This window comes from Rhododendron vialii, chromosome 3a (assembly GCF_030253575.1).
Source record: "Rhododendron vialii isolate Sample 1 chromosome 3a, ASM3025357v1".
In the NCBI taxonomy this organism is placed as follows: domain Eukaryota; kingdom Viridiplantae; phylum Streptophyta; class Magnoliopsida; order Ericales; family Ericaceae; genus Rhododendron; species Rhododendron vialii.
Genome location: NC_080559.1, coordinates 14,156,516 through 14,212,922, shown reverse-complemented (window position 1 = coordinate 14,212,922; position 56,407 = coordinate 14,156,516). Strand labels below are relative to the sequence as shown.

At 36.2% G+C, this 56,407-nt stretch overlaps 2 protein-coding genes and 2 long non-coding RNA genes across 7 annotated transcripts in view; 2 read left to right on the top strand and 2 right to left on the bottom strand.

Moving 5' to 3' along the window:
* The window catches only part of LOC131319496 (uncharacterized), a 6,477-nt gene extending 5,317 nt beyond the window's left edge, over positions 1-1,160 (bottom strand). Inside the window, exon 1 of one of the 4 annotated variants that reach the window (XR_009197977.1) lies at positions 1-1,160. This exon is cut by the window's left edge and continues 13 nt beyond it. This is a non-coding gene — a long non-coding RNA (uncharacterized LOC131319496). The other 3 variants (XR_009197978.1, XR_009197976.1, XR_009197975.1) reach the window with 3 other exon arrangements.
* Positions 1,161-4,357: 3,197 nt separating this feature from the next.
* LOC131319495 (uncharacterized) lies at positions 4,358-5,740 on the bottom strand. The gene is made up of 3 exons (XR_009197974.1): positions 5,644-5,740; positions 5,476-5,555; positions 4,358-4,830 (listed from the first exon to the last, which is right to left on the bottom strand). It is a non-coding gene; the product is annotated as an uncharacterized LOC131319495 (long non-coding RNA).
* A 19,314-nt stretch (positions 5,741-25,054) lies between these two features.
* Positions 25,055-31,374, top strand: LOC131319406 (glucosamine inositolphosphorylceramide transferase 1). The gene is made up of 4 exons (XM_058349632.1): positions 25,055-25,566; positions 26,497-26,619; positions 29,142-29,309; positions 29,396-31,374. The coding sequence occupies exons 1-4, from the start codon at positions 25,318-25,320 to the stop codon at positions 31,079-31,081; spliced, it is 2,226 nt and encodes a 741-aa protein (XP_058205615.1). The 5' UTR covers positions 25,055-25,317; the 3' UTR covers positions 31,082-31,374.
* Positions 31,375-44,701: 13,327 nt separating this feature from the next.
* On the top strand, positions 44,702-49,585 carry LOC131319477 (chaperone protein ClpB4, mitochondrial-like). Its single transcript, XM_058349727.1, has 4 exons — positions 44,702-44,886; positions 46,399-46,453; positions 47,393-47,543; positions 49,364-49,585. Exons 2-4 carry the CDS (start codon positions 46,412-46,414, stop codon positions 49,582-49,584), a joined length of 414 nt encoding a protein of 137 aa, XP_058205710.1. The 5' UTR covers positions 44,702-44,886; positions 46,399-46,411; the 3' UTR covers position 49,585.
* The last annotated feature ends 6,822 nt before the right edge of the window (positions 49,586-56,407 follow it).

Genomic DNA, 56,407 nt, shown 5'->3' with positions numbered 1-56,407 from the left:
CATAGGATTTCTGCCATTCCCGAAGGAAGCTTTCGCCAATCCGAAAGTGTATATGGTACAATCTCTCGAACTAGAGGTCCCAAGAAAGAAGACAACTTGACCGATCCCTCACCTTAACCTTTCATAGCCTGTCAACATTTTGGACAAGTGCCTCGGCTAGATATACATGTTACTGAATAATAAAAGAAACAAGTTAACAGAAAAAAAAACAAACCATGATGAAACCAAGTTGTGTATGTAGGATCCATTCTATTTATGACCAAGTGTTCATAAATATCATCAACACAATGGTGACTCATATTCCGACAATGTTTGCAAGGGCATAGAATCTTTCCTAAATATCCTGTGTTTTGATTAGCCATCTCCACAAAGTTCAATGCTGCGTTCATATACTCGTCAGTGCATCTACAAATGTACAAGCTAAGTGTGTTAAATATTTTAAGAATATGTAACTAGTTTATCTATAGTTGTCTAAAAAAGTTTTTCTATTACCTATTCAAATGCACCCAATCTTTGTTCACCATCTTAACAACACCAAGCTTGTTTCCGAATATCATACAATCGTACATGTAATACATAGGGTAAGTCCACTCGTCTTGGAACAATAACTGCAAAGCATGCCAACAAAAATCCTAGGAAAAAGCAGTAGACTTATACACCATAGGAAAAAGCAGCAAGATACACCATCTTGACATGAAAAACAGTTGCCATAACAGAAAATTAGCAGCAAAACAGCAACAGCAACAACCGTAGGAAAACAGCAGCAGCAACAACAAAACAGCAGCAGCAATTACACTGCTCTATGATGCTCTATGATATGGCAGACACAGCAACAGAAACATAGCAGCAATAGCAGACACAGTAGCAGCAGAAACACAACAGCATATATACAAAACAATGCAGCTTACAGATTCTTCACAGCAGCAAACAATATGGTTTAGCAGCAGAAAAAAACATGACTCTTGTTGAAAATACAATCAAAACTGAAGTGGTTTGTAGTAGGAACTAAGGCACTCCAAGCCACACCTTTAGGACACGCCCATAAGAAAATGCAGCATACCAAAATAGCAAGATACATCTTCATGAACAAATGAATACAGAATAACCAAATCTGCAGCGGCGACCTGAAGTATGTTTATGAGGTAAGAGAGCCAAGAAGCAAGGGACAACCCCCTCAGATTCAAAAAATCCGGCAAGTATATTGTTAGGCTATGTTATGTTGATCATTTTCAGAGCGATGAATTGGAGAACGTAGGTTGGGGCTGTGATTGGTGTAACATCCGGTGCTCAGTTCGCACTTGCTTATGCAAAGGCTGGACGCGAAGGAGGTTTTGTTTGGGAACTGCACTTGGACCTACAGACTTCAGAAACTAGTACAAATTATCCCTTCTAAATTTATACTACGCACCCGACTAACTTCATTTGTGATTCCTAGTTTTAACCCAACAATCATGCAAACCTTTTAAAACATGAAAACTCATGGGGGACTATGTTAAAATGAATAATAGATACCTCAATAAGTTCCTGACTCCATTCACGATAGTTGACTTGAAGTTATGTTTAATAGTTGCCCCAACCGGTGGTGTAAATTACTGACTTAGAGCCAATTACAAATAATTATATAACCAAGTTGTTACCAATTGCAAATCCTATCCTCTTTTTCCTCATCTTTTCTTAGTTTTTTCAATTCCACAACCATCACTAAAAGTAGTGGAAGCTAGGCGTGGAAACTTAGATAGGTAGCAACATTAACAAGTTATTGCCTAATTTCCCACAAGACGGTTTCAAACATATTTATATTCTAAAACCTATCAACTTCACAAGTAGCCACGCAGGTCTTGTTTTTCTACAAAGACCACTCATACCTTCTAGTTATAACAAGACCAATTATGCAGTCCTTTGAAACAAAACCAACAAGCAATCAGTTAATTAACTTCAGACAAACACACACTACATAAACTCCTGTGGACTTCTGAAGTTGCACTATTGTAGAAAACACACATTACATAAACACACACTCCAACCTATCCACTCTTGGGCACTATGTAAAGATAAGGTAGGCAACTAAGGCATGTACGAAAAATCAAATACTCAACCAATCCTGGCAAAAATCAAATCACACCTGTTGAGCACTCTTTGAACTTGATGTTTACTTCTACCAGTGCAGTATTCTTCTATGACTGCAGAATCAAGAAGCAAAAGAACGATGAAGGTCAGGATATTAATAGGGAAACATATATTAATAAGGAAATAGAGGTAAATCCATGCACTGAAAATAATACACCAATATTTATAGATCGGCATCAATAAGCATGTTACATTCACTCAAATAAATAATTTAGAGACACTAAAAACCGACATTAAAACACAAATAGTGGACCACTTCAAAGATTTTCTTTATAGTTGTTTCACAAAAGGTAGGGTAGGAGCCCACATAGTGAGCTTCGGGGTGCGGGTGTTTTGTGAGGATCTGGAGGTGAAATTCGATGATCCGATGGGTCCTGGAAGAGATTGAAATATTTTGAGGTCGGCGCCCTAAATTTAGAGAGGGAAATCGCAGAGGGAAAAAGGGGATAAGAGATGTGCGCACCAAAAATTGGTAGAACGCTGTGGTTGAATAAATGAAAACGCTATGGTTTTCTTTCCACTTTTGTCCGCGTCTCAATAGCACGAATGACTCCTCTACAATAGCATTTTAAAAAAAATGCTATCAATTTATGCTATGAAAAGTGGTATTTGTTGTAGTGAAGTTAACAGAGAGGGAACCATCAAGATCCACTATGCATAAGGAAAATACAAAACAAAATCAGACACATAGAAACTAAAGACTCTTGTGGAAGCATTCATGTACTCCTAGGGCTTTTGTATGCAGATGGAAAGTTACGAACATGGGTTAGGAGTAATGCAGGCGTTGTACGTGTATATGGGTAGGTTCAACTACACCCTGTGCAATCCAGTCATTTGTACATAGTGAGGAGTAAAGTGGATATAGAGCAAAGCGAGATGAAATATGATATGTATGAGTCAAGTGAGCCAATATTTATCATAAGTGTCTATAGAAATTACAAATAATGATTTATCACGATCCTCATTTCTCTCCCTACGTGTGTAAGTGTATTTGGCCTACCACAAATTTACAACATTATCAAGAAAAGAGGCTTCCATAGAACTTCAAGGCCCTTTAGAAGATTCGCTTTAATACTAAGGGCTTGCCACTTCAATGAGTCCACTCTTTTCGTCATAAAAGAATATTAAGTCCAGTCCCAAATCAATAACATATGGAAAAAAAACATCATCAGTACAAGATGAATCTGTTATATTCATCATCTAAGATCAGACAACACAACATCTTCTAGCATCCATTGATGCCTAAGAATGTCTATCAAAAACAAAATGCAAATTTCGCTCAGCAGGCCCAAAAGAAAATATATGCCGCAAAGTGGGAGTTCTTCTTTAGTGCTGACCCCTGCTATCTCCGGACTCTATCACCCAACCATCTATACCACTATTAAAGTAAAGCCCAAGCCTTGTATTTCGGCAAGAATCAATATTCTAGGACATCTAACATATGATTAGATATCCTTACAGGCAGGTTAAGGTAAAGAATGCAAATCTAAAGTAAAGAATGCAATTGATTTAAGCTCCTAAGTTAATCAGATCACTGCCATCCTACAGTCATCTTGCTATTGATTTAAGCTCCACGTCTACACATTCTGCAAGATCTTTAGTGGGAGATCATCCAAACAACTGTCTAGAGGTTTTAGGCCTCTATAGGACTATGACCTTACCCATAGGTGTGACACTTTTGAAATAGACATAACTAGCTTGACTCTTCTTCACTCCTTTTTTCTTATTACCTTTATGCTTTTGTAAAGCCTGGTAACTCCAGAATTAAGTCTGATTCCCAACCCAAAAAAATTGCATTATAGCCCCCAAGCTTCTTCTTTCTACAATTGAACTCTACAACACAAGGGCAACAAAACCAGCCTATGTCAATGTTGTCGGGTACTCATCAGACCCTGGAAAATCCTACACTTCAACCGTTCTTGCCTAACTATTGCTCCAGCCTCCAAACCAAGCCGTTTTAACCACTTATAAAGCCAACACCTATATGTTGTTTTACCTATCCTTTTTCCCGTTCAATTGTGTTCTCTATGATTCAACCTTATGCTAGTAGGGAGAGAGAAGTCCAATTTATCCTAACCCAAATTCTAAACAAATTGCACAAAAAGGAAATATAACAGAAACAATAGAAATCAGATAGCTTTTGTTCCAGGAAGTTCTGGTCTCTTGTAAGCATATGTGCTCCAGTTAACAAAACATGATTTATCTGTCACTTTGTTTCGTTTTGTCCAACTTTCTTTTTCTTTAGGACTCAACTTGGTGAATGCCAGAACAAAGAATGCAATTCTGTACAAGGCTCCTACCTATAAAGAGGATGAGAGACCTAGTAGGTAGGAAAGGTTAGTCCTACTTTTTCTTCATATGGAGACGCTGAACCAACCCCCAAACTTGTATAGGCTAATTTCTGAAGTTTTAATCTGTTAACAAGTGCAACCAATATGTTCAATCTAACACATTCAAGAGAACAAGATACACTACCACTTCCGGATATCAAATTTTGAGACAAATAGCGAGTAGTTTGGAATGAATAAGGCCCAAATGTCTTTTCCGAATGAAGACCGATACCGTGAAAAAGTAAAGCCCAAGCCTTATATTTGGGCCAAAATGAAACGCAAAAATCAATTCAAACCTGGTGAGAACTTTCCAAATGGATTGTTCACTTCTACCGGTGCAATATTTCTGAATATGGCTTTGATTCTTCTCCGACTGCAGATTGAAACGGCAGCACAATGTTTAAGGTTAGGAGATTAGTAAGGAAACCTAAGTTAATGGATACACTCACAAAAACAAACCAAATATACACTGACATCGATGAGTATATAATATTAACTCAAATGATTTGGGACACCGGAACCCAGACATTAAAACACTAACAATGGACCACTCTTTTTTTTTTATTAGAACAATGGACCACTTCAAACTATATCTTTATAGTTGTTTCATCAAACCTAGAGTAGATCACATTATTTAAACTAAAATTTGGTATATTCTCTGCAAACTACGTATATAAAATGGATATTTAAACTAAGTAGAACTTTTAAAGCACATAGACAAAAAAAAGCCCTAATTTCCAATAAACAATGCAGATCACAAACCCCAAAAATCAAATCTTCAAAATGCTCAATCGTACATATATGTTGTCAAATATTCAAAATTTTCGTTTTCGAAGTGGCTAGGGTTGTGCATGTCGAAAGCTTCTCACTCTCAAACTTGTTGGTGTTTTTTCTTCCTTTTCTTTCCATAAAACGTGAACCTGGTTCAATCTGCTGTTTGATGGAGAGAGAGAGAGAGAGAGAGAGAGAGAGAGAGAGAGAGAGAGAGAGAGAGAGAGAGAGAGAGAGAATAACAAACCTGCTGCTCACGAGTGAAACCCTAGAATACCCAAAATCGATTCATTCGCTATCCACAGCAGCTCGCACAGCTTGAGATCCCTAGAACCAGTCGCACAAAACTATAAACAGATTTGGCGCCTATGATTTTCGTGGAACAATTGTAATAAGCAATTGGGTTTTCTCTTACCTGAGTACGCAGATGAGAAGGGAAATGGGGAGAATGATTTTACGCAACTTTTTTCCCCAGATGAGAAGGGAAAATTAGAAATATTTGGTCATATATCGCGTGAAAAGTGTTAGCGCCTTTTTTTTCGCATTCTGGAACGCTATGGAACGGAGAAGTCTGAGAAGAGAACGCTATAGATGAGGGGGGTTTTAATGAAACACTATTGAAGTTAAAAGCAAGGAACGGAAGCCCACCTACTATAGCGTGGCCGGGAAAACGCTGTAAACAAATGCTATAATTGGCCTTATTTGTTGTAGTGTTCCAAGGCTTCACTCCTTCGGTTCATCATGACGGAACTACCATTTAGTCACACAGGGCCATGGTCAAGGCTTTATCGGACTAACAACCGCGACACGTAATCTCACCCATACTTAGGGCTCCTGAATGCCTCATTCACCTTAACGTTAGACCCAAACCACCAAGGCTGGTGTGGTAGCATGTTAACCCTGCAGAACTTTTAAGGGCGAAGAACCTACTAACAGGCAAATGACATTAGGACTGCTTGGCTTGTGTTATCCGGGCCCAAAAATTGACAAGTATTTAAATTCACCGAATCATCACGTGATTGAACGGGTACTACTTTTCTCCCCTTATCCAACTCATAGTGTCATAGAACAAGTCATGCAACAACTTTGAGCTAAAGACGGGTGGCTATACCGGACCATGAAAATAGAAAAAGAAAAGAGAGAGAGCGAAAGAAAGAGTTTATGTACGTTTAGCCAAAAGCAGGCTCTAAATATTTATCATGGCAATGAGAGCTAATAAAATGAACATAGCACTGCACTCCACACTCTGCTTCAAAAATTGAATCCAACTATGCCACAAAAATAAATACTTTGAGTAAAGCAAGTGCCGAAGTCCTTTGAGAAATTTAATTTCAACCAAGTGCACATTCCACAATAGATTGATTTTCAAAGAGTTGACAAAATCCACAATATAAGAATGGTAAATCAAATCAAATTCATCAAAACCAACAAAATCAATCAATTTGACTTTTAAAAACTCTTGCGAAAGTGGAGACTCAGTAGGAGGTGTGACACCATCTAGAGCCGAGACGATTTGATTGTTCAGTGCAACTATTGGCAATGACTTCTCAAAAGGCATATAGCTTTCACTAACAACAAACGGTTCTATTTGCACATTTTCCCTCACATCAAAATTTGTATCCTCAAGGGTAGGAGACCCATTCTTGGTCTCGTATGTGTTGTCTTGCTCTTCTAATAAAGAGTACAAATAATCTATCTCTGCATTCATCTCTTCAGTAGTGAGTAGTTTCTCTCCTGGATCATCACACAGAAAGAGATCCACGGGGAGATAACACTAGACAACAGGTTCATCATTAGGCTCATCACTCCATTTAGATTCTGCAGACCTTTCATAAGCTAAACTAACATCTTCAACAAAGATATGTGGCTCATTTTCCTCTTCTATGACATTTGAGTTGGACTTTTGACAATGTTGAGCATAAACCCGAGATTGTAAAATTGCGGCCAAATGATCAAAGAAATCTAAGACTTGAGCGGGTTCCTTTTCAAAAAGTTTGCCATCACACATCATGTCTAAGAATCGTTGACTCTTTTGAGAAAGTCCATCATAAAAATAGTTAGCAATTTGAAAATTATCATAGCCATGATGCGGGACCGCATTGAGCAAGTCCTTGTATCATCCCCAACATGCATAAAATGACTCATTCACTCTTTCAGCAAAAGTTTGAATTTGGTTCTTCAGATCAAACCAATTGGTAATCGTCATACGACTTTTAAAAACATTGGCATCATGAGTGGCTATGTAATGGGGTGTGAAAGTTTGATTGGGACAAAGGTAATCTCACAAAGTCTTGTGGGGTGTTTCCCAATTTACCACCACCATTCTATCAGATAGATAAGACATAAAGTAAACAGGCTAGAGGGGCTATGCTGCCACCTCTCTCAAAATAGTTTCGTGCGGTTATGTCACCGCCATGTTATATAGATAAAAAGCAGTAAAGAGGCAATTGATGCTCAATCTAGCTTCGTTACACCTCAAGTCGAATTGGTGGCTCAGTTAGAGGTTTTCGCTAAGTTGAGTTCAAATACACAAAGAAAAATAAATTGAGTACTTACAGTGGTTTGTCGACCTCCAAATAAGCTATATTAAGAATTCCCTGGCAACGGTGCCAAAAATGCTAATTACCAAAACCTGGCCTTCAAATATAAGGTTGGAAAATTCAAAGCGTAGGGCTAGATCGTCAGTAGTATAATCAACCAGTAAGACCGGGATCGTACCACAGGGAATTAGAGATAATTTAATCGAATTGTAGGTTTTATGTGGTGGGATTCGACGTTTAAGACGGCCAAATTGGTTTTGCTTGAAATGGTGGAAATGCGAAGTAAAAAGACTAGAAAAATGGTTTGTACTTAGTTATAACAAACGGCAAGGTCTAGGGGATTAAACCGCCCGCTGACTTAGCATATTTAACCGTTCTTCCTAACAACTCAAGCTCAAGACATAGACGATCTTGAAACCACAACACTCAACTTTAAAAGCCGCGCATAATCATGATTTTAGCTCGAAAAAGACTTAATCTCATTTTGGAAGACATTTAAATCAAACGCCGAAAGCATTAAAAGTCCCAAGCCCCATGTGCCAGCCGAAGGTTAAAACTCTAAGTAACACACGGTCAAAGAAGGTATTAGCCCTTTGGTTTGGCTGAAAATTAGAGATTAAGCCTTCTCCTTACTAAAATCATGATCAAGTCAAAGAAGAACCATTAAAACAACTAAGTCATAGAGAAGATATCACCCCATGACCAAGCCTAAGAGGCTACTCAACCGTTAAGCAAGAATAAATCATGCTAGGAAAACAAGACATGATATTTAACCATAGGAAACAAAAACAAACTTGATATTAAGGAAGATCTCAACCGTGGCTACAACATTAATACTTGAGAAATTAACAAACAACTAATACCTTGAGTAGTTCTTGAAGGATTACACTTAAAAACTTGAAAAGCAACAATGGAGTTCCTAGGAAATCAAAGGAAGAATTAGGCCTAAAGTTATGCTATATGGCCATCCTTTCCATAAATGGTATATAATCCTATTTATAAAGATCTAAAGTTAAGTTACGAAGGACCAAAAAGTCCCCCAAAATATCCCTAAAACATTCCTTAAGTAGAAACCTTCTATAAATGGAAAGTTGAAAAAGTTACAAAAATCTGCAGATTTTTCCAAGCTGTACCAGTACTGGAAATGCCTCAGTACCGGTACAAGGCTTCAACGGGCTGGAAAAATTGATCTCTGGACACCCAGTACCGGTACTGGGAGTTGGCCAGTACCGATACCCGCTTGACAGATTTTTGGGCAAACTTCACAAGCTCGCTCCGGACACTCCCGAACTCGGATTTGGGTGTTCTTTGAACTGTTGAAAAGCTTGTCGAGTCTACTTTCTAACCCAAGTAGTTTGGATCAAAACTACTTTGTACATAAAAATTTATAACAATTCTACCCTCAGTTGGTCGGAAGATGAGTAGCTTTGGTAAAATCCTCCCTTCTCCTTCAATTCCCTTGACTCTTGGGTGACTCGAGCAACCTCCAAACCATCTCTTCATGACTCTTCGGGTGCCACAACGTGGTGGCACGTGGCCTTGAGTACTTGGTTGCAACGGAGCATTCCTTGGCATTCAAACGCACCTTATTTATACGAATTACCTGAAAACACTAAAAACACACCTTACGTGCAATGTCGCTAAAAAAACTAAATAAATGCAAGTTAAAACAATATAAAATAGGACTAATTGCACCAAATCGCAACAATATTGGGTGCTCATCACTCTCTCTCTCTCTCTCAACTCTAGCCATCACAAATATTTTTTCTTCTCCTTCCCCTTCCTCCAAGGTAGTTTTTGTTTTGTTTTTTCTCTTGTCTCTTCAGACTTAACGACTTGTAGTTTAATTTATGAGAGTTATGTCTCTTGTTTTTGAGACAGTTGTTAGTTTCATCTTTGGATGAATATTTTGTCTATAGATCAAGTTCTTTTAGACGATATTACTTCTCAATGATATCCATGACAACAATGCTCTAACCCTATATGATATCTTTGACAGGGCAACTCGTCGTGACTCGTCAGATTTGTAGCTTTGAAAATTCATTGGTGCGTTCATAATTGGTTGGAGTCCATTTAATCGTCTGTGTACTTGTTGTCTTTTGCCTTTGACTAGCGCCTTATCTCTTTTGAGACTGCTATTTTTGGATATGAATTTTTGGCAGAATGTGCGTCAGGCGTATGTCTGGGTTGGGGTGATAGATATCAAGACCCCGTTTGTTTAAGGGTTTTGGATTTTGGATTCTAATCATTATTCTATTTCTCTTCAATTATTACTCACATTTTTCTCTCTATCTTTCTCCAATCATTACCTCTATTTTCAATTATTACTTTATTTCTCTCTACACTCATTACCTACAAATCCAAATAAAAAATCCCAAAACGAACAGAGTCCAATTGCCTTGTGTTTTTCTCCTTTTGCATTATTTAGATGATTAATCTGGCATTGTTAAAGATATTTGTAATGAACTCCGTTATGTAAGTGTCGTTGGTCTTTTATTAATATAATCTTACATCTCATATGTTGACTTACATAATCCTCGCTTTTTTTTTTTCATAGGTTGATTTACTTGTTTTAAAAGCTAAATTTTTCGTTGTTTGGCCTTGTAAAAATGAAGCATAATGATAGTCCAGATCTTAGTCATATAATCCTTTAAAATGCTCAATGCTCTCGTTCTCAATCTTCGCACTACGCTCTCGTTTTCAATCATCACTCTTGCCAATTTCAATCGTTTGAGATGAGATTCAAAGACGCTTTTACACATGTTCGTGCACACGCCCATGCTTTATGTAGTCCAGACAAGCAGGGCCGGCCTTCGGCTGAAGCTCGGGGTGCAACCGCTTTAGGCCTCCGGATTTTTTGCAAAAACAGGGCCTCATTTTACGTAAATCACAACTATATATTATATATTAAAGTCTCCGTTTTTCAGCATTAGATTCACTTCTAGCCTATTGGTGAGTGCAAAGGACTTACACCCAAAGGTCCCTGGTTTGGGTCTGTTTTTGGCCAAACTATTTGTTTTTTCTTAGTGGTGGATGCAAAGCCTTTTCCTGGAGCCCGATAAATTGTTTTAATTTTAATTTACTTTTAACTTCTAATGTCAAATTCACAAATTAAATCTATTGACTAAAATAAATCAAAATAAATTATTTTCACTCAACAAACTTTGATAAAAAAAATTATTCAGAATATTCGTTAAAGAAAACGCAGTGTATGTACGCTACTTCATCATGTTTGATTCATATATTTATAATGGTGTAAAATTTTTAAAAAACTTGTTTTAGGTAAATTACAAAGCTATAATACAATGTTTAATCCTTTCATTTTATATTAGCCATCTATGATGAAATTTCTTTTTCGAAAGTACTAGGGCCTCATTTTAAGATGCGCTTTAGGCCTCTAAAATACCAGGACCTGCCCTGCAGACAAGGGAGACTCTTTTACATGAACATTTTCAATGCCCTAAACGTCAAAAACCCAAAAGCCAAGCGATAGAGAATCAGAGATAATTAAATCCAATCCCACCTACTTAAAACTATTTTACCTCAGCCTTTTTGAAATTAAAAAAAAAAAATCGAAGTAATATTTAAGTATTATTTTTGAGCGAATCATATGCATCCCAAGAGAAGACGAATTCACGTGGTCGTTACATATGTTCAGACCAAGTCCACATGCATTGCCATTTAACTGCCAAAGTCATCCTTTGACAAAAAGAAAAAGAAAAAAGTATTGATATAGTTGACCAAGTCCACTCGTTACAATCTTCCGCTGACAAAAAATGGCAAAGCCACAATCTTGCCATTTCTGCCTTGGAATTGCTTTGTTTCTGGTATGTTGCAGCGCGCAAGCTTCCTCTGCTTCTGATCTAATTCTGGTGATGAACTGCTGCGGTGCTTAATTTGATCCTAATTAAGGGATACTAATCGTGTGGTGTTGCTTGGAACAGCCATACGCACGCTTTGTATGGTTTTCTAAGGCTTGCTAGACCTGTTTCTTTTGGTGCCACCCGTTTGGTTCTTTCTTGCCTCTCTTTCTTTCAATGCTTTATTGGAAGTCTTTTTTTTTCTCTTTTCCTTCCCATGTGATGTATCAATATTATGGGGTAGGTTTCCTTTTCTTCTCTCTCTTTTTTTTCTCCTCGTACCCTATCAAGTTTTTAATAATTTTTTTCTTGCCTATCAAAAAAAGGGGTAGTATAAAGAATTTTTACCCGGAAATCACCCAAAATGCACTTGTGGAGGGTATTTATGACCGGTTATAAATACCCTCCGCAAGTGCATTCCGGGTAAAAATTCTTTGTACGTAGCACTTTTAGCAAAAAAATATATTAATACAAAATATAACTCACAATGCTATAATTAAATTTAGCAATCTCTTTAATAAAATAGCTTGGAATCTTTGGTGTGTCCCATTTCCTTGGAGGAAAGTCTACCTTTCCAAACAAGACAACGATGGTACAAGGAAATTTATGCGAAATCCATCTCTTTTGAGAGAGAAAAAGAATATATGTTCTCAATCTATGTGTGGCTAGCTTTATTGAAAGAATTATGGGGGACAGTGGACTTGCTTAAAATTGACGTTATAGCGTACTCTAATCATGCCTTCAAATAAAAGTCAAATCCTACATGAATTTGGAAGACTATCAATTTGCTTCAAAATTGGCATCAAGTGTCAAATGTAACGCGCTACTCAAAATTTCGTTGGCTTTGTGGATTACCAAAATAACGTTTGGGATTTTTTTTTTTTGATCCTGAGAACAAATTTGACACCATGGTTAATTGGAGGAACAATGTTATGGGTGTCAAATTTGAATGTGTTTAATTTTTTTTTTTTTTTGCCACGGCGATATACATCAGCGGGGGTTAGTAGGGGTGTTAGAGTTAGCACGGGGAGACCAGAAGCTATCCATAGCCCTGGTCCCCTCAAGGGCCTGCCTTCTCTGAAATTGATATCTCTAAATTTAAAACAAAGGTTGGAGATGCTCGAGAGCACATTTGGCTTTGTCAAATTTCTCACTTCATTCAAGCCAACGGATTTTGCGTCTATTTTATGAGATGAGTTTAATTCAATAAATTGTGCCAAAATGATACAAATAACATCATTGTAGTTTTTGTTAGGGAGAAGATCCTATCCAATCATGGGTTGGACGATCGACTTTGCTTGTATGTGGCCCTTCCCGGGCTCATTTTAATGATCCAAATCGTTCACATTTTAGAGCTCGTCGAAAACATTTGTCACGCCAAATATCAAAATGATCAGATACCAGTCGATGTAATTTCGAAATGCATTTCCTTGAGATAAATGAGTTAAATGGGCTCCGATTAATTAAGTGTTGTAGTTGATATTGGCACTCCAAAAATTGATGCAGACACTCTAAAATCAGTGTAACACCAAAGCCATTTTCCTTTGTTTTTTGGAGTGTGCATCAATTTTTGGAGTGCCAATATATTTTCCTAAAACAATTATGTTTTGAAATCATATCAAACGATATTTGATCAAATTGGTTTTTGGTGTGGTTGATCTTCTGAACAAACTCTAAAATGTAAATAGTTTGGATCATCAAAATGGGCACAAGAGACTGACTCTGCTCCGACGTATGGATATGGATCTCGAACACGAAGGTCACATTTTACGGCAAAAGATCCGTACAGGAAGCTTGCTTTTGGGAGTCTTATTGGCATCACAAGGCATGAGAATAGAGCTTCTGAGCCCGCGCCCTTTGAGTATCTTCTGCAAATGGTAAAATGAGATTATTAAAGTTGTTTCAGGGTAAACCAATCTGTGGCTGGATAGATAGAACACTTTCCCAACTTAGAGAAGCGCTCAAGTCGGAGACTTCCTACTTTCTCCGATCTTACAAACGAGCAAACTAGACGGTTCAGTCTATGAAAATGGACCTGAGGAGCTCATTCCTTTTCGTTAACTTTTTAACATAGCAAATCATTTACCAGGTGGACTTTCTGTTATGCGTCCAAGTTTATTTGTGATTGAGACATTCTAAAATGAGATTAACTTATTGACGAAGCCTCCGTGAACACCACTCAATCTTGTGCATCCGTTTTGGTTTTGGATAGTCCAGATTTTAATGAAATATTTCCGGGAAAAAGTTTAACATCCGGACCGGCCAAAGCCGAAACAGACGCCTGTGAATATGCCTTGTTTTGTATGGCATTTTGAAAAAAAAAAAATCCAACTCAAAAAACGCTCATTTTGTTTCTCCACTCTAGTCATTATTCTTATTTCTCTCTCAATTTTTCTCAACTCATTACCCCTATCTTCAATTATTACACTGATTTCTCTCTTTACTCATTATCCAAAAACCAAACTAAATTTTTTTTTTAAAACACCATCCAAACAAGGAATAAGTTTTTCTGTTCTAAAATTACCCTGTTGTTGTCTTTTCTTATTTCATTTCATGGAGCCCCACAACTTGTAGTATTCTACTACTACTTTAGAGTTGTGGCAGTATTTCTCATCAATTTAATATATAAGTCCGGCCCCCATGGAGATGCTGTTTTTAAGGTATCAGAGTAGGCAATGCATAATTGTCGTTTCCAATTGGACTTTCCTTTGGCCATTAAAAGATGTGAATCGTGCATAGCACCGGTTGGCGGTCCACTTGTTTTCAGCATAGCAACATGCACCTACAAATTAACAAAAGGTTCTGATCATCTCGCTCAATTGATCGAGTATTCTTTAATTTGTTGAAGATATATAGGATATTAGTCACTTTAATTTGTTAAATGTCCATCCATAAGTTCAAACTTGATCAGCATGCCCTATATTCAGGCCTGCAACTGAGCCAAATTTTGAAGTGTTCGAATTCATCAGATAGTTTACAATTTGTATTGTGGTGTTCGAACTCGGTTCGTTTACTACGAGTTCAGCGCTACATATATAAGAGCCGAGTTATAACTAACTCGTTTACTAAACGAGCTTAAAGCTTGAGCTTGAATTGTTTACTAGCGCCGAGCCTCGAGCTGCTCTCCAACAGCCCGCTTTGATTGTAGCCCTGGCTCATTGTATGTAAATTTGCTAGGTTCAATAATTCACTCTTATTTGAAATTTTCTCTCCAAGAATATTATAGTCCTCTGAATCAAGAAAACTTGCTTACAACGGTGGCACCACATCATAATGACCAAAACGTTAGACGTAGTTACAATAGATAGATAATGGTGTTCTCCCTTTATATGTTACATGCAATAGATAATGCGATAAGCATCGAATTCTTTTAGGTTTGAATCTTTGGTTTCTAAGTTTAATCGAACCAAATGCAGTTGTGTAGGTTTGGCGTAATTTGGTTTTGGTTGAAAACTCTTGAAAGCACAAGACAAGTGTTTGGTTCCTGATTGGCTGATTATTTTTTATTTATTTTTGATAAGCTCCTGATTGGCTGATTTACCAAAATAGCAGACCAAACTGATACATACTCATCCTTTTGGGGCCAAAATGGTCATTTGCATCTGTCATATATTGACCAAAAAAATGAAAAACATTTAATGAAGAAATCTTCTCGTTGTTGTAGATCTCACATAATTCATGCAATATTTGATCTTTCGTTATTTAATGAATATAATACTTCTACGGCTAGGCATAAAATTAGAAACTAAAAAAAGAAAAACTTTGAATGCATCAAAGTGAGTTCCACCACATTTACATTTTGAGGGTCTTCAAATGCAAGTTGACCATTGGACACATTTGTATTTTCTTTTGGAGAGAAACTTATTCACGGCTCCACGCAATTTCAGCCATCTGTTTTGGCAATTAATGGTCCGGATTTTAAAAAAACTATTCGCGCTAAGAGTTAAACTCTCTTAGCAAATAATTTTTTCAAAATCCGGACCGTCCAAAACACATTTGGACGCGCGTGATCGAGCGCCGTAAATTATTTTCACTGCCTTGCCATAAAAAAAATTTTCTCTTTCTTTTGTCAATGCATCAAAGTGAGATCCTAAGTTTTTTTTTTTTTTTTTGAAACGGCAAAAATATTATTAATGAAAAACTTGACAGGACCTTTGATTAATCACTTATTTATGATATGATGCATCAGAAGTTTATCTTCATTTGCTTTGTGGATTGTAAACTCATAGAGTCACATTCTCCTTTCCATGGCAACCTTCAACCTAATTTCAGTAGTTTGGCTGGTTGGGCCCCGAGTGTGTGTGTGTGTATATATATATATATATATATATATATATATATATATATATATATATATATATATATATATATATATATATATATATGTATATATATATATATATGTATGTATATATATATATATGTATGTATATATATATATATGTATGTATGTATCTACTTAGGTTCGGACCAACTTATGCGTACCTCAATTAATTCTGTGGGTTCAATCCCACCCCACTCCTGATGTTAGTTTTCCTTGGAGATCCAATATCTTTTTTTTTTTAAAGGTGACATGCATGGAAATTTATGTCTCTTTAAAAAGTTAGTTTTTGATTTTCTATCTTATATACCATTCAATTTTCACTTTGCATACTATTTTACTCAATTATGATGGTTAGTCTATGAATATTTGAGTACTTATTTGTTTGACTTTATACAAGGAAAACTAATACGAGCAAAGGGATAATAAGGTACGCAATGACGCAAGTTGAGCATAATGCTATTCAACTCATGTATGTACGTACTCGGATTCAAGTACGGAGATTTTCCTCCGCCAACACCAAAAAAAGAAAAAAAACGGGAGTATAAATTGTACTATAACTAGGCACACATCACCCTGTAGTACATTGTCGTAAGATGGGACCCCTTGTTCCTAATATTACGGAAGTGATCCAGATATATCAAACGGCGGTTCCGGACCTATTTGTGTCTGGAGTCGTGTTTGTGAACTTTTTCAATATAGAATTCTAGGCGTGGATCAAAGTGAAGTTCGATATTAAGGTGCACTCGGTGGAGGATTTTAAGGGTTACCTTGATGGTATGAGGAAGGTCAAAGTGTAAGCTCTTTTTTCGTGAGGATAGATGCGATCCAATCTTCTGTTGGATGGTCATTCCCATCTTTCTTTTGTTTTATGTTGTATCTGATGCTCATTAAGCGTTTTGTTGCTTATTGAGTACTCTCTCGATGTTCCCTTTTCGAGCCAATAAAATTTTCGTTTTGCCGAGCAAAAAAAAAAGAATTCTAGGCGTGGCGTAATTAGGTGGAAGGAAAAGGGTGGTCAATCGTCACAGTCTAGCCATACAGTTTTAGGGTAGTTATTAACTGCTTTGGTATTGTTTTTTTTATTAATAATTATGGTAGCAACAAGTAATAGAAGTTGCAATTTCTTACGGTATTAATTAAAGAAAAAGGAAATGATACAAAACTAGTATGTCTAGTTATGCTGTGCTCGATCTGATCCTGAAAAGTTAGGGAAGAAATATAAAAGAAACTGAAAGATGTTCATGTGTTCTTTTTGGAGAAGCCTATATGCATGATATATACACCACCACAAAAGACATTTATAAATGGATAAACAACTCATACTTTGTTTCACAAAATGAAAAGCTACGTGACTATAAACTGCCTAATATTTGAAACAAAATGCCGAGCAAAAAAAATACTTGAAACAAAATGTGATTTGTTTAATTTACACTTTACACATTTAATGTCTGATGAATCTGATTTTTTCTCTGACATAACTAACTGCTAGTTCTATGAGATGAAGAGTTCTAATTATCGGTGTCGACTCGGGAGTGGGAAGCATAAGGAAAGTATGGAATGGTATGGAGAGCCGGAGACGAATTGATCCCTTCACCACACACAGCGCGGGGGGGGGGGGGGGGGCACTGAATAATCTACCCTTCTTTCACAGATTCTATATATGCATGCATATTACTATTAGAATAACTCATGGGCTAGCTAAAGATGAACATGTCTTGTGTAAAATATCAGGTAGGTTGAAGCCCAATGATGGATGCGGGATTTGTCTTGAAACTAATGGATGATCAATACCACTCTTCTTCTTTTTTTTATCAACAAAAGATGAAATTTTATTAAAAACGGAAAAAGAGGAAGGGGATCCAACAAAAAGTTGGATGATACATCACGAGGGCAAAATCCAAACCACCCCAAGGTCTACAAGGGTCCAAAACAAACAACGATAAAGCTCAACCCAACACCTAAATAAAACAGATAAAAGCCCAAACACCCTAACCCGATTCACCCAAAGACCAGCCCACCCAAACCCTAACCACTTCAATCTCCACTGCCTCACAAACCACCGGAAAACCAGCCTCACCGTTAAGCCATGTCAGCCTCTCCTAGATGTAGAAACCGGCGGCGAAAACCAGCCTACGACAATGAAAATCAAAGCAATCAAGGCAAAAGAGAGCAAACCACAACCAATCACAACAAGCCCCAACGTAGCATTTTTAGCTGCAGAAGTAGTAATTACCCTTGTATAATCAATCTTACTATCTAGTATATATAACACCCTATAGAATTCAACCCCGAGGGATTGGCAAAGCATGCATGAGAAAACAATAAGCGTTTGACCATGAGATTGCATATTCGAATCCCACAGAGGTCAACTATTCCAAATCTTGGGTCTTTGGAGGTTATACTCGGTTGTTACCTTAGGAGCTCCGAAATTAATCGAGATGTGCGCAAGCTGACTCGGATATCCGGTTACCAAAGTAAAAAGACACCATATAAAATTTGGGGCCCCTAATTTAAAGAAAAATTTGAAGGCCCGAGACGCAAACCTTCATCCTCTAGCTAATTCCCTCATGGATGGGCCTGCAATCATGCAAGTTGCTCTTGGTTATTACTATATTTTTCAAGGATGATGAACAACTCGAACAGTGGAACTTAATGACCTTGGACGACAGATAATCTCAAACCTTACGTAGGATTCAGATACATATCTCAATAAATAAATATTTATTTATTTGCATATAATTATGTCCCTCATTTATTGGTATGGTCCACTGATCTGATTGATTTATTTTTTGGATTGTGTCCACTCTGGTTGAATGACGTCACCGACTCACCTACAAGCTAGAAGGATGATTATCCATTTTCCAATATTGCTGTGCTGTTTTTGTTTTTCCATAATCCAAAGTCTTCCATTCCGAATGAATCTTATCATGACGAATTGGAAAAAGTGCAACATTATATACTAAAAATAAATAAAGCAAAACTTATTCATTATTCACGTGTGTTCCTTTAGGATTAAAATTATTATTGTTTTGGCTTTGGTGGGAAAATAACCAAGAAACCCCACGTTAGAAAAAGCAAAAGTGAATTAATGCTATTTGTCAAAAAGCCAAATAAAAAACTGAAATAGTCCAATGAATTATGAATTGAGGCCAATTTGCTTGAAAGATGCACAATAAAGCCGTGCGGACCTTATTTCAACAACATTAATTCTTGTGGCATTGTTTTTCCTTTAGATTAATTAGAAGATATGCTCTTTTTCTTCGAATTCTAAAGAATTAATTAGGACTGGTGGAGGCTTGGACCTTGGTTAGGGAACAAGTAGTGTGAAATCTTAAAGTTGATGAATACCAAACATAGGCTTTATGTTTTTTTTCTAGAAAAAAAACATTCACAGTATAAAGGAATGAATAATAACTTACAAAAGCTAATCTGTCAAAAGTGCGAATTGGAGACTAAAAGGGTGGGCACTTTTAGTTCTTGCTTTAGCCCTAAACACCGAGAAATGATAGGTACACACTCATTAATCATACATTCAATCACAATCCTCTTACATGCATGTGGCCCCCTCCATTACGTAGACTCCATATTCTTATGTGTGGGTCCCACATAAATATGAAAGGGGTGGGTGTGAATTGGTCCGTGGGTGTGTACCTAGCACTCTTCGTAGACACCACATATTTAACAAATGCATCTTCTATTTGAGCGCATATTTATCGTGTGACGCTTGAATAATCTGTCATAATATTGGAATTATTTAGGCTATAAGTGGTATTAAAAAAAAAAGTGGTAAAAAAACCCTTGGTTTGAGCTTTTTGGTGGAATACTTGCAAATTTGCAACTTTAGCTTAAGTTAGGAAGTCGTTGTTCGAAATTACAAATCAAACACCCCAAATCGTTTGCTACCTAAAGCTAAACACCCTTCTAGCCTAATAGCCTTCCACTCCGGAAATTCCTTTTCCTGTGGATCGATCTTGGTCTTACCAAAGTTATTGAACTTATTTTTTGTAAACTACAATCAAAGCCCTATGCTTCAGGCTAATTACTATGAATTACAAGGTAAAGTCGCAAGCGTAACATCGAACCATCGGCAGTAACATCACAAACCAGAGGGTGTTACTTTGATTTTTGTGACCATAAATGTTGACTTCGACTTCAAGGCTGAGAATTCAGGCCTTATAGTCGCAACCCATCACGGCAGCACGCTCAAACCTCACGGCCGTGAAGTTTGTTTTTCTAGACAGACTGTCCAGTAGTTCTGGATTTTCACAGTAATTTGTTTTGTTCTGTTAAACCCTCGTACTTGCTGTATTTTACTCTTTATGCACCAAATGTGTTCCTGCGGTGTAGTTACTGTATTACCCTAACACCACTTTATATTTACTACTAGAATCTTAGAATATGTACCATTATTACCCTTATAATTACTTGCAAAGGGTTACAGAATTATGTTTAAAAATCCTTGTGGTTATATAAAGGGGAAGTGCTACAACACACACTTATTATTTGGATGTGTATCATATGCACCCTCATTGAAACACACAAAAATGTTATAATTCCCAAAATGTTATGAATTTATTGCTAAAAAGTTACGAATTATATTGATGAAAAATTACGAATTTTTAGTATAAAAGTTACAATACGAAATAAAATGTTATGAATGACCGGTCCTATAAGTAATTTTTTATGAGATGGCACAATATGAACCGCGCAATAGGTGCATATGATACACACCTTAAAGAGGTGTATATTGAAGACTTTCTCTATATAAAGGGGATGATCATAAGGCTTAAAACATTTTATAAACCTCAAATAATAGCCATGTACTATCAAATATTAAAATCCTTAAGTTTAAAGGTGAGCATTTTGCCCTGAAGAGTAATGAAAGTACTATTTTACTCTTATGACTACAACAATCAACATTTAAATCGCAAAATATGTTTCTGGTTAAAAGGTAAACCTAAATAATTTAAAAGATAAACCTAAATAATTTAACTTTTCGTCCCAATTTTGGTTTTCCCAGATCCGATGGTTTATGGTGGTGGGTAATAACTTTAGTTGTTTTTTTTCGATTCGAGTTCTTACCCTGGAATTGGTATTGTGCTCATCCTGGTCTCATGGGTTGTCGGTTTTGCCAGCATTTGCTTTCCCACGTCCAGAGCCTACTGTGACAACGAGAGCTTGTCCCGAGGTGGCGTCCATCGCTCGCGGTAGCGAGAGCTTGCTAATTTAGTTAGTGTTATCTCGCACAACGAGCCAGTTGACGACGCTTTCAGATAGCAGATTTGTGTGGTAAATTGATGATTTCATCTGTGTTTCATGCTAATGGTTTGAGATGGGTTTTCCTTGGGATGCTCCACTACTAAACTGCGGACAGACCCTATGCTGGCACCTAGTGCCGGTCTACTTCGGCGGTACGCGTCGTAAAGTCTGTTAGCCTATAGTGTTTTTTAAATAACTCATGTCTTAGATTTTGGTATTTTTGGTTCATTTTTGTTTATTGTAATAAAATTTTTGCCTTTGGGCTTTTGAATAAAATAAATTGCTTGTTGATAAAAAGAAAGCTGAATTAAGGCGGATATGCATCACAATTAGGTAAGCTCCGGAACAAATCACTGTGATCTTTTTGAGCCAGGTTACAAGAGAAAAATCACTTATAAATCTCCTAGTCCAAACATGAATGGACTGCCTCTTGACTGTCGATCTCTCTGCCGATTTGGGTAGGGATGCAAGCCATGCCGTACAAACCACCACCAACCCCCCAAACCCCCACCCCCCCCCCCCCCCCCCCCCGGGCGGTAAAACTGGTCATTGAATAAAGTCAGGCTTAATGCTACGGTTTGACCATAGAGAAGTGTAAAGACCCATCTTCAACCTTTTGGTCTTCTTGTAAGCATTGAATTCCTGTTCAGATTTGACAAAAACTCAGTTTGGTTTCGGCCTTTTTCTATAGCCAGTACCAAACGTGTCATCAAAGTGTGTAATGTGCGCTAAATTTCAAAACTTGTATTAGATAACTCTGACGATTTTGTTTGAAAAGCTTCTTATGACTGCATTTGTTTGGATTAGTTCAAACTTGAAATGAGAGTAGTCGAATAAAAATCAAATTGTCCGTAGTTTTTATTCCATATTTATTTTGTTGGTGAACATGTAAAGTTTACAAAATTTGTGACCATGACCGTGTCCATGTGAATGGGTTGCCTACGTATCCAATTCATCAAGTCCAAAAAGGAACTGAGAGCAAGTTCAATATTGGAATCAAGTCAATGTAGTTCGATGTTTGAGAACGTTTTTTTGGATCACTAGAAATCGCTTTTGGGCAGTGGAATGGATTTTTTTTTTTTTTTTTTAGATTAAATTCTTTAAACCTTAGATGAAAAATACACAATTTTCACCACATATTGTGGGCTCCATCATGCATTTGTTGTAGAGATCTGAACCGTTCATATTGTAGGATTTGCAATTTAGTGTATCCACGCAAAACATATGCTTGACTGAAAATCGGGTGGTGGAATGGAGAATTAGATTAGAAAATTAATTATATTTACTATATCTAAACAAATTATAGTATATGTGTTTGTTATACGGTTCAGATCAGTTTGGAACCAAAACTGTTAACGCAAATTCATAAACCAAACCATTTAACACGGTTTCTGAATTTTAAAAATCAGGACAAAACCACATCACTAAAAAACCAAATCAAACCAATCGGATTGGTTTGGTTTGGGCTGGATTCACGGTTTGACGGTTATTTTGCTCACCTCTAGGGTTTTCCTTTGGATGCTCTACTACTAAATTGCGGACAGACCCAATGCTAGCACCTAGTGCTGGTCTGCTTCGGCAGTATACGTCGTAGAGCCTGTTAGCCTATAGTGCTTTTTAAGTAGCTCATGTCTTAGATTTTGGTATTTTTGGTTAATTCTTGTTTATTGTAATAAAATATTTGCGTTCAGGCTTTTGAATAAAATGAATTGCTTGTTGATAAAAAAAAAGTTGAATTAAGGCGGATATGTATCACAATTAGGTAAGCCTCGGAACAAATCACTGTGACCTTTTTGGGCCAGGCTACAAGAGAAAATCCCTTGTGAATTCCCCAGTCCACACATGAATGGATTGCCTCTGACTGGACCGGAGAGGAGAATAGTCGAGTTGCGTGTAATCTGATTCGGACACCCCTCACCATCGAGAAAAAACCAACAACATATTTTTGTGCCTTAATAGTTAAGTAAGTGAAGGGAAGCTTATTACAAATGGAGAACTTCAGTTTGATCATCTTTATAGTTTATGTTATCCCAGGGTTTTGAATTCCACCATACCTTTTTTCAACGGAATTTTCGTGGCAAAGAAACCTTAAAATTAAAAACTCTAAACTACGGATCAAGTTGAACTTCCCCTTTTTTAAATCGGTCTTGCTATTGTCAGTTTACTGGGCTGATAATAAATACACTAGAAAATAAGAAAAACATGTAATTCTATGTATTTTTTGCACCATTTAATACACATTCACACACTTATTATTGTCAGTCCATTGGGCTGATTTTAAAATTTTCCTTTTAAAATTTAGTTTTCCCACTTGGGCAAAGGAAAAAAACAGCCATTTGCCTAGCACTAGAACCGCGAGTTGAACTTATGACATATTCAGCTCTTTCATCATAAAGTACTAGTAATAGTTTGATCTTTGGTTTTTGGGGTTTTTTAAATTCCATCATGTCATTTTACCCAAAACCTATAACATAAAAAAGTCAAAAATGCGGATCAAGTTGCGTCCTTTGTATTATTAGTATATATATAAACTTGTTTGATAACTGATTGTCTTTTAATTTTGCTAGGCTACAACTGTTTGTCTCAGTCAAAAGCCACCATCCCCAAGCAAGGCCTTCCCATCATGGGATTTTCCCAGTTAATAGTAGACTCTCAAATGGGATTTTCCCAAGTTGGTGCCTCAAAACTGCTGCAATACCTTGGCATCCTCATCTCGTACAAATAAAGACAGCCTCAAAACTAGTAAACAAATGCAATTCGCAAACAAAAATCCTTCAATACGTGAGTTGTCCATTTCCCCCACAAAACAAATGACCCAAAACAAAAAACAGTTGACCGTGTGTGGGATTTTGAAAATCAAATCAAAAGTCCAGATATACTACCACAACTTTAAAAACATAGCTCCGGATATAACTACGTACGGAGCCATTTGCTGAATACGTAACCAACGATATCGAACAGCTCCGAACGCAATTGTCCGGAGTTATGTTTTAAAATTGTGCCGGTAGTTTTGCTCTTTCAAAGTATGACAAGGCATGCTTTCTTTTTCTTTTCTTTTTCTTGAGAAGATCACTTGACATGGGGACTTGTTTGATTACCATCACCTGATATCTTATTTGCTTTATTTTATTTTTGAATCTAGACACATATGTGGTTAAATTCAAACATAAAATAAGAAAATAAAAGACTCATTAATAAGATAATAAAAACTAGTAACCGAACGAACATACTGGGGAAGATTTCTTCCAGAAATAATTAGTAAATATTCTCCTATTTTTAACACAACCCCATTAAAATAGCACTAGTACAGCTAAAACCCCTTCAATTGTCTGAGCTGTAAATTACCAGAAATAACCCCATTTGAAACCCCCAGAAAGTGCTCAGACCCAAACCACACCCACTCTCCTTATTTCCCCACTCGCTCCCCATACACGCCACGTGTAAAAAACACTTTGACTTCTTACACATGTCATGAGCTAAAAGCGCATTTCCCACACACACCTACCCATGGCTGTGCGAAACACAACACAAAATCTCCCGTTCAAGTAATGACAAAGAAATGAAGCGATATTACCCATACCGAGTTTTAGCTAATTCCTTTTTAATTCGGTTAAAAACAGGGTATCCGTGTTAGGATTCGAAAAATTATCATTTTCTTTTTTGATTTGGTTAAAGACAGAAAATCCTCGTTAGAATTCAAGAAATTACTATTTTCTTACGGTTTCACATTAAAAATTTAACCCAGTTAAATTGTGTAAATAGCAAACTTACCAACTAGTTGGATGAGGCCTGGGAGCTGATGCAATATATATATGTGCATCCATGTGTAACGTTTTTTCTCTCAGAAAACTCCACCGCGGCTTTCCTGTCACCTTAGAGAGAGAGAGAGCGAGGCAACCTGCCGGCGGCCGGCACCTCTTTGTCACTTGTCAAAACCTATACACACACCTAGACATCTAGATATATAGTTTGATCTGGTTGCATAAACACACACACACACACACATATCCAGAGAGAGAGAGAGAGAGAGAAGCAGCTGGTTATGCTGGTTTCAGCACGAGGTGAGATCTTATCGGGCGGAGAAGGGTTTTTACCGTTTTAGCGCAATGGTGGCCGGAGCCGCCGCGAACGGCGGCGGTAGGTGGGGCCAATCCGTGGTCTCGTCAACCCTCGTCTACTTCTTTACCTCTTTTTTGGTGTTGGGATCGTTTGCCGCTCTCTACGGTTGGCTAATCTTCACCCCTCGCGTCCGGTCGACTCTCTCTCCTCTCGGGTGCCGAGAGGACAATGAGGGGTCGTGGTCGATCGGTGTGTTCTACGGTGACTCGCCCTTTTCCCTCAAACCTATCGAAAGTGTAAGCTGCTTGAATTTTTTTTAAGGGTTTTAGGAGGAACCAAAATTCTCTGTGAATTTTCGGGCATTGCATAAAAAATTTATAACATTAAAAAAAAAAAAAAAAACTCACACAATCTAACTACCCAAAACATCTCGGTATAGAAGTATACCAATTTCTTGGTACAGAGGATCTCGGGTGGTTTTAGGATGTGGGGATTCTCTGGTTTTTTTTATTTTTTATTTTTTTATATTATACTGTACAATGTAAAGGATTTGGGTGTTTGTGGTGTGTTTTTTTTTTCGGTGCTCTATTTTGCCTTGTTCTATAACTTTACTTCTGGGTTTTAGGATGTGGGTTCATTGATGTGGACGCGTATATATGTCTCTGTTTTCTGTTCTTGTTTATTCTGTGATTTTCTGCGTTTCAGGATGTGGGTAGTTATTTATACTTGTAATTTAAAAAAAAAGGATATTGATGTTTAGGTGTTTATTGATTTTCTGTGCTCTATTTTGCCTTATTCTCCAGATTTTTGTGGGGGGTTTATGTATGGCTTGTAATTCTCTGTAATATTTGGGATTATTCTCTTCATGTTTTTCTGGATGGGTTTTAGAGTGTGTTTCTTGGTGTTATAGGTGTTCTAATATGCCCAATTCTCTCTATTTTTTTCTTCTGCGTTTTAGGATGTGGGTTAAATTGTTCTGGGTTTTTGAAGAGTAAAATTGATAATGGGTGTTACTGGGTTATTGTTGGTCATATGCTCTGCTTTTAAGATCTCAATTATTTTCTTGGTTTCAGGATGTGGGTTTGTGGGCATGACAACATAGATGTCTCTGTTTTCGGATATGTTTTTTTGACCTCTGAATGAAAGAAAAAAAGAAGAGGACATGATATATATATATATATATTCAATTTTTCCTGATGTTCTCTCGTGGACTGAATTTGGGGCAGGTGGACGTATGGAGAGATGAAACTGCGGCATGGCCCGTGGCCAATCCTGTACTCACTTGTGCTTCCGTTTCTGATGCTGGTTTCCCTAGTAATTTTGTTGCTGACCCGTTTCTTTATGTTCAGGTAACTCTAATCGCAAGTATTTCTTTCCGATTTCTCGAATTTATGTCTTCTAATGTTCGTTCGTGATTCCACTGTCCTTCAGGGCTGAAGAAAATTGGTAGAACTGTTTGAGTTTGACTAGATCGTTTTATTCGGATATATATTATCCCTATATGCATTTAACTGTTGAAGTTGCATGGACTGTTCCATGAACAGTGCCATTGAACCTTCTTCCTTCCTTAATAATCTTGCTGTCTCCCTCTGTTTTGCCCTTGATGCGGCCACTTTAGATCTTTTAATCCACTTTGAGCTAATTACCAGTTTTCTTAAAAAAGTAATTAATTCTTTTCGACCTTAAGTTGCGGGCCTTGTAAGAGTTGTTTTTAACACAGATCCTATATTTGTGGGTCCTAAAGATACGGATAAGACAATAACTAGATTTGGTTCAGGAATCCTTGAAAAGAAAAAGAAAAAGAGCATCTGTTCAGGAATTATGAAAGTCATGTTCTTTGAGATGTTTATTCTTCTTCCCGGATGCGAAAGTTTAGATGCAAATGCAGCAGTCCCCTCTTCCAGTGTAAGAGAATGGGAAAGTTCTCCATTTCACGGTTGCCCTACCATGTTCCAGAGGGCTACATTTTTTGGAATTGGTTGGGAAAGGCTTCAAAAGGAAAATTTACCCTTGAGAGAAAGTTGTTGCCCAGATACAAAAATCGTAGACATGTATTTGAAGGGGGATAGCTTCTGCCAGCAACACCCAAAATTTAATACCACCAGGGGGGGCAAAAAAGTTTAGTATGGCTTACTTCATAGATTGTTGAATTGTTTCTCCTCCGTTCTACACACTAACTTTCCTGGGACGCACCCAGAAGGTATGTTAGCCACCAGCAATGTGATGCATAATGTAGTTATTCCAGCAACTATTCAATGCGTATGTTTCTTTCCTCTTTGGAAAATGAGATGAATTTTCTGAATTTAAGGGTTGGAATGATGCAACTGTGATGTGTTTTGACACTTGACAATATTTGAAATGGCACTCCTAAAGTCGATCCTCTTCACCAATTTTTGTCTCTTTGGCCTTAGTACTACTAAGATTCGCAGTTGTTTGAAGTTTGAACTTTGATGGCTTCCTTTTATGTGTGGCTTTCTGAGTTTCCGGATATACGATTTTGGTTTGTGCAATTTTTCTATTTTATAATGATGAAATGAACATAAGAAAGAGGATGATAGTAGACAGTTCAAATCTGACCTTAATGATGGTACTAAACTTAGGTTCACCCCAAATGTTAATGTCGGCTAAATTTGAAAAGAATTCGCCCTTGTTCGGTTTCCATTTTAGTTTTCACTTTCATTTTTGTTTTCAATCATTACTTCTATATCTCCCCAATCATTATCCCTATTTTTAATTATTACTTTAATTTTTTCTCTCTATATCTCTCCAATCATTACCCCTATCTCTCAATTATTACCCTTATTTCTCTCCACAATCGTTACCCAAAAACAAAACCATAACTCCTATCCGAACAAAGTCGTCAACTACTTTTTCAACCGATCTACGCACATACGTGCAGACAATAAATAACGAGGTGATACTTTGGCCGGAGGCGTCTCATTTGGGGCTATATTGTATTCTATGATTTCTATCCATAAAACAACTTCATTTTGTTCCTTGACTAAGTACAAGGTTTTATTTTATTTTATTTTATAAAACTGCAATTCAGATAACCATAATACAAGTAAACTAGATTACAATCAAGAAGATCTAATAATAAGTGAAATAGGTTATCATTAAAAAAATAGAAGTTTTTTTTGTGGAAAAAGAATGAGACATAATGTAAGAGTTCTTTTCGTTTTGGTGAATTTCACCTAAGAGTGGGCATTGGTTAGCTTCATTCATGCGATTTTAGGATGTAGAAGTTGGAAATTCAACTAGCATCAAATTCTGGGAACGACTAAGTGCTTTCGGATAGGAATTGACGAATTGGTCTTGGTATCTCTTTCTGGACTTGCAACTGTAAAATTTGATCTGCAAGGTCGCTCAGTAATTAATATTCGACTTTTGATGCTTTGTATTGGCTGTGGCAGGCTGCCAAGTATTGGGGGGCAAAAATTTGTCAATATAAATCATACTTTCGTCCACATACGATTTAGTATCTCCGGTCTTTCAAGTGATTAACAGCTTGGACACAACCTCTGGGGTCTCTCTTTTTTATTTTTTTTTTCCTTAAAGCAATCAACCTCTGTTTTAAGGATCTACATCTTCTTTGGGTTAAGTCAAGGGTCTACTTGGATTGCTATTTTTCAGATTCTCCAGATTATTTACAACGTTGTTCTGTTTACTACTTCCACTTTGACACCAGATCTATTTTCTATGGCTTGGGGTTATCGTAGTCTTGCTGGATTTTGTGAATCATTCTGTCGAGCTGCATTTACAGTTTTCTCAGTTTTTAGACTCTTGAAAGATGATGATCAGTGTTTCCTAATTAATTTTGTATATGTTCAGCATGTCATTCATCTAACGGATATTTGGCAATATGTTTCAGGGCGACATCCTTTACCTGTTTTTCGAAACAAAGAATTCAATCACCATGCAAGGAGACATTGGAGTTGCAAGAAGTACAGATAATGGAGCGACTTGGCAACAATTGGGCGTTGCTTTAGATGAAGATTGGCATCTTTCCTACCCATATGTTTTTGATTATGACGGCCAAGTAAGATTTGAAATTTCCTAAAACACGTTTCGGTTGTCTCAGATAGTTGTCCTGATTCTCTCACTGATTACTTTATTTTCCTAAAGATATACATGATGCCTGAGGGCAGCGCAAAAGGAGAACTCCATCTTTATCGAGCATTAAACTTTCCTCTTACATGGGAACTGGAGAAGACCATCATGAAGAAGCCCCTCGTTGATTCATTCATCATAAATCACGACGGGAAGTATTGGCTTTTCGGTTCAGATCACAGCGGGATCAGCACCATGAAGAACGGACAGCTTGAAATCTGGTACAGCATCTCCCCACTTGGTCCTTGGAAACCACATAAGAAAAACCCTATCTACAACACAGACAAAAGCATGGGCGCCCGCAATGGCGGCAGACCATTTGTGCACAACGGAAACCTCTATCGCGTTGGCCAAGACTGCGGTGATACATACGGTAAACGTGTACATATTTTCAAAGTTGAAGTTCTTACCGAAAATGAGTTCAGAGAAGTTGAAGTTCCATTGGGCTTGGATGAACCCAACAAGGGTCCAAACGCATGGAATGGAGCCCGCTACCATCACCTAGATGTGCAAAGGCTAAATTCTAGTCAGTGGATCGGGATTATGGATGGGGACCGCGTTCCATCGGGAGATGCATTTCGTCGGTTTATTTTGGGCTGTGCTTCGGTTATCGCAGTTTCTGTACTTGTTGTACTTGTGGGTATGATGCTTGGTGCTGTGAAGTGCATTATACCCTTGAGTTGGTGCCCCCATAATAGGGGAAAGAGAAGTGATGTTTTCTTGGATTGGGAGAGATCAAATTTGATTTCTTCAAAACTGAGGCAATTATGTAGTCGCCTGAATATGGTGTGTTCTTTACTTCGTGGAAGGATCAAGCTGAACACTTTTGCCGGAAAGTTGATTCTTGCTTTTATATTTGCCATTGGAGTGATGCTAATGTGCTCAGGGGCGAGTTATATCTACGGTGGAAATGGAGCACAAGAACCCTACCCCTTGAACGGTCACTACTCTCAGTTCACCATGGTAACGATGACTTACGATGCTCGGATGTGGAACCTGAAAATGTATGTGAAGCATTATTCTAGGTGTTCTTCGGTTCGCGAGATTCTTGTGGTTTGGAACAAAGGAATACCTCCCAACGTAAGCGATTTTGATTCCCTAGTGCCGGTTAGGATAAGAGAAGAGGAGAAGAATTCGTTGAACAATCGCTTCAATGTTGATCCTTTGATAAAGACCCGAGCCGTTCTTGAGCTTGATGATGATATCTTGATGACGTGTGATGATGTGGAGAGAGGATTTAGGGTTTGGCGTGATCACCCAGATCGGATCGTTGGGTTTTACCCTCGGCTCGTCAACGGGGGACGACTGAAATACAGAGGCGAGAAATACGCCCGGAGACATAACGGGTATAACGTGATCTTGACCGGGGCAGCTTTTATGGATGGTCAGGTAGCTTTTCAAAGGTATTGGAGCGATGAAGCAAAGTGGGGGAGGCAAGTAGTGGACAAGTACTTTAACTGTGAGGATGTGTTATTGAACTACTTGTATGCAAATTCGAGCTCATCGGAGAAGGTGGTGGAGTATGTGAGACCAGCCTGGGCTATAGATATGTCAAAGTTTTCGGGTGTCGCAATTAGTCGAAACACGCATGAGCATTACCGGATCAGAAGCAAATGCCTGGTAAAATTTGCGGAAATGTACGGGAGTTTGACGTGGCGGAAGTCGGCCTTCAATGTGCGGAAGGATGGTTGGGATGTATAGTACAGGTAGATGGGTTCTAGCAGCAGGCCAAGTTAACCTGTTTCTTGTTGTGAATCCTTCTGTGCTTTTCTTTCCAGTACAATGTTAGTTTTAATTGTACAATTTTTTTTTTTTTTGTTTCTAAAACTTGGCATTCGGTCTAATGTACCGACTAATTCGGGACCAATCTCAACTTCTGCTAGGGGTCCATTAAAGCCGGGCAAAGTCCTAACTTAATGGGGGGTTTTTTTTTTTTTTTTTTCGAGTTTTGTAAGCTTGGCAGGTGAAATGAAAATGCACATTGGCTTCTTTGATATTGCGCTTTCGAGTTTTGTGTTGTGGGTAAGAATGAAATGTCTACAAGGGTGAGTTGTTTGGATGAAAAATTATTTGCTCCCAGAGCATTTCTCAATCCGTTTGATAACAATGATAGATGAGTGAGATTCTTAAGAATATGAGATTAGGATTAAGATTAATAATGAGAAGGGATTGGTAATGAAAGGAGATTAGTAATGAGATGGAATTGAATGATGGGATTATCAATATTATGTTTGTTTGAAGTGGAATTAGAATATCATGTTTGTTTGAGATGTAATTAGATAATGAGATTGGATTGATAGAAGAAATTGATAATGAGAATGTGTTGGGTTGGGATTGGTAATATCATCTCTCCCATAGTATTCATAATACCTCCTAAAGCCCACTTTATTAGTCCCCTGGACTAATACTCCTAACCCATTTTTGATTATAAAACAAAAGATTTGTAGTCCCTTGGGATTGGTAGTCCAATCCTAAGGGCTAATAAGTTTATCAAACGGGGCCTATGGTCTTTCCATGGCTTGAGTGCTTATTTAATTATTTTTCATATTTTTTTCGCTTTAGATCTTTAATTGTTTTCCATCTTTTGTGGGTAAATAATTGGACAAAGTCCACTTTCACCCCATGTGGTTATCGCCATGTGCGGATATCCTCCTCATGGTTTAAAATTGAGCACATAATGTACCTGTGGTTTTGAAAATGTGAGGATAGACCCTTGCCGTCATGTTTTTCATCCATATTAATGGAGATGTATCTCACACGCCTCTAGAATGTAATCTAAGTCGTTCATAATGTATTAATTAAATACAAAATATAGCATCTCTGTAAAAAATCATCTCGATCAGGCACTAATAATCCAATATCTAATTTTTAGTAAATTCAAATTTGAAATTTTAATTTCATAACAAAATTGATTCAACCACGAGCTTTTCATTTTTTGATTGACTTGAATTTTGGCATAGATGTAGTACTCGTCAAAATTTACAATATCAACGGTTTGGATTCAATTTTTGGTATAAGGGATAGTGTGATTAGATTTAAAAAAGAAGAAGAATCAAGGGACATGATGAGGATATATCGGTCTTTTAATGTTGTATCTGTTAATATGGAAGGAAAACATGACGGCAGGGGGTCTATCCATACATTTTCAAAACCACAGGTAGGTTATGTGCTTAGTTTTGAACCTTGAGGGGATATCTGCACATGGCGATAACCACAGGAGGTCAAAGTAGACTTTGTCCTAAAAAATTGCTTTTCATCGATTCATGCAAAACCAAAAAATTAGGCGACAGAAACAATTAAGCAATTCCCATCTTAAACCCTATCTAGATTGTCCCTTATTAAGCAATTCCCATCTTAAACCCTATCTAGATTGTCCCTTATTAAAGCATCCACATCTCTATCAACAAATTAACTTTTGGACTAAAGTATAGAGTTAAACCCACCAAAAGCCCCTTCATCAGCCTCTCCTTTGCTTGCCTTCAAAGTAACATTGCTATGGTTGCTCTTTTTCTTCCACGGGTTAAACATTTATTTAATATTTTTTCATTTTAAACTTTGTTCAAAAATTGAGCTGCCACACCTCCAAAGATAGGGCTGGCTTGGTATCGGCAAGAAAAGCTTGAATTTTTTTTATTGTTGCCGGGCCAATTACAGGTCCTACAAAGATGATTCGAACTGCAAAATATTCTTAAAATATTTTTCTATGAATTCCTGAAAAAAATTTAGCTCAAACCGATATAGGTAAGGGTTGTTTTAGTATTCGTAAGGCACCCTACGAATTCTGAAGTAACCTTTACCATTATGGGATTGAACTATTTTTTATTTCTAGAACCCATAAAATAGCATTTTAAGAATGACTTGCAGTTTAAATAATCTTTGTTAGACCGGTTATGGGTCCCACAAAAATCATCAATTTGTTGCTCATTTGTTGTGCCCCAAACAAGGCTCTTGGCAAAAAAAATTTAATTGAGAAAAGAGTGAGAGTAAACAATATTTTTAATGAAAGAATTTTAATATAGAGAGTCTGGTGCAATAAACATTTTAAAAATGAGTAGCTAAAGTAATAAAGTAGGTTTTTAAGTTGTAATTTGGTCCAAACTTTGAATGGCTTGATGCGGATTCTCTTACCAATTCTCTAGAATTTATAACCAGCATGAAAGAAACCTTAAACCCTTGCATGATCTCCCCCCATTGGTAAGCCAAAAAATCATAGAGATCGACGCTTTCGCACTTTCTATAATTTGTTTATTTCCTTTTTTTTATTTCTTACAATTTGTTTGTTTATTATCTATGTAATAACCTTGCTTATTTATGTACATGCATAAACTTAACGGTCTGGAGTGATCCCTTTAATCCAACGGCGGAGATCCCAGGGCTGGCCATTTTTGTGAAGATCCAAATCAATCTCCTCTTTTCTCTCATGTTTATTCCAAATTTAATTTCAAAATACACACTCACACACACACTCTCTCTCTCTCTCTCTCTCTCTCTCTCTCAAATCAATACGAAAGCAAGAATTCCATAGATAATGAGGTTCTCTATTAATCCCTTTAGGTAAGTGTTGATTGTGAACTTGAGATGGTCAAATCAACTGGATTTAATTACGATTATGATTTATTCGGTAAGGGAAAAAATATTAAAAATACTATAGCCATCAGGTCTTAGACCATGGATTCATAAAGGTGAAGTATATTTGAAACAACCCCAACTTTTTGGTGATTCAAGTTTGTTTGTGAGGCTGATCAATAGTAGGGAGGGCAATTTATTTAGTTACGGATGGGCTATGAAAATCATATGCCTGAATGTAGTGTTTAATTGCTGCAATTGTGTTTATTGTGGATGATTGATGATTAGGATTCGCAAATGCTTTCTAATTTTTACATCGGACCTTAAGGATTCACAAATGCCTCTTAATTTCTATTGTGGACGATTGTAGTAACGTTGTATACAATCATAATTTGAGAGATTCAGTTGTCGCAAACTTATCATCAAGTTGCGTTGGACCTTAGGGTATGTGCAATTCGAGAATGCATTAACATGAGAGAATGCGTCAGTCACTGGTGAAGGTATATAAGGGCCCTGGGTGGCCCCGGCCCCTCCCGACCTTTAAATATTTAGCTCATTTTACATGTGATATAGTTATTATTTATATAATTAGTATAGCAACCTCTGACTTATGATATATTTTGATTTGATCAAGCCAAAAATTTAAATTATTTTATATTGTCATGCAAAATTTTCTCAAATTCTTTCATAGATGAAAATAATTGTTAGAATATAGTATTAGAAGTAATATAGTATTAGTAGTAGTTCCACATTGCTTAGTTTACTTATTTAATATGTGAGTCGTCTATATAAATAAGATTGTTATGTGTTAGGGTTATTTAACACCCTATATACTTTTCCTTCTTTCTCTCACAACATGGTATCAGAGCGGGATCTTAACTTAATCTTAAACCACCACAGTCCTAACCTAAACCCTAGCCTCTGCCCTAACCCTAACCCTAACCTGAATATTCATCAACACAGTCGTAGTGAATAGTGTTCGTCGACATGAACAGTAGCGAACAGTGCTCACAGTCGTAAACAGCACCAGAAACCCCTCCACTCTTGTCTGATCTTCAAAACTCAAAATTAGTACCTTCAAAACCCAAAATCAGTGCTCGAAAACCCTAACCTAACCTACCCAATTGTCGATAGCCCTTCAATACCCTACCCTGCTGTTGCTGACCTCCAACACAGCATCTTCAGATGTCGACAAGTCTTGTAGTCTCTTTTTTTTTGTGTCACTACAACACGAAAGGGCTATAGCGAGGATTTAGTTTCCTCACAAAAGCACCTGATTTCCTCGCAAAATGTATTAGCGAGGAAAAATTTTGTCGCCAGTTTTCCTCGCTAAAACACTGTCGCAGAAAGTATTAGCGAGGAAAATAAATTCCTCGCCGAATTTGACGTGTTGCGAGGAATTTTTTCCTCGCTAAATGCTTAAATTCCTCGCTAAATGTTTTCCTCGCAAATACCATTTGTCGTCAAATAGGATACGAATTTATCAATAGGCGAGGAAGTTTTTTCCTCGCTAAACAAAAGAATCCCAAAACAAAAGTTTCTCTCCGCGCTTTTTGCAACTGCTGGTACTCGAACCTTGGACCTCTCCCATAAGACGCGAAGCAACTACCAACCACGCTACACTATACTTTCTGTGAAATAGGTGAAACTTTATTTATATATTATCTCTTTCACCACTCCAAATTAATTTTTTCAACATTAATTTTGGCCTTTCTACTTTTTGTAGTTTTATAGTGTCTGAACTTTATTTGAACAAGTTAATTTTTTGCTAGCACAACAATTTTATCTAACAACTTTTGAAGAACTAATAATATGTGTTATTATTCTCATTTTTTTTTATGGGATAATCCTAACTTTTATGGAATGAGATTAATTTTGTCGTCATAAGCTTAAGATATATTTCAACGAAAAGTTAGGGACAAAGAAAATTTATCTCAGAGTGCCCCGAAAAAAGCAACTAGTGGTTGAGATTCAGTTTGATATGTGGGACCCTATATATCAAAGTGAATCTCAACCACTAATTGTTATTTTCATGGTAAATTTTTGTTGTACTTAATACTAATATTTTAATATCAGATTATGAATAACAAGAAGCATCACCCTCATTTTCTAATTTTAAAAGTGAGTTTGACCTTCTTTTTTGCCAAATACAAAGGGTATTATAGACTTGTAATTTTTTTCATCATCGCTATAATAATATGAACAAAATTTATAAATATTCATATAAGATCATCCTAAAAGCACTAAAGAACATACTTTTTTAATTTTTTAATCTTTAATAAATTTTTTAAAATTTTAAATTGCCCCCCTCTCTCTCTCTCTCTCTCTCTCTCTCTCACACACACACACACACAATATGTATATGTATAAATGAAATTATCCATGATACTTACAAAATTGCATTTGAAATTAATACTTAACATATTTATCTGGTTATAAAGGAATGCCATTACAATCACCTAAGTTGGTTTAAATAAAAATCAACAAACTATTTACAGGGGGAAAAAAAATTACAGCATGAATGCACAATACATATGAAATAGTGTATTTTTTGTGAAATAGTGCATTTTTATGTAGATGTTCTGAAAATAGAATTGTGATGATCCAACTTTGAGATATTTTAAATACAACATCAGTAACTTAAGATATTTTTCACTTTATTTTCTGTTGAGTTTTTCACTATTATGAAAAAAATCATCGATACCTACACTTCAAGATATCTTTCATTGCTAATTAGAATAAGAAAAGTGACAAATACGAGGTTTCTTTACCAATTCAATGCGATTGGCGACGAAAACTATTTATTCCCCTTTAACACTTTTTTATTTTAATAAATTTCATAATGGTATAGTTTATTATGTCATACCGTCGTGATATTACAAAATACATAGGAATATAATTAATAATAACTTATATATAAAAAAAATGAATCCTAAAAAAGGTGTCGAAATATTTTCTCATCGAAAAGTTATATTTGGCGAGGAAAAATATTTTCTCGCAAAAAGGTTACATTTAGCGAGGAAAATCTGTTTTCCTCGCTAAATGTAACCTTTTTGCGAGGAAAATAATTTTCCTCGCTAAAAAAGGCTTTTTGGCGAGGAAATTTGTTTCCTCGCTAGAAAAGGCGACGAAATTGAATTTCCTCGCAAATAATATACTTTTAGCAAGGAAATTCATTTTCCTCGCCATATTTCCTCGCTACAGCCCATTCGTGTTGTAGTGTGTTTTCCAATTCCATCGTTCATGGCTGGTTAGATCTGTTCTCTGGTTCTTCCTATAGTGTGTACTGCAATCTGGTAATCGTCTTTTGACTTCCTATTTGCATTTTTATGCTAACACCAAAAGTTGTTAGTGTTAAACTATTATTAGTATCAGTTGTTGGTAGTTGTTACTGCTCGTTGATTTTGTTGGGTTTTCTTGACTGATTGTTAATTTGGTGCGATGGATTAGTCAAAGTCTAGTTCTACATCTGTTTCTAGTTCCACTATTGTTGGTAGTGTGTCTAGTTCTTCACGGTTTCGAGAGAAGCTGTCTATTACCTTCACACCTTTGAATGGTAAAATTATGCAGTTTGGGCTAAAACAGTTGAGGTTTATTATCTGGGTCAAACACAATATCAGTATTTGATTGCTGACCCTCCAGCGAAGACGGCCTCTACATATCAGGCATGGGAATCTGAGGATGCCCGAATTCGATCTGAGTTGTGGAATAGTTTGGAAGAACATATTGCTAGTACGCTTGTTTTCTTAGATACTGCCAAAAAGGTATGGACACAGGCTCAAGAGATGTATTCTGGTGTTAACAATCTTCATCGGACATATGATCTTCATTAGTCCTTCTTTTCTATATCCCAGGGTGATTTATCTTTGGAGGCTTACTATGCCAAATTTCGTGGTATTTGTGAGGAGCTCAATATTTGTGAGCCTATTTCATCTGACATTCAGCTTATGCGATGCCAGCATGAGCGTATGTAGGTTGCTCGATTCATATCCAGTACATCCACTGATTTTCGTGGTGTTAGCAATCAGCTCTTGGTATCTCGGGGTTTACCTTCTCTCAGTGAGGTATCTAGTCGTCTTTGTCAATCATCTGTGTCTGAGTCTGTGCCATCTCTTGATCGTTCAGCATTAGCGTATGTTGTTTCTGGCCTTTCCTTCAGCCGTGGTCGTGGTCGTGATTCTGGGTTTAATGGTTGTGATTCTAGAGTTAGTGGTCGTGGCTTTGGTTATGGTTTTGATGGTTGTGATTCTGATTTTGGCACTCATGGAGGTCGCATGTTAGGGGGAGGTGGCAGTGATTCTAAGTTGTGTACTTATTGTTGGGGAACCAATCATACTGTGGAGCATTGTTATCATCTTCACGGGTTTCCTTAGGCTAATCAGGTTGTTATCTCTTAGGATTCTAGACAGCTTACTCTGCCTTCTGCCGACAATGTGGTGACTATCTCTGTAGAGGAGTACCAGAGTCTCCTGTCAACTCAGCATCCATCTGTGGGTTCTTCCACCACTGCTATGCTTGCTCAGACAGGACCTCCAGACGGGGAGGAAGATTGGTGGAGGTGTTGAACGTGCTGGTCTATATTCCTTCACTGCCATTCATTAGTCGTTGAAATCGTTTGTTGGTCGTTGATCATTGAATTCATTCGTTGGTCATTTAAAAGGTTCGTTGGTCGTTGATTCGTTGGTCATTGAAATCGTTCGTCGGTCGTTGAAATTATTTCGTTGAAGTAATTGAAATCGTTGAAGTTAAAGTTGGTTGGTCGTAAAAGTCGTTTCGTTCGTTGAAATCGTTGGAGTCGTTTCGTTCGTTGAAATCATTGGAGTCGTTTCATTCGTTGAAGTCGTTCGTTGGTCGTGCTATTGAAAGTTGTTCCATTATTTTTAACAAGTTGGTTGTTTTTCGTTATTGCTGTTAGTAGTTGAGGTAATTGTTTCGTTAGTTGATATGTAACAAGCTAGAGAGTCTCGAGCTTGAAAGGGAGTGTTAGACTATAGTATTAGTAGTAGTTCCACATTGCTTAGTTTACTTATTTAATATGTGAGTCGTCTATATAAATATGATTGTTATGTGTTAGGGTTATTTAACACCCTATACATTTTTTCTTATTTCTCTCACAACAATAATCACACATGTACGTTATAGTTGTCAACAATAATGCAAAAGATATTATATCTGATATAATGTATTAAGGTACCACAAAGCTACACCATATATTAAGTACATTTTTGCATGAAAGTACTTATCTTATGTCAGAGCCCCTCAGGCCAAAATTCTGGCTCCGCCATCGGTGTCAGTGCGAGCGAGAGAGGGAGCCGGGAGCATAAGTGCAAATGTGAAAATGACTTTGTAAAAATATCAAACTATTAACATTCTCGATAACCCGTTCAGAGGGGCACCTTTTTCACAACAAACTAAAAAAATTCAAAGTAAAATACAACAAAGAAATACTGAGTACAAAAATTCAAATATTCTCTATTAGAGCATTTATAGTGGAATAACAAAAACCATAGAGTTGCTAAAACTAATAATGTTTTCTCAAAAAAATGCTCATAGTGGCATAACCAAACTTAACAATCTTTTAGTAACTCATCAAATTTTGGTCATTAGATAATCAAAACCAGCAACCTTTTGTCAATAAAACATTCTCTCTCTTCCATTTCTTTCTCTCTCTCTCTCTCTCTCTCTCTCTCTCTCTCTCATATTTTTTAAAAAAATTTTGTTTTTTTTTGCAAAAAATAGTAAAACTGTTTTTTATTATTATTATTTTTTAAAACTGTCTTTTTTTTTTTCAAAAATTGTGATTTAAAAAAATGTAATTTTTTTCAAAAACTGTTATTTTAAAAGAAATGTAATTTTTTTTCAAAAACTATTTTTTTTAAATGTAATTTTTTTTCAAAAACTGTTTTTTAACTTTTTACGAAAAGTGTTTTTTATTTCTAATAACCTATTTTTATCAGTTTAAAAACTATTTTTTAAAAATTATTTTATATGGTGACAATTTTTAAATTTTTATAGGTTGAAAAGGTGATGTGGCAAGTTTTAATTATTCAATTTTGATTATGCTATTGTGGACATCTACATTGCTAACCTTAGCAATCTCTTAAATGAATAATCAAAAGATGATGTGGCAACTTTTGATTATTCCACTGTGGATGCTCTTAGGCACAATGGCTTTTACTTCAAAAGCTTCAAAACATAAGTACAAAAGTCTAAATATCTATTGCCAATTGTTTTTAGAATTAACCCTGACAAGTTTATAATCATGAGAAATTATCAGTAAATAGCAGATTGCATGTCAAAAATAAATTTATTGAGTTGATCAGAGAGTATTATAAGCTCTACCAAAGAAAACTCTTGTAGATGAAAGTCAACAAGGCAAATCAAATTTTTCTTTGAAAAGCTAGAAAATACATCAGATGGATTAATCAAATATGCCACAAAAAGTAGCAATTTGATATTTTCCTCGATGAAACGAGCATTTAGTTCTTGAAGGAGTCCATTGATTTAGTTGAAAACCCATGATAACACAATAAAAAATAAACCCAGTACCCAAAAATTTCAATTCTTCCAAAATCTTTTGAGTAGGTGTTAAAAAAAAAGTAGGTGATAAAATTCCCGAGGGGCATGTGACCCCCTAGGCCTATGCTCCCTTCGCCCCTACCAAGAAGAACATCTATGACCTCACACAACCAAATTCGCAAATAGATCGAGCACAACTTCGACCAACGTAACACCATATATACAACCAACAAAAAAAAAACACCCACATAGAATTAGGAAAGCCCCTCAACAAGGGAGAAAATAGAACAAAAAAAAAAAACCTAAATCAAAACAGATTATTAATTAATTTGAATCTATTTTATCCACAAATTTAAAATTTTAATTTACTACATTTAATATATGTCTTCCCGTGTATGAAATGGGAACAGCCATAACATTCATCGAACACAGTCCCAAAAAAGTTAAATTATTTTTTTATCAACTAACGTTGTGGCCGTTTAATACACCATGATGTCTTTTTTTCCCCTAGTTGTATGTATTTGATTTGTACTGCGATTAGGAAGATGTTAGACTCAGTTTGAATGACCGTAATCTTCAGTAGAAAAAGGAATGTGATTACTAGGAATCCAATTCCTAGAAATTTTATTGAGTGAGAATAGGAATATGATTACTAGAAATGAAATTCCTAGAAATACAATATCTAAAGTAATTTCATTCAATTGTTTGAATTAATTCAGTAATCATATGCAAAAATCAATTATTTTGGAAATTTATCAAAGTCAATATATATATTTTTTGTTGATTGAGTCATGAATCTATGATTCCCATGGGTAAGAGAGGGATAAGATTCTCACTCGATCTGGTAATGTGATTCCTAGTCGGATGTGTCGTCATGAATACAGTCCTATTCATGTCTCTCCTAAACATAACATAAGAATCCTAAGAGTGTGACATCACATTCTTATTCATATATTCCTTCTAAACGTTGAAATCATGAAAGTATGGTGTCTCAGTCACATTATCAATCCTCTTTAAGATTTTTTGTCATCCTTAGTAAATTCTGTTTCATTGGGGTTGAAAAAAAAAAAGGAAATATGTAGGAGTGCAGACTTCTTCCAAAACAACACTCCAAAAAATTATTGAACCGACCTAATTTTCCACGTTCAGTTCAGTTGAGTCTATGAGTCGGTTTCGATTTTTGTCTAATTAAGAACCGACTTACATGGAACTGAAACGATAATGTATGTATTTTGCGCCTTGCTGTCCATCAAACCAACTAGAGAAGTAGATATCTGATACCAATGAGTGTTTTTTTTTTTTTTTATGTTTTCATCCCTCAAATTATCACTCATTTTTTTTATACTTTGTTCTCAAACTACCAAAATCACTGACTTTATCCTCCAGCTATTTAGTCAAATTGGTAACGACTTTCAAGAATTTTGACAAAAAATTGGGCGTATTATCTTTTTCGTCCCCAAAGTATAGCAAACTACCGATTTGGTCTCCATACAGACATTTGTTCAAATTTTACCATCCACTGCGTTTATTTCTATTTTTTAAAGTTTCCAACGCAATTTTTTACCATCGAGTGCACGTTTACTTCAAAACTTTTTAAGAATTGAATATATTTTTTACTTTTTGGATTCTTCTCCTCGAAACAAACCAAATAATCCATTAAAAAAATAGCGCAAAAAACTAACATATGCGAAAAAATCCGAATAAAGACAAATATGTAATCCGAATAACTTATTAAGCCAAACCTACGGTTGATTTGGCCTATGTAAACCCCTTGGCTTATTTTATTTTTTATTAAAAAATTGCATTTGTTAGTCTCACATCAATTTTTTTTTATGAGTTATTCAAAAAATTTGTATTCTTGGCATGTTGTTATTCTTATTAAATAAAATTTTTAGTTTGTATCATACTTTTTACTTTTTTGATTCCCGTCATCAAACGAACAAATAATTCACAAAAATAAGACATAAAATTAACAAATGGAACTGAATCAAATAAAGACAAAAAATAAGTTAAGTGGCACCTAGTATGTAAATCGTTGTCATCAATTTTTTTCAGATAAAATTGAAAAAACTCTAAATTACGCATAACAAGTGACTTTTTTTTTCATGAAACGTATGACAAAACCATTCTAGTATCTAAGATTTAAATAGGCATTTTTGTGGACTAAAAACAGTAGACTTTATTGCATTTGTTAGTTTTATCATAAATTTTTGTGGATTATTTGTTCGTTTGATGATGGGAATTGGGAAAGTAAAGTTATGATACAAACTCAAAATTTATTGAAGAAAAATAACATGTCAAGAAGAAAGATTTTTTTGAACAATTCACGAAAATTTGATGTGAAACTATCAAGTGCTAATTTTCTTATAAAGACAATAAAATAAGCCAAGTGATTTGGTATATAGGCCAAATCAATCATAGGTGTGGCTAAGTTATTCGAATTATATTTTTGTCTTTATCCTGATTTTTTTTTCTTATTTGTTAGTTTTTGCATTAATTTTTATGGAATATTTGGTTTTTTTGGGGGAGAAAAATTCAAAAAGTGTAAAAAATTATGTTCAATTCTTAAAAAGTTTGAAGTAGACGTGCGGATGGTAAAAAAATTATGTTCAAAACATAAAAAATTTGAAATAAACGAATTGAGCGATGGTACTGTGCAGTGGTGTGCGCAGCACCGTGCTGCGCGGATCTCATCTCGGCAATGAATAGCTCTCGATCATTGGTTGCCGAGATAAGATCTGAACCATCGGATGCACGATCCGATGGTTCAGAGGTGTGCAGCACGGTGTTGTGCACCACCATCCCGAAGTCCGAAGTAAACGCACATAATGGTGAAATTTGGATAAATATCTAAATTGGTAGTTTGCCAATACTTTAAGGACAAAAAGGTAATAAATCCAAATTTCGCGTCCAAATTCGTGGATACTTTTACCAAATTGCCTGAATAGTATAATGCAATAAGGTTTCCGTGTAGTATTTTTATGAGATTGGAATTAAATCAATCGTTTGGCTTATAGAATTGTCGAAAATAATGTCACCACAAGATACAAATCGATTGCTTGGTGTATCTCTGTGTGTCTCTGGGATCTTAGAGAAGTTAAGTGGACACAATATGTGGTTGCTTGGCACCGTTTTAGAAGAAAATACCATGTTATAGATAGAGGGATATGCCTCTACATATGATAATCATGCACTCACATTGTGGTCAATTGTACACACATGCACATTGTGAACTTGATTCCTACAGTTGTTGCACTTCTTATTTAACAAAGAGTAGTCACAATTGGACTGATGTGTATTTTTTGGTCTCTGATATCTTGTTTGAGTTTGAATTTCGCATGTTCAATTGTCAAATGTATTGTTACATGGATTAAACGGGAAGTGCTACAATATACACCCCTTATTTGGGTGTGTATCATATGCACCCTTATTAAAATACACCAAAATGTTATGAATCCAAAAATGTTACGAATCTATTGCTAAAAAGTTACGAATCATATTGTTGAAAAGTTATGAATTTTTAGTATAAAAGTTACGATACGAAATAAAATGTTATGAATGACCGGTCCTACAAGTAATTTTTTATGAGGTGGCACAATATGAACCACATAATAGGTGCATATGGTACACACCTTAAAGGGGTGTGTATTGAAGACTTTCCCTAAACTGATAATCGTTTGGGCCTATTTTGAGTATTAGTTCTTCTACCGATTGTTGTTTTTGAGTGTTTTGTTGAGTTATTGTGTTTAAGGAAGCATCTAATATTAGCATTTTTATAGGATATGACTTCCTGGAAAGTGGAACCAATTAATCAGGAAAGTGCAACTAAGCGTGAAGACTATGAAAGATGCTGTTCTAAGTACTAGAGGATGTCAGAATGTAATTGAGCAACAAGGTATGAAGAGGCATAAATTGCATTTCTCCTTAATATTATATTTTGGCCTTATATATAAGCCAGGTGAAGAAGAAACTGAAAGAAACTGAAATTTATATTGCGTCCAAGTTTGTAGCAGAAGATTATGGAATAGATTAGAGTACTTAGCTCGAATGAACATATTTATCGCATCAATTTTCTGCACGGTTGTTATTTAGCTTCTTCTGTTTTTTTTTTCTTTTTCTTTTCTGGCGGAGGTCGTGCGAATGTAGGATTCCTGATATTCCTTAGCTCCCGGCCAATAGCTATGTTTATTACCTACTGATGCATCTTGCACTTCCTTTTTGTTTTATCTTTAAGGTAAATGCAAGGCACTCAACTACTACGGGAACGAATTGACAGAACTCGCTAGGCGTGGAAAACTGAATCCTATTTTAGGTCGGAAAGATAAAATTGACCGATGCATTCAAATCTAGTCCTGTGAAACAAAGAACAACCCTATTATTCTTGCTGACATCTGTAAAGCAAGAACTGAAATTGTTGAAGGGTATGATATTCGTAACCTCTTGTTGTTATGATACTATTCAATGCCAAGTACTTGTTGATTTCTTGACTCCCAACCATATTTGTAGTCCTTTTTCTTTCTTTTTTTAAAGAGGAGGAAGTGGGGAAATTAAAGTGGAAGGCTCCATTTTTTTTTAATCACAGGGCTCTATATATCAATGACCGGTTTGGAGGGGAGGGAGAGAAATTTCCCTCCCAAAACACGGGTTATCATTGGCCATTGCTGGGCGTTCCCATCTGTTTTGCTGGTTTCCTGCCCAAATTAAGGATATGGAAGTTTGATAGAAGGGAAATAAAATCATCTCCCCCCCCCCCCCCCAAAAAAAAAAAGAGAAAAAGAAAAAAGACGAGTTCTGTCAAGCTGTTTTTTGGTTAAGGGGAGTTACGTGACACCCAGCTATCGATAAGGGGGTGTTTATGGTTTTTACTAGGGTGGCAAATTGAACCAGACCCATTAACAAATTCAAACTCATCAACTAGAAAATAAACCCAATCCAACCCATTTATTAGTTGGGTAAGAATGGGTTCAAACCCAGCTAATCCATTATTAGTTGGGTCATACTTGGGTATTAATTAGATCAACTTAAATGACCCAATGAGCAATGAAAGTAACCCACCAAATCACATCTCTTAATTGGTCTCTTTAGCAATTGGGAAGTGGAGGAGTACGCCCCCCTCTCTCTCTCTCTCTCTCTCTCTCCCCGCCTCCACCCCAATCTCCAGGAGCATGGCCTTCTCTCTCTTTTATTCAATTGTTTTGTGCTAAATCACACGCGTTCAAAAATATTTTGAATGGTCCGAATTAAAAATCAATTGTGACCGGTAATAATTATTTTGACCAGTCAAAATTGAAAACACATCTCATCCATTAATTACGCGAATGGACCCGTGAAATTGTGCTCCGCCGTGAATAAATTTCTCTCATGGCAGTCCCGCAAAGGGTTTGGATTAAAAAATTGACTTATTTTTTTGTCCTTATTCAAATTTTTTTTGCATTTTTTTTGTTTTGTGTCATATTTTTGTGACTTATTAATTTGTTTCGATGAGAGGAATCGGAAAAGTAAAAAAATTTGATCGAAACTTATAATTTTCTGAATAAAGACAAAAAAAAATCAATAAGACAAAAAAAATTACTTATTCTCGTCTTTTTGAAAAAATTATGAGTTTCGATCATAATTTTTTTTTACTTTTCTAATTTTTCGATCATAATTTTTAGTATATATGTAATTGGGTTAATGGGCGGGTCGGGTTTGCTTTAAAATAAATGGGTCGGGTTGGGTATGGGTAATTAGACTCATAGTTAATGGGTCTAAATGGGTCAATGACCCATTAAAGACCCAACCCACTAACAACTTATCCAATTTGATCCAAACCCGCCCGTTTGCCACCCCTAGTTTTTACCAAACTCTATTTTATGGATCCTTTGTCCTCTCTATGATATTCTGTATCTGTCTCCTTTGTATTGTATCAATTGTATGTTTTGTATGTTATGCAGGTTAGCTCATGAAATGATTTATGGGGATGTTTCTGAGACACTGGTAAATCGAAAGGTATAATCTTTGTTTGTATTCATTTTCCATATTCAACAGACAAATATTATCATCGGATGAAGGAACAAGGCCCGGCCTTGATAATTTAGAGGCCTAAAGCAAATTTTAAAATGGGGTCTTGGTTCTTTTAACATTTTTTTTTTTAATATGAGTGGCTAATATAAGGTAAAAAGATTAAACATGATATTTTAACTTCGTAAAATAAGCTTTTGGAAAAATTTAAAGCATTAAAAAAAGATGAATCAGACACAACAAAGTATGGCTCATCATTTTCTCTATTAATCATGTTATTAACATTAATAGTACGAATTTTATTTTTAACAAGAGGAGTTATTATTTATGTTAAACATTTTTTCTATCAAAGTTTGTTGAGTAAAAATAAGTTATTTTGGTTTATTTTTATTCAACAGTATTTTATTTGTGAACGTGATATAAAAAGTAAAAGTTAATTTTAAGTAAGCAAAAGATTTGCATAACATCAACGACCACTACTTCCCAATTTATAATACAAGAGGTGCAAGAGGCATTATTTACACTTAGGTCCAATAGGAAAGTAAGAAAAAAAAAGGTGGTTTGTAGAAAGACAGCCCCTGAGACTCGAACCATGCAAGGACGTATTGTACTCCAAGGTGTGCACGCAGCACGCACCAACTCCGCCGGATTTCATCTTGCACCAGGACACGGAACAGACTCTATATAACATATATATGTATATTATATGAAAAACTGGGCCTCACTTTTTGCTTAAATTCCAAAAGCCTAAAGCGGCTGCACCTCCAACTTCACCTCAGGGCCGGAACTTGGGGTTGTATTAGTCACGTGCACGATGGCTTGTCCGGTGACCAATTTGAGTTTTGGTAGATTCGCAATTAAGTAAAAAGTTTCTTACTTTTTGTCTGTTTAGGAACATTAATTAGTATTTTCATTTCCAATACGCAGTTGATCTCGCTAGATACCACTTCACAGCTAGCAGGTACTAAGTCCAGAGAACATTTCAAGCAAAGGCTAGAAGCTATCTTGAAGGAAATCACAGCTTCTAATGATCAGATCATCTTATTCATTGATGAGATCCATAAAATTGTTGATACAGGTAGCAGTCTTTTTCCTTTTTTTTTTAGCGAATTCTACTCTACTAGAAATTGCCTTGTTGGAAAAAAATAGTTTTCTTTGGGTGGCTTGCTCCCCTGGTAAATGAATATCAGGTGCTCCCCTCCTTTTGAAAGACAGAATTTCTTTCATTTGTTGTTTTTATTAACCAACAACAAATGCACTTTTTTGGAACTAAATAAAAAGGTTATTCAATCCACTAGTGGTTGATTCTACACGTTCTATGCACTCACTGTAATGCATAGGCACTGAAATGTAGTCTTTATAGGAAGAGTAAAGGGAGGAATGGCGATAACTTGATATGGTATTCTCTGAGTGAAGTTGCAGAGGTGATTAGAGCTTGGCCAGCACCACTCCATTAAATTTTGAGGCATAATGTCAATTTTTTTGATGTTTTTCTGATTTTCTCTATGCACTATAGTGTAAACGGACAAAGAATTAAAAGGTACAGATGACACGCGGGTTTCCCCCCCCCCCCCCCCCCCCCCCCAAATGAATGATAACCTTATGATGGATAGTTGATACAGTCAAGCGTTACGAATAACCTTAAGAAAGTGGATTATTTGGGGTGCCTTTGGTAATGTTTATGTTTTCTGTTTTATTGTTTATTTCAAAACTAATATAGAAAACTCTTTTGGTAATTTATTTTTGTTTACTGTTTATATAAACGTTGATAAAATTTATAGGAAATTATGGAAACATGGAAAAGGTGTTTTCGCTTGTTCAACACAAAATAATCTGACAAGTGACAACCCATACATTACCACATGGCCAAAATACCGCTGCATGTACAAAATGATCCAAATGCCCCTCCAACTCTTACATTATCAAGGACCCAAAAAAAACCCTGCATTTATAAAATGACCAAAATGCCCCTATAACCATTACATTGTCAGCTGACCAAAATACCCCAACATCTAGAAATGACCAAAATTCTCCTACCACCCCTACATTATCAAACTACCAAAATATCCTGCACGTACAAAATGAGCACAATACCCCTACAACCCTTACATTATCAAGCGATTCAAATAGTAAATATAAGGGCCGTGATTTTATCCGCAGGCCCCAATCAGTTTTTCCTTGGACCTTTTGGTGGCACAAATATAGCCCAAACAATGCTAATTCAATCCAAATGCTCCCTTGGTTAACTAGTATTTTTGGATGTAGGTTTCATTTAGTTTATGATTTAGGTCATTTAGGGATACTTTTCGTAACTTTCTTAGTAGTTGAGTAACGTCCTTAGAAAGATGGTGATTTTAAGCTACTTGTAAGTTGTGACCTTGCTTGTTGCCAAAGTGATTGCATGTTTGCCCCTTATCTCTTCCTTGTTGTTTGTAGTTGGTTTTTGTTCTAAGGTACTTCACCACTAAGTAACCTATTTGCGATAATATTTAGGGCTATAATATGTATGTGAATTGAGTTGATTATGAATGAAAATGTTAAATTCTAGTGTTTTGTTGTAGCCTATTTTTGCAGTCTTTTAGGGCTTGGTTTTGAGCCTCAAATTTTGTGGACTGCAAGAATCAGACACAAAGTCTGATTCCTGCTTTCTTTCGGCCTTGATCCATGTCAGTTAGGTCCATCTATGATTGTTCTTCTTGGAACCTCCAACCAAACTACATCAATAGTTGTCGGATCAAGTAAACTAAGTGTTGATGAATAATAAACTCTTCTATGCCGATATACGTGCACATACTTTCTTATATTGTGCAGGGCAAGCTTTGTTCCATTTCAAATTCTCTTTTTGTTTAGTGAAATATTCTCTTTATGGTGCTTTTTGCCTCTTGGTATCTTGTCTAGGGGGACATGATGGAGAGGTGGATGTTGGAAATCTATTTAATTCAATGCTTGGCCGAGGAGATCTTCGAATTGTGGGAGCAACCACCTTCTGCGAGTATAAGATGTACATTCAGGGTCTTGGTCTCGAATGCAGATTTCAAAAAGTACTATGTGACAATTTAAGGACGACATGGCTTATGACCCAATGTTTTATCTTCATTGGTCCCTTGCTTGCTTCTTGATTTTTTCTATTTTTTCTTGTAAACATCATTAAAAAATGTGAATAATATGTTTTTGGTTTGTGCTTACCGTAAACATTTGCAAAGTTTCTTGAAATGGTCTTAGTCGAAAACAAAGTTATGAATCTTGAACCTTACAGTACTGTATTGGAAGAAAAACGGATACTCAACATTATGTTCCATTCCTGCCTAAATAACAAGTTGGTGTACCATATCAGAAGAAAAACGGATACTCAACACTATGTTCCGTTCCGGGCTAAATAACAATTTGGTTCCTGTTGGTTTGGCCCTAAGTTGGTTTATGTAAACCACCTGTACCCACTATTTACACTCCTCAGCTTCATAACAACTTTATCCTGCTGAGGCTCATCTCCAAGTATCTCTCACAATTTCTGTCAATTCTGCCTCCAGCATATATGCCTTTTGCTTCATTTTCGGCTTCAAGGTTCTCAAGTGGGTGTGTCCTTGTTATGCCAAAATGAGTTATTAGTTCTCATGCTCCAACTTTACATTTGTAAAATCCTTGCAAACAGAAGGGATCATCATTAGAAATTGGAGTTCCAACAAAATTATGGGACCATACGATTCATGTTTCTGCTAACAATCTGGATTCTCGACTGAAGTTGCATTCAGCGTAAAAGCCATAAAGGTACTTAATAAGTCTGAACACTGGTAGAGTTCAATGTCTGAGAGTTGACACCGAACCTACCAATCTACCCCTTTTTTATGACGTCACAAAAGGCACAAATGGTTTCAATAGATATGCAATAGGAACTTCAAAACAATAAGAGACATACACACTTAGGCCCCGTTTCAGAAATCTTCTTAAAAAATAAGCAGCTTATTTCACATTTTCAAACTCAAAAATAATGTAAATAAAAAATAATTTTTTAATTTTTTTTGCATCGTATAAAAGATTTCATTGAGATCTTTCAAACAAGATCCATATTGCATATTTTTAGATTTCAATAAACTCATAATTTTTGAATTTGAAATTGCCTTCTTAAAAAATAAGGGCTTTTTTCCATTTCTGGAATGGGCTCTACACAGAAGCAAATAACTCAAGGATACCTAATTTAAAGACATACTGATAGTTGGATGCAAGATAACATAAAAATGTTTTAGCAAGAACATAAATAAAAATATGGAAAGATAAAAATAGATGAAAATGTGGGCCATTAGCTCATCCCATGGTGCATATTTCTCCCCCAGGGACATTATCAAAAAACAGAATAGGCTAGAGGTGAGGAATGGAGAGGCCTAAGGCTGAGGAGGTGGCGGTGGCGGATAGGCAAGGAAAAGGTTGATCAGGTTTTGCAAGCACTTAGCAATGCGATCAAACTGATTTGTAGTCTCACCCCGAAAGGCAGTAAACTGTTGGACCAAGTTGCATTGTTGCTCCTCCAAGTGCAATACGTAGACGAGTGTGGACGTCGCTAGGAGACCGAAAATTTGATCCATGAGTTTTATCCCCTTGCTCCCACGGAGCATTGGCATCCTCCCTCTGAACTTGTGCATCCTCCATTGGAATAGTATATAGGAGTCTCAATATCGTTGAGCTTCATTTTGGTGATAGTAGTTTTTGTGAAAGGGGTCTTCAAGCGATGCTCGGGTTCATTCTCAAGAGATACTCTAAAATGTAGAAAAACCTTGGTTAATAAACCCCCATATGGAAGAGATCGTTTAGGATTTGTACTAGCATCAACCATCTCTCTTAACATAAGGTAAGGTAGTGAAATAGACGCATTTTTCAGAATGATATATAACAAGTAGCTTTGAAACGGTGTCACTTCATCATGGTGTCCACCCGTTTGGACAATATTTTCCGATATATACCGATTCAGCAGTTTAATTTTGGGGTGCAATTGCTTGGCTGCAAGTGTTCCTCGAAACCCACTGTCTCTTGTGATTAGTTCATGAACTCATTTTGGTTAATCACTGTTTGTAAAGCCAAATTACCCGAAAAATAGATCTTCTCACTTCCAGATGGAATATGCAAAATTTGGGTTAGCGCAGAGACACTAAGGAACTTATTTTTTTGTCTAATAATAAGGCATGTTTCACAAAAGGGTGAATAAGTACTTATTTTTTAAGAATGCAATTTTAAACTCAAAAATCATGTGTTTACGCAAATAATTTTTCTATCAATATGGATCTTGTTTGATAGATCTCATTTATAGTGCAAAAAAAATTGAAAATTATTTTTCATTTACATTATTTTTTGAGTTTAAAAATGTAAAATAAGCTACTTATTTGGATTTTGTAGAACAACCCTTCTTATGTTTTTTGAGAAATTCTAAAATAAATACTTATTTTTTAAAAAGGTTTCTGGAACGGAGCCTAAGGATCATTTCAACTCCTTTAACATAAGACATCAAGTAATACCCATGAGTTGGCTCATCAACAATTCGAAGATTGGAATAAAACAGCTTGATAAGTTGAGGATAAGCTACTGGAGGGATGTCGAACAAGCCTTCCCAGTCCATTCTTTGAATGTAGTAACGGAGGAGATGATCATATTTTGCCGAGAGGTCCACCCTTGGACCCCAGACAATGGGTCGATCCTTGAAAACGATCCACTGCTTCGAATGAGCGAAGATATCAAAGAATTCCAGGTCAAAATCTCCCTCTTGTTGCTGGGGATGAGAAGAACTCATTCTTCTCTTCTTCGTTGGTTTTCGGGTTCTAATCATTGCGGGTAAAGTGGGTGTGTGGAAGCCTAGGGTTTGAGATGGATTTTGTCGGTTTAGAGGAAAGGGGGTGGAATATGGGCGGACAAAGGGTAAGGATCTGGTAGAGAAAAGGTTTTAGGTTTAGAGATTGGGTTTTGATTTGTAGGGTGAGGATGAGGGTTTTAAGTTCTAGGGTTTTGGTTATGGAGTGAGAGGTTGGGGAAGAAAGGGGAAAGAGGGAAAAATCGCAGATATGAAAGAAGTGATACCTCTGTTTTATGCATATACCTAAAAAAACGACAGATCGGTTGCATGAGTGGTCGACCAGGTGGTCAACCGGCCGATGAGACCTTTGGTTTTTTTATTTTCCCACTGTTTAATCTAAAGGCATTACGTTGTTTAAATTTTATATGCAGGGATGTGAGGGGAGGAGGTCCCTACCTCGTTTCTTGGACTTGTACCCCTACTGCTCGTCTAGCGGGCCACTACGGTTTAAGGAACTGCCAGTCGCACTGACACAGACTGACCTGCGGATGGCCTACATGTGGTGGACACTGCAGGTAACTAATCTCTACTACTTCACATTCTTGTTTTGGCCAAAAAAAAAAAAACCAACTTAGCTTTTTGATTTTTCTTTATTCAAATTGTTTCGTAGTATTTGTTAGTTTTATGTTAAATTTTTCTGGATTATTAGTTTGTCTTGACGAGAGAAATCGAAAAAGTAAAAAATTATGATTGAAACTCAATTTTTTTGGATAAAGACAAAATAAGCCAAAAGTTATTTAAAAAATTTTAAATGTTGATCATAATTTCTTTTTTTCCAATTTCTTTAATCGAGACGAATCAATAGTCTATAAAAATTTGACGCAAAACTAACAACTGTGAAAACAATATAAAAAAAAGAGTTTTGGTCACCGTTTGATTTTCTTTCACTATCTCCATAGCCACCACTAACTATCACCGTCGTGGCATCATTGCCCCTCGCCAAACGCCGCTGCGACCATCATCTACTTCACACATCCTTAATCATGGGCGGAACTACGAATTGATTCTACCCAGGGCTAACCCAAAACCAATGTTTTCAATTATATAGATCGTATTGAGATACATTTCACATATCTTAAGATACGTTTGTTGGAAGAGTAAAAATTTTTATTGTTCAGTTGAACAAGATTTTTGGAAAAGAGAGAATATTAAAGACAATAATGGGGAATTAGACACTTAAACTCATCCCTATTTATACTACTCCATGGAAGATTCTTGTACAAAGATATTTTCATACATGATAAATTTTGAGGTTTTTCTAGAATTACACATGTGACTAATTCTCACAAAAAATTCTAGATATTTCATAAGTATATTCTAGAGTTTCTAAAGTTAGATATTTTAGAGTTTCTAAAAACTAGATACCATTTATATCTTCTTCAATAATATCTTTTATCTTTGGGTTTTGTCGATTGGACTTGTTTGGACTTAACTTTCTTGTTTCAAATACTAAATTTAGTTTATGCTTCAACAACGTTAATCATAATAATAGACAATTAAAAAGTAGATATACCTAAATACCACCAACAAATTATGCTTACATTTAAAAAAAATTAAGATGCAAAATATCAAGTTTCTCAATTGGGACCTATTACATTAAGGTTTTCTGTATCCTTTGTTAGAGAAAGAAAAGTCAAGCAAAATACAATCAAAGTATGATTCTTTTTTCTATACAAGCCATACGTTGAGGTTGAATGTCTATCAAATGGTTTGAATGATTTCATAATTAGATCAAATGACTTAGATAAATGCATTCGGGGTTCCACTTCTTGAAATAAGGTTCGACTTTTTCCAAATAAAAAATCAGACGATACGTAGCGAATTAGGATACGCGGTCGTATAGTGTAATTTCTATACAAAAATGATACAAGGTGGATACGTATCGTCCTCTAAATGAGATGATACAAATCATAGGTACGTATCAATGTATCACGTATTGTAGGTATTTAACAACCATAGGCAAAATAGTGTATATACTCCCTCCGTCCCAATTTAATTGTTATTTTTGGGAGTTCGTACCACTTTTCAATTAATTATATCTTGTAATTTATAATGTTTTAGATGATTTCGAAAATATTGAATTACAGAACAAATCGAGATCTATTAAACAAGATCCATATTATATATAAAATTCATTATCACTTTAAAGATATAACTAGTTTTTTTAATCCAGTTAGAATAGATCTAAGACAAGTAAATTGGGACGAAGGAAGTAATATGCAATCTCTAATAAAAAAGGTTTGTAATCCAATCCATGTACCGCGCGTATGGCTAGTATCATTATACCATTAACCTCGCATATTGTGAATGTTCAGATTGTAACTAGTGTGAACATTGGATATTTATTTCTTAGGAGTTAATATAGCAGTGTCTTTAAATGCACAATATGAAAAAGTCGCTCCCATAAAAATTCTTGGACATCAACAAATCTCAAAAAATGCTTCAGATTTTTTGTTGTTAGTACATTATAATTTAAACCTAAAAAATAAGATTGTAAGAACCAAAAATTTAAAATTTAAGCGCACCAGCCAATATTTTGCATGACTGCTGCATCAATTAAATCAGTAAAAATCTAAGCACATCAGTCAGTGCTCTGCATTTAACAATATATATAAGAGCAAATTTAAACACACCAGCCAGTGCTTTGCATGATAAGAAAATACTTACGGATCTGAAGCCTCGCAATTCAACGTACTTAAATAGTATTTCTGCTCAAACGTAAAAATAAATAAACTAGATGAGAGATTAAGGAAATTCTAGTTTTCCTCATCAATGAGAGATTCAAGAATTTTAATAGTAGCATGTTTATCTTGTTGGAGACCAGGATAATGTTTCAACTTCATTAAAAGTGATGGACTCTAAAATTGAAGAATGAAAGCCCAATTTTTTGGTTTAACATAAACCCTAGATGTCAGCCCTTCGCCCGATTTAGAAGATGGAAGCTTAATGAACCCATTTTGATCGATATCTTGACCAACGGGTAGCTTGAAGACGCTTTTTCTGTGGCATCCTAATCAAAAAATTGAGCACCATGAGGTTTCATGAAATTTCTTGAGTCAATTTAATTGGATTTTCAGTTTTGAACAATCAACAAGAACCCCAGCTCTTGACGGTAGTAGAGATGGAGAGTACGAGAGAGAAAGTAGAAAGAAAGAACGTAGGAAAGAGGGAGAGAAAATAGGTTGGTGGAATGGGTTGGTCTAAAAAAAATGAATTGACAAAATTTGTACATATAATTTTTTTTTTTTTCCTCAAAGTGACTTAAGATATTGTTCACCAAAAGCATCTCCAATGGGAGATGTCAAACATGACGTGGACAGTGCAACGGTAACTTTTGGCATCAATTCACTTTCCAATCCAGATGCCTTTTATTAGGCCAAATCCTACGTGGCATTTGACATGGATGAAGGGGGGAGGAAGCATGTCAACTTTGACTACTTACCTTTTGCCTGCCAAATTTCAAAAATGACTGTTTGGATTTTGACATTAAGGGTTGGAGAGGGATAGCTTGATGTCAAATAAATAGAATTTGGCATAAGGGTTGGAAAGGAAGGCTTTGATGTCAAATTGGAAAAGCCAAAATGTCACATCAACTTTCAAAAAAAAATTGACATCTCCAATTTGAAGTCAAAGGTTGGAGATACTCTTAACCCTCGAGTACTTTCGCCCTTGTCCTTAACCCTTCTCTCTCCCTCGTATATAAAGACAAAAAATCACACTGACGGATGCCTGTGTCACGCAAAGGGGGCCACTGGAACACTAACCGCCTTCAAGCCCTCCTCCTCCTATTCTTCTTCTTCTTCATTGTATTCCGTTTCCATAATTGTTGGGTGTATAAATCTTGGTGTTGGATTAGGGCGTAGAATCTTACGTCTACATTTGAGCGACTTGATTTGGATTTTCGGGTGATTATGACCCTTCTCATCGGCGGTATAAATTGATTGTTATTGAACCGTAGCCAAAACTGTATTCTGTTCTCTCACTAACGCACTGGTTAAAAATTTTGAAACAACATATCTTGATTGTATGTTTGTGGTTCATTTGGTTAAGGTACAATGGGACTTCATCAAATGATTTCATTTTATCTGATTGGACATTTGGACTTGGTA

Bases quoted from the DNA above. Each gene is read 5' to 3' on its own strand.
- LOC131319406 (XM_058349632.1), top strand. From the start codon at position 25,318: ATGGTGGCCGGAGCCGCCGCGAACGGCGGCGGTAGGTGGGGCCAATCC. The intron at 25,567-26,496 runs GTAAGCTGCTTG...AATTTGGGGCAG, and splicing joins CCCTCAAACCTATCGAAAGT to GTGGACGTATGGAGAGATGA. The intron at 26,620-29,141 runs GTAACTCTAATC...AATATGTTTCAG, and splicing joins ACCCGTTTCTTTATGTTCAG to GGCGACATCCTTTACCTGTT.
- LOC131319477 (XM_058349727.1), top strand. From the start codon at position 46,412: ATGATTTATGGGGATGTTTCTGAGACACTGGTAAATCGAAAG. The intron at 46,454-47,392 runs GTATAATCTTTG...TCCAATACGCAG, and splicing joins AGACACTGGTAAATCGAAAG to TTGATCTCGCTAGATACCAC. The intron at 47,544-49,363 runs GTAGCAGTCTTT...TATCTTGTCTAG, and splicing joins CCATAAAATTGTTGATACAG to GGGGACATGATGGAGAGGTG.